At 38.5% G+C, this 50,826-nt stretch overlaps 1 protein-coding gene across 1 annotated transcript; it reads right to left on the reverse strand.

The window, feature by feature from the left end:
• Positions 1-366: 366 nt before the first annotated feature.
• On the reverse strand, positions 367-35,083 carry LOC145770308 (uncharacterized). The gene is made up of 19 exons (XM_082581908.1): positions 35,010-35,083; positions 34,710-34,747; positions 33,464-33,527; positions 33,080-33,163; positions 31,203-31,288; positions 30,935-31,013; positions 30,733-30,828; positions 29,849-29,925; positions 24,106-24,175; positions 23,690-23,788; positions 16,205-16,287; positions 14,054-14,168; positions 13,851-13,940; positions 11,983-12,068; positions 7,182-7,293; positions 5,953-6,045; positions 5,692-5,826; positions 4,864-5,047; positions 367-4,257 (listed from the first exon to the last, which is right to left on the reverse strand). Exons 2-19 carry the CDS (start codon positions 34,739-34,741, stop codon positions 3,623-3,625), a joined length of 2,220 nt encoding a protein of 739 aa, XP_082438034.1. The 5' UTR covers positions 34,742-34,747; positions 35,010-35,083; the 3' UTR covers positions 367-3,622.
• Positions 35,084-50,826: the final 15,743 nt, after the last annotated feature.

Here is a 50,826-nt window from a genome sequence, read left to right on the forward strand (position 1 = left end):
AATGGTCAGTGGTCACAGCGTATTTCTATGTAATTGTTCGGATGTGAGAAAATCAATGCATTGTGACGCAATCGTCTATTATTTTCCCACCTTACCTAAATATTGACTTTTTCAAAGCAACATGCTGGAATGGGTGGGTTGTTTGATGTTCTATTATTTCATATTTTTTCTGTAGCATTGGCTATTCACATAGCTATGACTTCTATTATTGTGTTGCTATTGTCAATAGTTCGTGGCGATTTATATTCGCATTACTTTTATTCAAGTTATGTAGACTACGGATTGTTTTACGTTAATGTAAAATTACGTTAGTTTGCTGGTAGGCTATGCACGCAAATAAAGTACAAAGTTTCAATGTTTGTCAGATTTTTATTTTCAGAATAGGAACTACATGACCAAGCAAAATTGCGGTGACCATTCAAATGGATAATGTACGGTAGGCTTTTTTTGTTTTCTTATTGGATTTGACGAAGCTATGGCCGAATATACATTATACAACCACAAGACTAACATATTTTCTGCAGCAAATCTACACACCATAGCATACAATACGGTACGTACTTCGATAAGAGAGATTAGGCTACTTGGTAGTAGTTTCAGAAAATTATCAGCCGGTAGTCGAACCAGAATCGTACGGAAAGCGAACGTCTTAAAGGTCTCAGCCTTATCCGCTGCACCATCCAACCGCTTTAAAACTTAACTGAATAAATAATGTATAGGCTACACGAAAAATACACTTTATAATATCCAAACCCTCTACAAGTAGGCAATGCAAAACTGCCAGAAGTAACCTCTCAAAAGAAGCAATGCACGTTATCATAACAAGATTTATTAAACTACTGTAGGTTACAATTGTCGTTTTACGATAAACAGAGATTATTTACGAAAAACAGAAACCCTTCTATTGTCAGGCGTAATAAAAGCCTTCGTATCCCTGGTTTCAAGGCCTTTACAAGTTTGCAAAGCTGCCAGAATTAATCTCTCAAAAGAAGCTTTCTCAGTCCGAGAACAAACATTCCCACAATGATCAGTTTACTGTGTAATTGTGACATCGCACCAAATAATTCGTGTGAAATTAAAATGGAATAGATAATATTATTCATTGTGCGCGGTCTACAAGAAACGCACATCAAATACACAATTAGGCATAGCGGCAAAAACAAGAATGTCAAAGACATTTTAACCTACACTGCGACCGAGAGCTGGATAAACAAGGAATTTTGATGCACATAACGCAGAAACCATGACGTCGAACGTCATGTCAAAAGCAGGTGTTTCTTATTGAAAAGCTATGAAAAAAGCGTCATATGCATAAATAAAATTGCTTTACCTATGAAAATACATCTACGAATGAGTTTTTTTTCTTCTCAGCAGTAAGAACTGGACAAAGACACAAAAATCATGACAAAGTGACTTTTGAATAATTTAAAATACAGTAGAACTCGGTTAATCCGGATCTTCGCCTAATGCGGATAAAACTGGAAGTACAAATGATTTGTAATCTTTTTCTCGAGAAACAGCTTCGGATTATCCGGATTATTTAATCCGGATCTTCGCCTATTCCGGACAAAAGTTGCGCTTTCTCCGGATTTGCTCGACAGTTTTGCCATTTTATGCTAAAACGTAACGTGGCTTATTGCGAGAAATTTCTTATCTATTGTTCCGTTAATGTGACGCAATAAATTATTACGGATTTCTTCCTTTCATGAACAGTGATCCCTCCTAACGTAAAATTCGTGCGCAAATGCCCAAACTCGTACTGTAACTTGAAAAGATATCGGTGGAATTTTCGGCGATATGTCGGTGACGTTTTTCCAATAGAAGACTTTGTTTGACCGTGATTTTTTGTAAGTTTTCCATAGAAACTCGTCTTCCGTAACTGTTTTCAAAAGTTTTGAATGACTATAGATTATTCTGAGACGCATGTCTGAAGATATAACTTTTGCCAGTGTGTTCTTGCGTTAGACGCAGAGTCTGCAAATACATTTGTTTTACATGCAGTTTAAAAGAATTCTATCGCTAATGTGGTGATCGCGCGTCTCGGAATTGGCAGATGACCACACTAATGCGTTCAATTTCGGTGATTTTTACCGATACCCTTCTATCTATGTAACGTCAAGCTTGATAGAACCGTCATCGGTTAATCCGGATCTTCGCCTAATCCGGATGGAATCGCCGGTCAAATCGAATCCGGATTAACCGAGTTCTACTGTAACACCTTGACCGAGTCAAGTTTGAAAAAACTATTTAATTAATATTTCAGGCCAAAGATCGGTCTTTGAATGGACGCTTCTAAAACCTAGTTAGCTTCAGCTATACAAGTCGATCGACTGTTCAAGTTATCCTTTCATTTAGTTTTTGTCTTACGTAGATTAATTTCTCCCCAGTAGTGCCCAGGTTATAATTTTGTACCAAGGTCCTGTGTGTGGAAGATGGATCTTGGTCTCTCTGCCTCTAATCAGGAGGTATTGCTTTATACATTTGACAGTTTCATTTTAAATTTTAAGTAATATCGACATTATTCTCCATATTTTCAAAAAACAGTAGAATTTGCTTAATTCGTTACATCAAGGGGATTAAAAAAAGTGACGAATTAGGCGAACTGACAAATTATGCAAACAGGTCAAAACTACTGTACACCAATACAGGACCAACAAAAGTGTGACGAATAAGGCAAACTGACGAGCGATCACGAATTAGACGAGTTCTACTGTAGCCTATCACGCTTCAGCATTGCCATAAGTTACAAGACCTTAATCCTGACAGTTTCGTATACTTGTAATGTAGAGGCTTTGAATCACTGACCAGGCCCGATGATCGAGATTGGCAAAGCGAAGTTTCCGATTGTTGAAGTGTTGTTGTCTGTGTGCTATTCTATCCACCAGGTGCCACTAAATAGAGAGCAGTGCTGAAATGCATTGCTCAAGCTCACACCCCGACAGTCGATCCAGCGATGATTGATCTTGTGGTTTCTTCATGAACCTACAAACCTTCATTGCAAGTGACCACATACATTTTCTTTCATCAGTTTTCATTCAAAAACTGGTAGAAAATGAGATTGGGTAGGGAATAAGGATCTAAGAATGACTGACTTGGTCGCCTTGCTTTAAAACCAAGTAATTTTTTGTTGCAAATTACCAGACAGACCGGCTCACTTTTCACCAGGCGGTCTTGCAAGATAGCTCCGAAACGATACGCAGTGTTTTTATGCTTTTAAGCGAATAAGGTAAAAAAATATTTAAAATAGCATTTTAAAGGTTTTCACTTCACGGATGAATTGAAATGAAGAGTCAGTGATTAACAGTAACCATGTGAAACAGAGTTAGATTAATTACACAATCTTCAGTTTAATTACGTTACATTATGATTACACTATCAAAACCAAAACGTTTCATTACATTACAGTTACTTCCAAATGTAATTAATTACATGCTTCAACTACAAAAATTGAACGTTTCAATATTTATGATTATCGATGCTTTTTTTAAAGTTTGATTTCATCAAAAATAAGCATTTCATTTTAAAAAGATTAGGTTGCAATGTAGAAGGTCCTTTTGAAGGGCCCAATTCCCACAAAGATGTTTTTGAGATAAATGCGCATCAATTATTAGGCTATAGTCTTTCAGTGGGTGGAGTCCATATTAGAACTTGCGCCCATGTTGACTGTCCCGTCAAACGTACAGTTGTTCATATTGTAGTTATAATGTATCCCTCCTATGATTGTAGTATCATTACTGTTTTCTGTGGCAGCGGACCTCGTGCTATTTTGACGTCGCAAGCCGGCATGAAACGACTCCGCCCCGGTACAAAGGTCAACATGTCTTCCAAGGTTTCCCACCACAGCAAAATCTCTTGTTGTCGGATTGACTAACAGCGTCGGGTGTGATTCCACGGGGATGGCACCATCAAAAATGGGTCGATGCTGAAATGTAGTTTGAGATGATTCTGGAAGTGGATTGGATGATTCTGGAAGTGCATTGGATGATTCTAGATGTGGATCGGATGATTCTGGAAGTGGATCGGATGATTCTGGAAGTGGATCAGATGATTCTGGAAGTGGATCGGATGATTCTGAAAGTAGGTCAGAGGATGCAAGAGATACATCAGACGGTTCAGAGGAGATATTGGAAGGTCCGGGATTAACATTAGGGGGTCCATGGCCGACAAACTCAGTTCCTGGTGGAATAACGAAATCTTGGGAACGATTGTTTTCACTTTCATCTTCTGCATGAGCAGAGCCATTGTCTTGGTGAGTTCCTGCATTAGGAAAATAATATACAAACTTTTTTTATTGAAATAAAGGAAAACTATGACTGCCAATATTTACATGCGCCTTTCGATATATTTAAAACGAATGAAAAAAAATCGTAAAAAAAATATAAAAGGCCTTTAATCAACCTTCAGTAGGAAAAGGCAAAACTATGTGATTTACTCTGTTTCAGCATATTACGCCTGTAAGTAAAGTAGACAAAACATGTGATAAGCTGATAACTGTTGCCTGTGCTCCTTTGCTGGTAATTTAATCAACCGAAACTTGGTCACCGAAATGTTATTGTAGATAAATTAGGAATTGCAGACTACGTAACATGCAATTGTTAAAAAAAACATCGTGCAGAAAATCAACTACGTTTTCTTCTGTAGTTTCAATACATGTATTAGTTTTCTTTCAAAGGCTTGATAATGGTTAGATGCATAGCCGAAAACGTTTGCTTTTTTGTTTAAATAACGCTAAATGCTGTGTTGTTGCTGATTTATGCCTGTTTGTTTGTGGTTGAAAAAGGTAACCTCTCCACCAAAATTGTTTCATAAGTTCAGAGCATTGAATTGTGCAAGGCGGCATATAAACCAAATTTTCAGAAATACCTTGAATTCCAGTAAAAAGAAGTTTTGGAAGAGTTTCATCTTCTTTTTCAACGGCATTAACAGCTTCTGTATAGTCTTTTTTATCGGAAAGACCAAAATTACTTGTTCCAGGTTCAAAATTATCATCATCAGGGGAAATCACTCTTGACTGACTTGTGGCCGCAGAAGAAGTCTCTTTAGGAGCCTAAAGCACAAATTTGGAAAGCCAGATCAGTTGAGTTAAAAGATCCAAAACTTATTATCGTTTAAACGTTAAGCATTTTAACAACCTTTGGCAGGATGTAGTTTTAACTTGTCAATATCATGTTGATGTAAAATGAGAAAAAAATGAAGAAAATGGAAACATCTTCAAGTCATTTATTAACAATTTATTGTACGCAAGGTAGCTTTTACTTGATGGTCATCATCGTACCCAGACTTACGTCCGGTCGTTGAAGATTTAGATTAAGTGGACGATAAGGCAAAGAAGCCAATCTACGTGTCCACCTTCAGGCATGCCTTTTAGGTGTCCTGATAAAGACACAGCCACGTGCTCTGGAGCGGTGTAAAACTGGCGCCCTTTTGAGTGTCGTTCCAGGGCTCTCAGCACTCGGCTATGCAGCCGACTGGTGAGAGCCATGATTGATGGGTAGTCTACAGTGACATAATTCCATGTCCAAAAATTTCCTGTCGTTTGTAATGTTTGAAGACGTTAAAGCAATCTAAACAAAACGGAATCTGCAAGCTGGGATAGCACTAAATACCAAACACGCAAATCCGAAACAAAAACAGATAAAGCATGAAAAAAATTTCTCAAATCTGTTCAGCTACAGATGCGTCTCGCCTTACTGCAAATGGAACATCAGCACATGCAACGCCAACAAAACTAGAGGAACAGGAAAACATTTTGCCATTGTCGAATTGCAAAATAGCTCTGTCGTTCTCATCATCGAATGCCATCAGCTTCGCATTGGACGTCATTGCCTGAAAATTATACAATTTTCTGAACAAGAAATCAAGTCCATATGCATTTTATTTAAAAGAAAATGTTAAACATTGACATAAATCCATATATTGAGAATGCGTTACGTTATTCAGATGAAAACTTACATGTTTAATTTCCTCTGTTGTAGCGACAAGATCAAGTTCTTGACGAATAAATTGATTGTATCTTGCTCCGTGCAAAGAAACTACATCGTTAACCTGTTTGGGAAAATGAGACCAACTAGTTGATTGTTAGCCTGTAACTAACTTTTGCTTCGTGAAAATATTTATTCTAGTAGGTGGCCATGGTTTGGAGTACGAAATATTATATGGCGGAATTTGTAAAGAATCTTGATAGAATAAACTCCAACAACCGAAAGCATGGCGAAAGAGCTGCAGCAACTGGCGGACCCCTGCTAGTGGGGGCAAACGCCAAGTCTCATCCACTAAACAAGGAACAAATAGTTGATGCTACAAAAGTTCGAATTAAGTTAGGGAACACTTCAGTGCATTTTGAGGCAGCATGTTTTATTGTTTAAAATCATACTGCACCAGATGTGATGAAGAAACGACGTTGCCTATTGACGCTGGTTCAACTATCGCGGTGTGCGCGCATCTAGTAGATGAAAGAACAAGTGGAAACTTTTACCGTACCGTAAAACAGCACAACTTTGCCCGGGCGGACGACTTTGCCCAAAATTTGTGAGTTAAAGTCTGACCACAATATGGGCTTCATGTTTTATTGGATTTGGTCTAATGGGTAATATTCAACAGTATTATCCACTAGACCAGGGGTCACCAAACTACGGCCCGCGGGCCGGAACCGGCCCGCCACGTGCTGCGGAAGTAACAGCTGCACTACAACTGTTAAGGAAAAAAGTTACCAAACTTTTTGTAAATGACTGACGTTGCTGTTGAGCTACACGGCAGCACCACCAGGCAGCCTACATGTTGGTGTTCTGTTTTTATCATTGGGCCACCACAAATGGGGACAGCCTAGGCCAAATTTGGAAAGATGTAATGTTTTTTCAAGAGCACGATGCCCTGTAGTGTATCACAGCAGGGGATAACTTTTCCAGCAACCTTTCGATTTTCATCACAACTTTGCTATTCCACTGCTGACTTTGTTATTTATTGTGCTCAATTCAAGTCAATGGAGATTCTAAATAGTTGTAGCCTATATCTTTTCGCAATTTGCATCCGGCCCGCAGCTGTTAATCTCGCAGCAATCCGGCCTTCAGAGAAAAAAGTTTGGTGACCCCTGCACTAGACAAACCTACATTAAGATGATAATAAAAGCGATAGGATGAAATAAAAACCCAAGTAGCCTACATGGATATTATAATCTTGCTTACTCTTAGCGATTCGAGCCGTTCAAGCATTTCTTGGTGTGCAGTTTCTTTTGCTTCTGGTGCAGATTTCAGATGACGAATGGGAGTACCTAGTGTAAACCTTTGATGCGAGGCTCTGCGAGAAAAAACTATAACCAGAATTGCCCGACAATCTTTATTGGTCATACCTACTCATTATGCATTAGCCTATGTATATATTAGTTAGTTATTGTTGTGTTAGTCGTCGTCGTATCCAGGCTTACACGTCTTTTCCATCATAGACTGGGCCTCCAAAGCCACATACGACATCACCATCCAAAACCAAATTCAATTTGAAGACAAAACCAATGCTCGGACACGAGCTGGAGCCGACGACGACGACGATTGTTGTGTTAGTCGTCGTCGTATCCAGGCTTACACCAGGTGGTTGAAGATTTAGATTAAGTGGACGGGAAGGCAAGGAAGCCAATCTTCATGTTCACCTTCGTCCTTCAGGCATGCCTTCAAGTGTCCTGCCAAAGACACAGCTGCATGCTCTTGAGCAGTGTCGAACCGGCGCCCTTTCGATTGCCGTTCCAGCGTTCTCACCACTCTGTTGCCGTTCCAGCACTTGTGTTAGTCATTCAACATAACAACATTATCTCAGTGTCAACTGTCTGTCTCGCTAAAAGGAAATCCTTTACCATATACTGCAAACCCAACTTACCTTGGAGTAAAACTTGACCGGCAGTTGACCTACAGACCCCACATCGAGTCACTCCGTGCCAAGGTTACCTCGCGAAATAACCTCTTGAGAAGCCTAGCAGGAACAGGATGGGGAGCCCGATCATCAACCTTGCGTACATGTGCACTAGCCTTGGACTACAGCTCAGCCGAATATGCCTCAACTGTGTGGAACCGCAGCAGACACACAAAAAAGATGGATGTATGCATTAACGACACCTTGCGCATCATCACTGGCTGTCTCTGCCCCACACCTACTGCTTATCTGCAAACTTTGGCTGGCATTACTCCTGCTCATGTCCGTAGGGAAGAAGCCTCTCACAAACTGGCTTTGCATGCGAGACTCGATACTCAACACCTTCTCCACAGTCACTCCCAAAAAAATGGACCAGTCAGACCTCAACGCCTATTATCAAGGCGCCCATTCCATCAATATGCTACACAACTTGTGGATAAGAACTTCAGCTGCATGGAAACATGGACCCAGGAATGGAACGAGCTGCCACATATCCCTCTCCAGTTTTCAGATATACCAACACTCTCCATCCCTCCTGGAGCAGAATCTCAAGAAAGGCAAGGGTCACATTGAACAGGATCAGATGTGACGTTGGCTGCACTGGAGCTAATCTGTTTAGGTGGGGGTTGCATAATTCGCCGATATGTGTCTGCGGAGCGGTAGAACAAACAATGCAACACATACTCCACGAATGTTCCATCTTACGGCCCCCAAGTGGAATCACTGGTATTTGACAACTGGACCCAACTACCGTATCTTGGCTGCACGAGGAGGCATTGCCAATCTAAGCTACTACAAGTCAAACGAGAGAAGAAGAAGAACATACTAACATAAGGTGAAAATATACTATGAATTGGGTACGTTTTCGTGCATACACATGCTAGCCTTATCAAGTAAGGAAATAACTGATCTACACAGACATGACTTGAAAATAGATTGAATTGAAAAAAGAAATGCGCAAGAATGAAACTAACAAGGCAGAGGAGACAAGTCACATCACATGACAATCAATTAAGTAAAGATGTTTAGCAGAGAGAAGGCACCAACGATAAACAAATGCCTGCCTTTAGGTAACTAATCATCATGTGATGTGTTTTTTCTCTTGTAATTAACCGATGTGATGTGCCTTATCTCCTCTGCCATCTGCCTTGCTAGTTTGATTCTTGCGCATTTCTTTTTTTCAATTCAAATGTGTGTGGATCAGCTATGTATTTTCAATTCATGTATATGTAAATTAGTGATTCCGTTATTTGATAAGGGATAGCATGTGTACCCTGACAGCAAATCAGTCTTTTTTTACATTGATTCAAAGTCTGCAGACGTTAAATCAATGTAAAAATGGCGGATTTTGCTGTCTGGGTATAGCCGAAAACGTTTGCAATTTGTAGTTTATTTTTACAGTACTTTATTGTATATGTTAAATACCGTGCAGTTGGTACGTTTTATCTGTTTATGGATTAAGAAAACTACTTCTTTACTAAATTGTAGTCATTAAATTACCTATGTTCATAGCCACGCCTGTTTCACTGCTTCGCCGTTTTTGTATTGACCTTATGTACGTTTTGGGAACTTGTTCAATGTAGGTGGGTAGGCTGCTCAGCTATGTGCTTCACGCTGCTGTCTGTTGTGTGCTTTATTTAACGCCTATGTTTTCGTTAGATGCTCCATTATTAAGTTTGTTAAAGCCTTCGAATTAACTAATACCTGTCTATCAGAAATTGGGTCTATGCCATTCAAAGAGGCCAAATGCACAGCATTGGGGTTTGGAAGAAATCTGTTCAAGTCAGCGCTTATTCGTACATATGATTTATTACTGCAAACAGTGCACACCGTTTCAGCCTTCCGGCCTCCTTAGTGCAGTAGGTACACTGGTATGGCCATCAAGATATATACTTCCATGTGACATTTTCCAATTTGTAGAACCGAAGCTCTAAAAATGGTACTACTGCCAACCTTGCCAAAGTGCTCAAACTGCAAGCAGTGAGCTTTGCAATGCATAGCAAGGTGTCTCCAGTAAAATGCTCAATCGGCGTAAGCCAAGAGCGTCCATAGCTTCAGACAGTGCACACCGTCTCGGCCTTCCGGCCTCCTTAGTGCAGTAGGTACACTGGTATGGCCATGGAGATATATACCTCCATGTGACATTTTGCCACTGTTTCGACCTCAAGGTCTCTTCAGTGCAGTAAATCGTACGCTAGACTTGCACGCCTTATTACTATATAAGTAATTCAGTGTGGTGATTTTCCATTTGTGGTACGCAAGAAACCACATTTGGATACTTTCACCCACCACGAACACATGTAATTTTATAAAAAATAATTTATATAAAAAAGCAAATATAGTTATTACTCATCAAAAAACTTTTAAAGTCTGCTTCACTCTTGGTGGACCCCTCAGAAGGTTTTCATTCGAATAGAATTAGATTCAACAAATAGAGTATATTTGAATAAGAACAATCTGGGAATCTCGTCAAGGGTGAAAGATGCTATAAAGGTTTATAGAAGAGTAGCAACTTCCTTTGCTTTAATGCGCTTTGCTTGACATGGAGAACCCTGTTTGTAGTGTTGAGAATACTTCCTGTATAAGTTAGTTATATTTTATAAAGTATGGTAAATGAAATTATTGGCTTCACATTGTACTTGAATTGGCTCTGCTTAGCATTGAGTACTCTTTTGTGGTATTTAATTAATACTATTTACGTTACGTATGAAACAATATATATAGAATTACATATTATACATAGCAATTAGATCAGCGATCAAGAAAACAATCACGGTAGCGTATTTGTAATCTGTAGGTCGCTGCAGCAGATGCAGTGTTACAAGCAGGTAGGCACTCAAACACAAAAAAGTTTGTAAAACCGATGAAACATGGAACCGATTAGAAGTCACAGAAACAGCGTATCAAACAATCAGGAGTTGAATGGAAAACAGGGAAAAAACGCAAACATTTTTGATATAAAATGAATTAAGTCAACGTTTCGCCGTCCACAGCTTGGGGTACCGGTAGAGGGTTAAGGCAGTGGTAGTAATTTTGATGACGTGTGTTCGATTTTCACCCAAACCATAACTCTTTTTTCTTCTGTGACTACTAAATAAAGTTCAAAGTAGGATCAACTCTCTGGCTGAATGCTAGAAGGGTCACAATTAGACTGTAGTCACTTAAACATGTTCTGATGGGTTGGCGATGTCATTGGGTCTTACAAGGGAATTGTCCTGTTTAAGTGGCTACTTACATACACTTGATATAGTGAGGTTTCTTCTCAAAACATTTCTGATAGAAACTAAATTAAGTGAACGTTTCGCCGTCGGCAGCGTGACCTAACGGTTTGAGCGTTAGGGTTAGGCTTAGGCAAATAGTCGTTTCGATGACGTGGGTTCGATCCCAGTGTTGCCATACCCTTTTTTCTTTTTTAATTACTAAACAAAGCTTAAAGCAAGAATCAGCTCTCTGCTGAGTGCTAGAAGGGTCACAATGCTGCAGTCAGCTGGTTCATATGAAAAATTGTCCTATGTTTAATGTGTCTACAGGTCAAGATACTCTATCTGCTGCAGCAACCGACAGATCAAAAATACGCATTACGGTACATAATAACATAATAATAACAATGCATAATAATAACAATGCAGACATTAGTTTTACTTCAAATTAAGTCACATAAAAACGTAAAAATCAATCGTTTCCTCCACTTAACATGATAATTCTTATCCTTTCTTGACACCACTTGGCGCTTGTACTAAAACCCTACCAGTCTTCGCACTACCTTCCTACAATATTGCTCAACCGCAAGTTCACACTCAACAACACGCAAACTCATAAACATTGACGGAAACATAGTTACTGTCATCCGAAAAAATCTGAACTGTCTGCTTCACCTGTAATATGATCTTTGACTTTAAAAGGTTCTTATTCATACAATATTCTTGTTCTTAAAACAGGTTTTACATTAACAAAATCGAAAAACCACCTTTTAAACTGAGACTCCATCATGAAAACAAAAATGAAAAACCTCATTGCTGCTTGGAAATTGATGACTGAATGCTATATTCAAATCATGTAGGCTACAAGTTACAAGCCAATATTCACCTGAGGTTTACAGCAAGTTGGAATTCAATCTGGGCGCGGCCAGGAGCATCATATCCTAAAAATGTTGCACATTCCTCTCGGACAACCTGATGGAGAAAAGCTTATATCTTACCGATTGAAAAGAAATAAGTGCACGTTACAAAAAACGTTCTCGGGATACGCATATGTTAAAAATATGTGCAAAAACAGAGTGAAACTGTTCACCAGGTATTTGATAATTAAAGTAACTTGCGTTGTTCTGATGACTATAGGCGACTATATGTCACCTCCTGATATTAAGGATGATACCTAGCTTTTATTACCGACGTTTCGTCAGTTAGCACGACTGACTTTATCAAGTGGGCTGAAACAGGTAAACACAACATATTCTGTTCAGCAACAAATGGCACAACACAAAAACACACTGACGAAATGAATAAAGTAGCAAGAATCAGAGTTGAAAAAACGCAACAAGATCACCGCTCAGTTTAATTGATAACGCAGTGATGCCTAAAAACAGTAGGCTACTATCCGGCAGCGTAAATTTTTCTATCTCTGGCCAACGTCAAGAAACGTTGAAATAATATGAGACAAGATAGAAATGAAATTAGCAATTACAACGATTGTGAAAAAGCTCTGAGCAAAGGAAAAGATGAACGCAAAGTCAAAGTAATTTTTTGTACATAGAGGGGAAGCTCTGACCATCATTCTGGTTAAAAACACGTCGTGCCTTTTGGTTTGTGTACCAACTTTCTGCAAACAATTTTTTTGTATAATCCTTTTCAGTTTTAAGAATAGTAGCGGTGGTCCAAATAATTTCATGGTCTGAAGTTATAGAGTGATTGCAAAGAGCGGATTTCTCCGGACGTTGAAATTTAATAGCTCTTTGGTGCTCATTGATTCTTGACTTAAGATCACGTTTAGTCTGTTCAATGTAGATTATATTACAGTCATGGCACGGAACTCGGTAGATCAATCCAGAAACACCTTCTTTCAAGGAGTCTTTAGCAGAGGGAAGGTATTTACCTATTGTCAGATAGGGTTTCATCGCGACCTTTATTCCTATGCCGTTGGGGATACGTTGAATTTTGTCAGATACCCTCCTTACGTAAGGAAAACAAGTAAAAGATTTATAAGGAGGAAGCGAGGGTTTCGGTCGCTATACGGAAGCAAGTTTTCGTGGAAATCCGTAGAGCATTAAAGTGTTGTGAATGTTTTTCTTGTGGTGTGAACATTCGGAATTATCCGTTATGTGAGTGTCCAGTCTGTCGTACAATGTATTGGCCACTGTAAGTTTTTGGTGCTTGGGGTGATGTAAGTTGAAATGAGTTAAACTGACTGGGAAAGAGGCGGTCGAATACCCTTGTGGCAAGAACACGGTGCGATACTGATAAGCCCAGCCTCATGGGTAAAACACGGTGTCCATCGCTGTTAATTCTTGCTACAATCGGTTGCCGAGAAACATATGAACGGTAATCTTGTTGCGTTTTTTCAACTCTGATTCTTACTACTTTATTCATTTCGTCAGTATGTTTTTGTGTTGTGCCATTTGTTGCTGAACAGAATATGTTGTGTTTACCTGCTTCAGCCCTCTTGATAAAGTCAGTCGTGTTGACTGACGAAACGTCGGTAATAAAAGCTAGGTATCATCCTTAAAATCAGGAGGTAACCTAGTAGCCCATAGTCACCAGAACAACGCAAGTTACTTTAATTGAAAATATGTGCATCTCAGTGATCTCTTTCCGTATGGATAGTTTGCAATAAACCTTTCTCTCGTGTTACTTTAGACTGGTAGACTATGTTCGTATGCACAATTGCACATATTGCTTGGACATGTTGTATCGATAACAATACAACAAGTACTTTTTTATGTTACCAAAAAAAGATACCTTTAAGAAACTCCGAGGTATTCCGAGGTCGGTGAGCATACGTTCACAACGTTCGTCGTCACTGGTGATATATTGCACAGCTGCACCAACCTACCAAAATGTCAGACGTCAATAAAATAGAATTATTGTGCATGCTAGTTTGTCAAGAAATGTAAAAAACGCAGGGAACAGTTACTACAAATGAATAAATAAAATCAACTTACAGGATATGGATACTGTTGTGACAACTTATATGGTTCACGTTCTCCTGTGCGTCTTCGTTGTCTGCCAGTGGATGTCCTCCATTCACGACGCAAATAAGCAGTCGTGATTAAAAAACTGTAATCATCATTTTAACAATGTTTACCTTTTCCAAATACGCTAAAAATTGCCAATCAGACATACATTTGATCATGATGTCTGCAATCAAAACATTACAGTTGGTACCTAAATAGAAAAGTCAGAGGGTTGTTGCACAAACTTTTCAAACCCCAGTACAAAGGTTTGCAGTAAAAGTTACCACCAAAGAAAGCTTTGCAGAGAACATTATTTTTAGAATAAGTCAAAAATTTCTGCTGTAAATAGCATGTATACAGGGCTTGCTAACGTTTAAAACTACAACTATGACTGAAAGATGATGTAATTTTGATTTTGAACTCTAAGCTAAATGTACTTGATGTTCGCCCTTCGTTTCCGAAGATGGCCAATGAGACTGAGATCAAGCTTTTTTTAGTGTGGGCTTTGGTCAGTGTACGCTACATGAGTGCGGAGATGGCTGACAGGGCCTCTGAGAGAAATTTTCACTAGGGGTACGAAGAGTCATTCCGGGCCCCCCTTACACTCCGGGCCCCCTTTGTCTAGGGTAAAGCGCGTGATGTTTGCTTAGGCGTATTGCACACCACACAGCACTTTATTGCAGAATTGGACATATTTCTCTTAAATGTAGCTATGTCGTGTCAAAAACGTTGGATTTAGTAGTTTTTTCTTGTTTTTTTTCTGTGTGTTTAATAGAAAATGTTAAATCTGTTAACGTTACTGAGTGTTATATGTATCTGGTACAACAGGTCAAGCTCTGTACCAAGGCTTAAACATAACATCTTGTTAAAACATAATCAAATTAATCATCTGACCAATAACCTTTCTTCATTAACTTTTGCATTCACCACATGCCTAGCAAAAGTGAACGAAGTCACTTGTTTTTACTCAGGATCCACTCCTCCTCCGAAAGTATTGACTCCGGCTCATGCTCCAACTCCGAAATTCATTTTGAAGTGGAATACGCTTGAAACTACCCTTTTCAAGTAGTTTTTAAAAAACAAAAAAGCCTAGAAACACAAGGACTTTTTAAAAAAGCCCGGGTTTTTCTCAACCCTGCTTTTGCTACACTATGCCCCCCCCGGACAGGAGAATAACCAACAGGTATGATTTAATTTAGGGTGTTTTTAACAGAACATTTTTTGTACATAAAGCATTAAATCACCACTTTGGGCCTTTTTGCTAAATTACGGGCCCCCCAAGGACTAACATATAACAATTTTTATGCTTGAATTTAGTTGTTTAGGATGATTTTAACCAAACATTTTTGCGCGTACACTATAAAATCACAATTTCGGGCCCCCCAACAATCACAGGCCTGGGCCCTCAAGGGTACGCCGTACCCTCCGTACCCCCCTTTCATAGGCCTTGATGGCTGATAAGGCCTATCTGTGTGGTGAAGCTGAGTGAAATGTACTTAATATCCCTTTAAAATAATAGTTCTGAGAAACCAAATTCCCAAAGTAGGATCATTACATTTCAAATCACTGCAAACTCTTGGTTTCACTTTTTAAAAAAAGGCAAATCTTTCTCTGATAGCAAATGCTCTTCGAATTTTCAATATTACGCGAAAATCTAGTCCAATTTTTGCATGGTAACGGCAGCCCAAAACCACACAAAGTATACACAAATAGTAAATACTATATTTATGAACTACTTAAAGTATTTTAACTTAAACAAGAGAATTTGATTGCTATAAAGTATAGTGAATCAGCCTACAGTCAAGTTTGAAGCTTGTACGTTGGCAAGGCCTGTTCATGTAATGTAGATCTCTATGATCAGACCGGATATCACACCAACACGGTGAAAATTAAAGAATGTGGTCACAGTAACATAAATTGGAAAAATACGAGTCAACAACAAATCAATGCAAACAGCTTGCCAAAGTATACACTGCATAAGCAGGTTAAGGTTATGTAACTGCGGAGTAGGTACCATTTTCTGAACATGTCACATGTGTTGGAAACTACTGTACTTACGACACCATGTTTACGAACAAAATGGAGTTCCGTAGAAATAACAAATTAAAAACGTTTTAAATTAAAACGAATTCGCTTTACCCTTCTCCTTCGACAGTAATCCCGAGCACATCTACACCATCACGTCGTTCTTGATAACAAATAGTGCCAATTTTGCCCAAAATCTAAAAACAAAGGAGATATTCTCAGCAATCCATATCACTTAAAGTGTTTAAACTTTATCTAAACTCTTCTGCTTGGCCAGCTCAAAAACGATGGGACTGAGCGGACAAAATAGAAAGTGTGAGAGGCAATGTCATAAAATGGAATTGGAAACAACACTTTGTGATTGAAATGGTTCAAGTTAAATCGACACATATAAGTAAAAACGTGCTGCTCATGAGAACATGAGTACTTGATCACCCGCCAATGTTTTACTATGGTATTTGCATTAAAACCCAGCATCCTCTACCCAGTGATCGATTTCGAGTAATGGGTAGTACCAAATTTAAGTCATAAGTAGAGTAGACAACCGGAAACATACATTGCAGTCGGCTACAGCATGGGTCAGGTGTACGTCGGAAGGTGTACACCGATGCATAGCGCTCAAGTCCGCTTTCCCGCAATGCAGGATAAAGATAAAACAAACAAACAAACTTGCATTTTCATTGTCTGTCTTTTTTGTATTTACTACGGGTGGGCATGAGAAAATTTGCGGGACACATTCCGAAAGGATCCACAGGCCAACTGCATCGATTGATCGATGGAGGTACGGTAGAACAAAAACATGTAAAGAAGACGGAAAAGTACTTGCGGAGGTAACGTAAACTGATGGGGTTACTTGTCAAATATTGGAGAAGCAAAAAGAAAAGATCTTTAAAATTCAAAAAAAAAATGAAGGTGTACCAGCATACGTCTATTGCAGTGGTTCTCAACAAGGGTGCCGCGGCACCCTGGGGTGCCAATTGCAATGCTCAAGGGTGCCGCGAGATATTGCAATACTGCGCCCATTCTTTATTTTAACTTTAACCCGTTAAGTGCAGAATTTATTTATTTCTAACCGAGTTTCAGTGCGTATTAAGTTGCGCGTCTCGCAGTTATTTCCAGCTTCTTTCTGGAGGGTCGCTTAGTGAGGAAGTCGCTGGTGGTAAGTAGATAATCCGCGGTAAGCCTTTGTTTTCTCGCCCAGGAAAAACAGCGTGAAAGAGATGTTAACTCGTTGCTGTTCTTTCCATAAAAACGTTTGAAACGCATCATTATTGCCAGGTTTCATGATTTTATTTTGCGAAGAATTCGAGATATCCAGTTTTACTGGACTCTCACATTGTTTTGAATCTTAAAGAAGAATTAATTGACATTCGTAACGATGGAAATTTTAAGCTTATGCACCAGCAGATGCCTCTCCACGACTTCTGGATAAAAATTCAAAATAAATAGGCTATCCTTGCGTTGGAAATAAAACTATTGTGCTTTTGTTAAGGTTTTTTCCACGTCATAGCCTACCTATGTGAGAGTGGATTTTCCGTAACGAACTAAAAAACGAGAACGACTGCATATACAGGGTGTCTCACAAAACTTATAACCCGTATAACCTTGCATAACTTTGTCAATTTTAATGCTTTTTTCATTCTTTTTCAGATTTAACTAAATTAGCCCATAACAAATTTAGATCTGCAAGGATGAAGTACACCAAGGAAGAGAAAATTTTCTGTGTGACTTTGTATTTGGAGTCAAAATCGTACAAAAAAGTGCAGTCAAAATTCAGGCAAAAGTATGACTTCAACAAATTTCCATCAAAACCACTCGTTTTTTATTGGGTCAAAAAGTTTCAAGCTACTGAATCACTTCACAACAACCAGACAATGCCTACAACACCAAAAAAAAGACAGCTAGGACTCCAGAAAACACTGCTGCAGTTAGGGACTCCGTTGGGAGAAGTCCAAAGAAATCGATCCGTAAACGGGCCCAAATGCTTGGTCTAACCCGGTCCTCTGTACAGAGGATTCTGGAGGAAGATTTGAAACTCTATCCATACAGGATCCAGATAAAGCATAAACTTACTGATGCAGACAAGGCTAAGCGAGTTACCATGTGCCAGTGGTTCATGGACATCGTCGAAGAGGACCCTGACTTCCTTGACAACCTTTGGTACTCTGACGAGGCTCATTTCACCCTGTATGGGTATGTCAACAGTAAAAACAATGTGTTCTGGGGCATCTCTTCTCCTGATGAAGTGCTACAGAGGCCCCTGCACTCAGTCAGATGCACTGCCTGGGTTGCAATTTCAAAACATGGCATCATTGGCCCAATCTGGTTCGAAGATGAAAATGAGAACGCAGTCACCGTCAACAAGGAGCGTTACCTTGTGGTCCTCCAGCAGTTCTGGACCGCTCTGGGGCGTAGAAACAGAGCCAGAGGAAGAAGCCCGTTCCTAAGAGCAGAGCAATGGTTCCAGCAAGATGGTGCCCTCTCTACACTGTTAATGTCGGGTCTGCTACTATTCGGCGAGTCCGATTCGGCGAGTCCGATTCGGCGAGTCCGATTCGACTAGTCCGATTCGGCGAGTTCCCTATTCGGCGAGAGCCCTTTTCGGCGAGTGCCCTATTCGGCGAGTTTTTTAAATTTTTGAAAGAAAATTATCGGGTACGTAGCCCAATTATAATTGCCGTTTTTACATCGTTTTAACGTCGCTAAACGTTGAAATCGTGCAGAAAGGAATAAAAAGAAAATGTTTGAACTATTAAATTAAAATTCGTCATGTCAGTTCAGTTGTTTTTATTTCTGACCATCATATGAAAAACAATACACGTCAACATAGCAAAGGTAGAATTGACAAAACGCGAACGTTAAAACGTGCTTGAATTCGTCATGTCAGTTCAGTTGTTTTTCTTTCTGATCATGATATCAAAAACAATACACGTCAACATAGCAAAGGTGTAGAAAAAGGTAGAATTGACAAAACGCGAACGTTAAAACGTGCTTGTGACCGAAGTAAGTTATTCAGTTGAAAGAAATTTGGCATGGTCGCAACACTTTCAGAAAAATTTAAGATATGAAGGAAAAATAAAACAAAGAAAATGTTACAAAAAAAAAATAAAATAGATCATGTTTATGTCTAGTATAAGTTAGTACTTTTGAATAGTTAAAATGATTAGTTTGGACCAACAAATGTGTGGCCTACAGCTTGGATTGAAAGGAAATTATCGGGTACCGTAGCCTAGTTATCCCAACCAGCAAAAAATTGTTTCAAGAACACAGTTCATTTTTACATTGTAGTAACAGAATGAAAAGGCTAAACAAATGTGTGGCCTATCGTGTTAACGTCGCTAAACGTTGAAATCGTGTAGAAAAGGGAGCTTTTGCTGACTAGGATACTTTGAAACTGAGAAACGTTCACAGAAGCCCTACGATTTGTTCCAAGAACCCATTTAGCATAACATTTCATTTGTACATTGATTCAACGTCTGAATACATTATCTTAAAAATGCAACGTATCGTAGGGCTTCTGTGAATGTTTCTCAGTTTGAAAGTATCCTAGTCAGCAAAAGCACCCTTTTCTACACGATTTCAACGTTTAGCGACGTTAAAACGATAGGCCACACATTTGGTTAACCTTTTGATTCTGTTACTACAATGTAAAAGTGAACTGTTAGGCTAACTGGGTTCTTGGAACAAATTTTTGCTGGTCGGGATAACTAGGCTACGGTAGCCTACCCGATAATTTCCTTTCAATCTAAGGTGTAGGAGTGTAGGTCACACATTTGTTGATCCAAACTAATCATTTTAACCATAGGCGCCTAAGCTGTGGGGGCCAGGGCCAGGCCCCCACGCATATTTCCGCGTGGGAGCAACTTTTTATGCTGCATTGATACATAAAACAATAGATGAACTAGCGATCGGCAGCAGGAAAACATTTTTAAATGCAAACCGCAACAGCTTCGCAGTAAATAATCACTAGAACGAGTAGCGATGCTACAATCCCACTCCAGACAAAAAAATCTGTCATTTTTACGTTGATTTAACGTCTGCAGACGTTGAATCAATGTAAAAATGAATAATTTTACTGCCTGTGACATAGCAAAAATCTACCATTTTGCGTCGATTCAATGTCATCAGATGTTGAATGCACCCAAAAACAACATAATTTGCTACGTTGACGCAGCGTGCGTTTAACTTAATGCGCTTGCAAACAGCCTCGCTGTCGCTTTAAAAAGTTGAAACCTCTGCAGAGAATTGTCGCGGCAGTGAATCGGTTGCTGTGAAAATGAACTTGAAGTCTCGGCCCGAGGTTACCACTAACCAACGTAACAAGGGCTGGTACAAACCGCACTGCCCACAGTCGCACAAGCGGCATAATCAACACAACAACGGCCTCGCGCAAACTGCATGGCGCACACACGTCCGTTGCCATAGTAACCCGATCAAAGGCGGGGAATATGCGCATCTTTTGTTTCATCTGCAACACGAAAACGGGCGTATTACAGCGAATTGAAACTTGAAAGCTGGTCAGCCATAAGTTGCGATATTGTAGTGAAAAGGGAGCAATGTCAAGTCGAAAACTTAATCAAACGTCTCTCTGTAACTATTTTTCAAGGGCTGTTTACGGATGTCAGCAACTTTTAAATTTGTTAAAGGTGACGTGCTGTTGAATTGCTGTAAACATGAATGATTTTGCTTTCAACAGGTACATTTTCAAGCATATGATCAAGTTAGTATTTTCATTCCATTTACAGTATACCTTTTAGTAAACCTTTTCGTCTCTTGTTTCATGCTAATAAATCTAGTTCGTTGCTAAACTTTATGTTGCGCTTAGCTTAAAGAGTCGCAGTCCATCAACCGCTAGCCAACGCAGACGCATAGCATGTGTTTTGGTCGAGCTTTGTTTATAATAATTAACGGTAGGTCGAACGTAGCGATAACTCCGAGTGTGGCAATAAAAGCAATCCTAGTGTGGCGACATAATTACGTCATCCATCTGCGTAACATTTCGCTGAATTTACGTTGCTGCTGATGAAACACGCTTTCGCCCCCACGGCCAAAAGAATAGTTAGGCGCCTATGATTGTAACTATTTAAAAGTACTAACTTATAGACATAAACATTATTTTTTTTGTAACATTTTCTTTGTTTTGTTTTTCCTTCATATCTTAAATTTTTCTGAAGGTGATGCAACCTTGCCAAATTTCTTTCAACTCAATAACTTACTTCGGCCACAAGCACGTTTTAACGTTCGCGTTTTGTCAATTCTACCTTTTTCTACACCTTTGCCATGTTGACGTGAATTGTTTTTGATATCATGATCAGAAAGATAAACAACTGAACTGACATGACGAATTCAAGCACGTTTTAACGTTCGCGTTTTGTCAATTCTACCTTTGCTATGTTGACGTGTATTGTTTTTGATATGATGGTCAAAAATAAAAATAACTGAACTGACATGACGAATTCAAGCACGTTTTAACGTTCGCGTTTTGTCGCTTCTACCTTTGCTACGTTGACGTGTATTGTTTTTGATATGATGGTCAAAAATAAAAATAACTGAACTGACATGACGAATTTTAATTTAATAGTTCAAACATTTTATTTTTATTTATTTCTGCACGATTTCAACGTTTAGCGACGTTAAAATGATGTAAAAACGGCAATTGTAATTAGGCTACGTACCCGATAATTTCCTTTTAAAAATTTAAAAAACTCGCCGAATAGGGCACTCGCCGAAAAAGGCTCTCGCCGAATAGGGAACTCGCCGAATCGGACTAGTCGAATCGGACTCGCCGAATCGGACTCGCCGAAACGGGCCATTCCGGCTAATGTCACCCTGGCGTGGTTGGATAAGAAGTTCCCAGACCGCCTAATCAGCCGCCGCAGAGACCCTGAGTGGTCCCCCCATTCCCCAGACCTCAACCCCCCTGACTTCTATCTGTGGGGCTATCTGAAGGACAATGTGTACCAGGATAATCCTCAGACCATCCCTGAACTAAAACAAGCCATCACCCAGAAGATCAGGGCCATCCCAAAAGAAGATTGTGTTCGGGTCATTGACAGCTTCGCTCGCCGTGCTCAAATATGCCTCCAGCGCAACGGTGGCCATCTGGAGCATGTTTTATGAACTGCTGTATTACTACTGTGGATGTAGTATTACATTGTAGGCATGTTGTTTTTCAGAATTGTTAACATCTCAGCTTTCCATTTCAGTTTAGTTTTTGTAACTATGTTGATTGGTTCATGAAATAAAGCTATTTGAATGGATTAAAAGTTTTGTGAGACACCCTGTAGTCGTGGAAAAAATGCGAGTGGCTTTATCGAATGTGCCCCTACATATTAAGGGACTTTGTGCAAGAAGTCAAGCCCAAATTTCACACTGACTTTTGAATAACAACATTTATTTACGCGGGCTATACTGTACTGTACAACTCATTCTGTGTTATTTGAAATACAGAAACCTCATAGAATTGATCCAGTTTTTCCAGGGTGCCGCAAACTATCTATCTCTTTGATTGGGTGCCGCAAGGTCTAAAAGGTTGGAAACCACTGGTCTATAGGATTGGCCTATGATACAAGAGAAGAATCCACAGAGGATACAAACTGATATGCATAAATCAACAAGTGAATAAAAAATATCAGTAACCTCTCAAGTACATGTAGCTCCAATCCACAACAACGAAAAATTACGTGACTTATTGACTCTTTTTTTCTTTTTTAAAAAGATAATGTCTAAAAAGACATTTTTAACTACGGACAGTGGCCAATGTTTCGATCTTAAGGATCTCTTCAGCGTAGTGAAATAAAAGTAGAGAGTTGTCTTGAAGTTTCGGATGAGATGATGGTTTCCAAAAAGCAATGATAAATAAGCCAATGAGATTTGATTTAATTTTTAATTTCGACAAATACGTTTGCTAATGTTCGAACTCATCAACTCTCATCACTCACACTCATCACTCTTAGAAACCATCATCTCATCCGAAAGTTTACGACAATACTTTCATTTTACTACGCTGAAGAGATCCTGAAGATCGAAAAATTGTCCACTGTCCGTAGTTGGAAAGGTCTTTTTAGACATTATCTTTTTTTTTAAATAAAAAAGAGTCGATAAGTCATGTAATTTTCACTTTGTGTGGAGCTACATGTACTTGAGAAGTTACTGATATTTTTTATACAAAAGATATTTGTTTAGATTTGTGTGAAAAGTTGAGAACAGTTTACAAAAAGGCTTTGATTCGAAGATGGAACATCATAACGATGATCATGTGTAGCACTTACATACAGAAGTGATGATACCGGATGTGAACAAAGTAAAGTCAAACATGCATGAGGCACAAACGTAATGAAAATAGGAGGGAAGGACTTCACGAAGATGACTACACTACAACGTAGAGCCTCTACATGTTCCCGACTAATCTAGGGGAATTAGCATTGACTATACAGTACACTGGAGTCACAGACCTACATCATTAAAGAAACGAATTCTGCGTGGCAACAGAATACACAAATGCTCCTTTGGACGAATTTGCTGGACATTTTTTTGTTTGTGTTTGTGTACTCATACTCTACGACCTACGTGGTCAAACAAACGACACGGCATACCCACCTTGCTATGACGATAAGTCCAACAGGGTAACTTTATCAAATCTTCAATCTTGTTTTTCACAAGATATTGCTTTCCAATTGAATAGCATGCAGGAAACAGCTGAACAAAAAACATCTACTCAGTGGGAATTTGCGCTTTCCATGCCGCAAACTTGCAACTTACTTCGACAATCATTATGGTACATTTAACTTTAAACAATATTTAAAAAGTGTCTTTTCTATACATTATTCCTTTAAAATTTTCGAAGTACCAAAAAATGTACAACAGATCTACAAATTAACACAACTTTTTAAAGTACCGTAAAATATAATAATCCGTCGAAAGGTTTCATCCACATTTTAGATTTGACAAAAGTACGGAAAGAAAACTAAATCGAACGCATGACCACTCAGCTGCACAGTTTAAAGTTCGCTTACGTTAGACGACATTGTAGGAGTTTCGCGTGTTGCAGGATTTCTTGAAAGTAACCCCACATGAAGCCTTATACTGAAATACAAAAATCTTTACTTTTGTGTGCTGAAAAAAACATTTAATAAACAGTGTTATGAAGAGTTCTAGAAGACGGTGAAAGAGCATTTAAATCGATATTATGTCACATTTAACGCAAATCGCTAGCGTTCAGCCGGGTTTCATTTGCTAAAGATTAAAAACAAAAACAGTTACACTGGTACGGTAAGTAATTTGAACGAAAGAAGGTTAAAAAAACAAATAAACAGCTTATAGGGTGGTCCTTATTTTTTGACTTTTGAAACTTTTAAGTCTCACATCGTATCATTGAGATTGCTGGAGCTGCCTTTAAAAAGGCAATGCCAACAACCTTTGCACCAGATGTTCTCCTGTTTAAACGGTTCAAGGAGCAGTGGGAGTACATAGCTCAAGAGAATTATGAAGATTCTTCCACTGATGAAGAAGCTGCAGCTGGTGTTAAAGATATCAAGGATGACCTTATTCAGTTAATTCATACAGTAGGCACAGTTGTTCAAAGAAAGAGCCGCTTGCGGATAAACCATAAACACCAGCGAGCCGCAAAATCATTGGATACAAAATAACATATCAGCAATAAAAACACAAGGATTGCTCATCCATATCAATTTTGTACTTGACTCACTAATCTCTGAAAATTTGGACGATAAGTTGTTAATGCTGTGCGAATTAATTCTTCCAAGTGTTCATTTGTCAAGGTGGCACGATGTTTTGATTTTACAAAGTTCAGTGCAGAGAATAAAGATTCACAACAATAAGTCGCAGATAAAACAGAAATGAGTCGTACACTGGTCTTTTTGAGTTCTGGATATTTATTCTCTGGAACCTGTGGTTCAATGATAGAGTGGCACTGACTGAATTTTTTTAGAACCACATCTTCTGGCATGCCAGTCAGTTCCATTTCTACAGCGGACATGTTAATGGCGAAAGGTTGGCGAATTGGACAGCCATCCCTGACTACATTAACGTTGAATGAATTGTTAAGAAGCGATCTTCCTGGCGTCAGCACTACCTGGCTATACTCACTATACAACAGCGAGCGTTGTGTTTCGCTAACCATACCGGTGTAGCCTCCACACTAGCCGTCAAAACTTTTCCCCAAAACATGTACCGGTAGATGAGCCCAGCCTCATGGGCGAAACACGTGTCTATCGCTGAGTTCTTGCTACACTCGACTGCTGAGAAGCACATGCTTTTGGGAAAAGTGTTGAATTTTTTTGCTATTTGTTTTTTGGGTTTTGTGGTCGTGCTAACTAGTACTACTGGTATACAGGGTCATCAATATTTAGCGTTACAATCTATTTCATCCATCGAGGTTCTGGCTAAAGAGTCGAGAGTGTCGTATGGGACCATGTCAACTTTACTCCGAAAGGACCTGAAGATGTCTCCATTCAAGCATGTCAAGAAACAACAACTTTCTGCTCAAGTTGTTGATAAACAACTCCAAAGATCTCAGATTCGTCTTTCCTGCATTCAGGATGGCATGCTACCAAATCTCGTTTTCAGTGATGAGAAGAAATTTGATGTTGAACATCACTTTAACACCCAAAACGATCGGGTTTGGTCGAGGGATGGGATGAAGCATCTTGAGTGGTAACAAGGAAACAATGTGCCACCTCAGTGATGGTCTGGGCAGCCGTGACAGAGTCCGGTAAAATACCCCTATTTTTCGTTGACCAGGGGGTGAAATTGAACCATCAAAACTATCGAGATGACATCCTCGTTAGCGCATTGTTGCCCTGGGCCCACAAGCACTTCAAAAAACGTCCCTGGTCTTTTCAGCAGGACTCTACACCATCACATGGGGCTAAAAAGACTCAGGAGTGGCTTTCTGAGAATGTCCCGCACTTCATTCTCAAAGAGGAATGGCCCCCATCTTCTCCCGATCTGAATCCCCTTGATTTTGGGATCTGGTCATACCTTGAGAGCAAGGTCTCGGCCACTCACCATCAAAGTTTGGAAGCTCTGAAGGTGAAACTGCAGAAGGAGTGGGCCAAAGTCCCTTAGAAAGTAATTCGTGACACATGCAAGGCTTTTCCTAAACGTCTTCAACTAGTTATTGACGCAGATGGAGGACATATTGAACAATATTTTGTGTATTAATTCTCTATTGCTTTTTCCACAATAATACATTTGCCAAAATTCTAAATTTTCTTTCATTTCATAAATATAACCAATTTAAGTTGTAACGATAAATACTGATGACCCTGTATACTATAGCCTACTACATGATTTTCCATTCAGGCACGTTTTAAACCTTTCAAGGTTTTGCCACCTTTTCCCATTCATTAACGTGCTGGTAGGTCTATATCGATTTTTGTAGTTAGTATATTTTTCGTCCCGGACGCGTTAATGACGAAAAATAAAACAATGATGATGAATGGATTTACAAGGAATGCAATACATGGCTTTAACTCATGTAAATTTGCAACGTCAGAATTCTATTGTTTAACAATGGCTACAGTAAAAGAGAGACTCCTATTTGATCTTTGTATTGTATTGGGTTCAAATTAGATTTTGAATAAAGTGTCACAAATTTTAGTTTTTACCGACCGATTTTTGCGCCCCTATCAATGTGGCGCCTATGGCTCGAGCATACGCGCCGACTTCCGGGGGGGCCGGGGGGCGGCGCCCCCCATAAATTTATTGTTGAGGGGCAACAAAAATGACTGATTACAAGTGGTGTTTTAAAGATAAAATATTTCGTGAAATAGATTTAGATCATTTAAACAAACTTTAAGAATTCCGAAAGCGAAAAACAGCCTACCTTGTTCTGGCCCGCAAAACAGCTGATCGCACGGCACGCACACTGCTTTTCTTCCGCGCGTGTGGAGCAACTTCAAAGTCAAATCGCGCGGTAGCAAAAAACCGAATGCGAGGTTGAATGTTTATTCTCATTTCACGAGTTATTTTTTCTGTAACTTCAAACATGAAATCGATTTCAGAAAACTTTGTACGACACAACGAACAATTACGTGAATACTGACTACTGCACAGCTTTAAAAAAATGCATTTCTCAAAACTGTCATCCGTGTTTTTCTTCAATAAGCACTGTATTGATGTATATATTTTCACAATATATACATCAACAATTATGAGAAAACTGCACTATACAAAAAAAGACTAGCCACTCCCACTAACAGAAGAGTAAACACTTTGTCGTTATTAACACTTTGAAAGTAACTACTGTAATTAGCAAAAGGAGCGAAACGAGGTAATAAAACTGAGACCGGGTTTCCACTCTGCTTGAAATCATGATTTTTTGCGTATTATTTCGATAACTTCACTGTCTTGATCGTTGTTATTCACTCGCCCGAAAAGGAAATGAATCGGTTTGTTTTCCAACTCTTCCAATTATGAGCTAACACTATCAAAAATTTTACGACTAGGCGTACTGCATGCTTAAAACTAATTAATCGTTTCAGGCAGCGGTTCTAATAAATTCGGTTTGCGACCTAGGTGTCAATATAAACTAAGCTATTTTACTATTTTAATTGAATAATATTTAATAGCGTTATGGTTATGACGTCATCACCTTTCTCGCCCTCCAAGGTTTTTTGAAAAGTCGGCGCCTATGGGCTCGAGCCATGCCTGCCATACCCTAGATATGCCACTGCTTGGCTGACAGCGCGAGATAACATTTATAAAGTATAATCTTAATTTTTTTGTAATATTACGATTCAATACAAGAGCCACAAAATTTATGTTGTCGAGCCGCATGCGGCTCGCGAGCCGCAGTTTGCCCACCGTTGCAGTAGGCTATTGGCCAAGGAAAAGTAACCTCGTGATGATTATCGTGAACTAGTGGAAAATATATTGCTTTTTCTTGGAGATACTCACGGTGGGTGGGTGATGGATGAAACGGTGATGGATACACGGTGAGTGATGAAAGTGATATACACCTTAAGGTGTGGTAATTTCAAAGTCAGTTTCACCTGACGTCTCCACTCTCCATGACCTATGTGTGTTTTTTTACACGTATCTATGTGGATAACAGCTTCTTTGGCTATAAAAGCTCCCAACAGTGATTTGACCTTGTATAAAGAATTGGAAGCTTGTAATTTAACTGTTAAAACAAAGGTATCTCAGAGTCAGAAGCAACAACTGAGAAGATGGCTCGTCATCTGTGGTATCTTTTGAAAGAGCTTGTTGCCCTTTCTCTTTTTAATGATGATGCTGCAGCAAACATCAAAGAAAAAATAGTGGAAATGATGAGAATTGGAGAAGAAGATTTAGAAGCACACAATGAAAGAGTCACGATGACACTTAACAGCTTAAAAACTAAGACACTATCTTCATTTGCCAGTGCAAACACAAAGTTGTTGTTCAAAAAATTAAGCCTTCCAGATTCTTTTCTCCATCTTCCTGTGTCAGAGTGAGAAAAAAAATGTTTATCAGACTGCTCGAGAACTATATAAATCTCTAGCTGTGACCAGTGATCATGCAAAATGAGCTACCGGTATAGCACTTATCCAAAACTTTTCTGCGCAACTCACTAAGGATAAGGAACAGTCGCAGTACCTTCTTCAAGTCGTTTCACAACATCAAAAATGCATTTGATGTGACAATTTACCATTTTTGTGGCGTTGACCATGATGACCAATGACTATTTGCATTTTGAAAGTTTGTTTTAACATGATTGCAATTCCGTATTTTTGTCTTAGGTACCGTATACCAAACTAGGTTATTACTTATGCCATGCTGATGAAAACAAGCCCTAACACTTGTGCATTTCAAATCAGCTTGCAAAACTAAGCTTACAGAGTATGACATAAATGCATAAAAACGTGAAATTTTCAGAGGCCACAGGGAACCTCTAAATGATAATATATTCACACCGGGTATTTTTGTGGTAAATGGGACCTTTTTGGGGGGTGAGACCTGAAAAACTATAATAAAAAAAGTTTTAACCCCAAATAAGGACCACCCCATTATATATCTGTCTTTCCATCGATCACAGGTTGAAATTACTGCATCGACAAACCCCTTATGCATCAACTCTGTCATGACTCATGATTGATGACATCACATACATGACTCATGATTGATGTTACAAAAGAAGAAAACAAATTAAACACAAAAACAACGCGTTATTATTGAACTGTATTTACCAATCAAAATTGCACAAATTATCACTTCAAAATCCTGTAATTGTTTGCATTTTATATTCAAACAAACGGATCTAACACATGCGTAAAGGTACTTTCCAATAAACCCACAAATGACCTTTGAATGAATACACAGTGTGTTGTAATGTAAACGATGTTAATGAAATCAAATAACACACGACCAAATAATGCGTTTACCATCATATTGGTCTGACGCCACATTTAACTGGTAATTGCTTTTTAAATATATTCATTTGAGTTATTATCATTCAAAACACAGCAGAATTATCCAAATGCTAATCTCGTTCTATCATACTATGTGAATGAACGATCATTAAGAAAGCAACACTTGTGTGTCGACACCTCTAAAAAGTGCTATATTAAATTCATTATCATTTCATTTTCTTTAAAAAAAAAAAGAATGCAAACTGACGAGAGGTTTATTTGTGTGGTTGACAAATGATTGGATTCTGGCATCATGCATGTGATCAAACAATTTTTTTTCCAATTAATAACATCACCAACACAAAAAGCAAACAAGTTCTTTAGATCCTTGTCTATGCCCTACCTTTTGTATTGGTCAATAGACACAATGGCAATATCGCGACCAGTAAATGAAAGTAACTTCAATAGGGAATCTCTGTTCTGGGACGTTGTAACATAAAAAATATAAAAGAAATGCGAACTCCTTAAAATACCATTTTATACTGAGAGAAGATTACTTTTAAAACACTTATAAAATTAAAACGTATCCTGCTGTCAGGTGGGATCAATAACCGCATACAGTATAATTACAAAAGTAAATTAGTCTCTGACCTACACTAAATGCAAAAAGCTTGAGGTGTACACTGTACAGGTACTTTTATTATAAAAAATTGATACAGACAACAACTTAATCCATTGAATAACATTGTTCTAAAAAACAACACGATAAATTAACAAGAGAACATGGCGTTCGAGTTCAATATGTTCTGTTACGTTGTTAATTCATCGTGTTGTTTTGTGTTTGCTAATGTTTTTCAATCCAATTAAGTTGTTGTCTATCATTTGTAGATGGTATGCTAAAATTACTTTTCTCTCAAAACTATACATTTTATAAACCCTTGTATTGTTAATTTTTTCTATTACTGAATTATTTTATTTGCATCAGATCAAGGTCTATATTTACAATTATACAACAAGCAAAACAAAAACAATACATTCAAAAAATATAAAATAATCACAATAAAATAAAATACATATTGTATACACTGATGAGGCTGTAGGGCCGAAACGGTGTGCCACTGTCTGCAGATATTCTCCTTCATGTACATTCTAATACATTCATGTTTGCGTCATGTATGTTTGCAAATGTGTGCGTCATGTGTGTTTGCGTCATGTATGTTTGCGAATGTGTGCGTCATGTTAGGACATACAAAAACAAAAAATTATCTGTCTCCTATTGTCACTTACCTTAATCGCGTCTTGAGGAGAAAGTGACACAAGGCTTTGCATAATGGTTATGACATATTCCTGTACATTTGCATGTATCATGACACTGTCACCAATCTAAAATGCAAAACTTACATGAAGTTTGCTGTTAGGCCGAAGCAAATAATGAAAAATCGTATACGTCCAACGTTTGTGACGAGACTAATTTTCTCATCAAACTTACTTTCAAGTCGGTAAAACAGTTCAACGCCATTTGCTGCTTCTCATGGATCACCTCTACGGCGTGTACATTAATGATCCACCTGAAAACATAAGAACTTACAAAATCGGCTACCAAGCATACTTTTCACGGGGCTAACAAACTACCGGCCGTTAACCTGGATTCGGTTTGCTTAAGTTAGCATTTGAGTTCGTGGTGCTAACTGTTACCTTATTATCACATACTGATTAATTAATTTGCAATTATAAACATGTATCTAACCATCAAATACCTTAAGCCGCTCTTTGGATAAGAAATGATTGCCTCAGCACAGCTGGGGACAAGTATTCCAATCACAGTTGCTATTTCACCGATATCCTGAAACGTACCGTATAGCCTTAAAAAGTAACATTGTGAAAGTAAACTATAGTCCAAGGTCACCCGCTTCCAAACAATGCACATCTATGGTCACACTGCTGCAGCCGTTGTAATAAGTTGTTCACACCCTAAAATTCCATCTGCTTGATTTAACAATTATTTCTGTTATTGATGGGTAGCATGTGTGTATCTTAAATTGATAAAGCTTTGGCTGCTAAGCCAGATATGTTCTTGAGCAACAGCCATGTTTACTCTGATAGAAACACAATGTGGTTTTGAAAATTATTTATCTTTTCATTTTTGCTTCAGTTCTTTGCAGTAGCATTGATGGTGTTTGCCGCCAGTGCAGTTGCTACGATGCAAGAACAAAACGCAACATCTAGTATCGTAAATCTTACTTGTTGCACCTTCGTTGCAGTTAAATAGTTGTTTACGAAAAATTATCGTATTCCTCGTCTATGACGTAATAATATATTCTTATCGCCATTAGGGATTTGCGTGGACTGATTTGTGCGATTTGTATTCGGACTTTCCGTGGAATCTGACTTACGAGTTTGTCTTTCACAAATAACTCGGAGAATTGATGACTTATGCAATCCCATCCGTCCCATTGATGTTGTTAGTTTTTTAAATAAACAAAATTCGGTTTTATTCATTTTTACCTTTGTATTGAGGGTCCGCGAATAAACAGATTGACAAATAGTGGTCCGTGGGCCAAAAAAGTTTTGGAAACCCTGCTCTAAGGAAGCAATTTCCTGGGAGCAAGAGCGAGTAGAAGTTCAAGAAAATATTCATAATGATGTTGCGGTAAATTCTCGTTGCCTTTTTGTGTGAAACTTTGTTTGTGTGAAACTTTGTGTGAAACTTTGTGTGAAACTTTGTGTGAAACTTTGTTTCAAACGAATTTAATTTGTCCCTCCTAGGAGAAAACATCAATATTTTGCATTGAAATCTAAAATTGATGCATTCATCAAAAACTTGAACATCTGGAAACCAAAATTTCAAAATGGTTTATCTGAAATATTCTCACTTCGCCTACCGTTCCAACCTCAGCAACAATGAAACCGTCTTGAGACCTGCATTAAGAAACACTGAGTCACCGCTGGACTTGCTTTGTGGCAGAAAGCAGTCACACCTATCACACTGAGTAAACGTGTTTGCGTTTTAGTTTTGTTTCCAGTAGGCTACCCACAGGCTTCGTTGTGATGGTCAGAAAAAAATAAAAAAATAAAAACAAACTGAACTGAGTGCCGGTAAATTGTTTTTGGCTTTCGTTTGATCTAAGCTTTTCAATAAATATCACAAATGTATATTTTACACTGTTTATCATTTCAATCGTAAGGGGTCGCCAAAATTTTTAGGAGATTAAAAGGGGACGCGAGCAAAAAAGTTTGGGAAGCCCTGATCTATGCTGTGAGTAATTTGCAATCATTGCAGCAGGACTTGGTAACCACACAGTGATTTGTCACTTGTACACATAGTTCTACTCGCAAGACCCCTCTTTTCAATTCCTTTGCGTTTGTGGGTTTCTGTAGCTATTCTGCAGTCAGTACCTGCAAACGTAACAGACACAATGCGCCATTGTCACGATCATGAGTTATTCTTACAGCTCTTTCATCATTTCATTTTGTCCATTTGTGGTGATGCTTGATGTAGAAATCAATTCTTGATCTGCCGTTGCTTCTTTTTAATTTATTTCACCTTCTAGATGAAGGTAGTAATAAAAAAAATAATAATAAGCAGAAGTAGCATAATAGTAGCAGGAGTATCTTAGCTGTATCATGTACTAACCATTTCCATGAGGTCATTCCATCCAGCATTGTTGATTTGTTTAATCTGCCGCTGCTTCATTTTAATCTTCACATGATCACCAAGCTAAACAATTCAAGATTTTGTTATACACGAAAAAAATCATGACAATGCATTGTATATTAAAACTGCGATTTTAATTTTTATGTTTCTAGAAAAATCCCAATTGTTTTCGAAAAACATGTCTTAACTCTATTTTTGAATTCGGATCATATTGTCATTCAATATTATCTTAGCCAAACTGGACCACAGAACATAATACGGTACTCTCCCTAAATAAAATTGCAATATATGTAGCCAACTACTTATAGGTGGCAAAAACTACTTCAAAGAAAGATGGCACAAATAGGCCAGTCGAAGGCTCACCTGTAGTTTTGGCAACTCTTGACGAAACTTTACACGTAAGCATTTCTTATTTGCTTGAAATGAACTGAAAAAGTAACCTAACCGAGTTAAGAACAAAATACAGTAACATCAATCCGCCAAGAATTTAAAGTATTCTAACTTCTTAAAAAACCTGAAAATGTAGTCTTTATATTGTCTTTGAAACACTTAAGGGTTGGTTTGTAGATGCTCAGCTTTAATAAGTAGTTGTCAACCATCTATCTAAGACTCAATTATTATTTTTTTACATATTAACTTGTATGCTTTTTAGCTTGTTTCTATTGCTAGGAAATTGCTCCATCCCACATAAATGAAACAATATAATGTATCTCTTTATATTTCGTCTACTTTTGGAAGTATACTTTTATATAAGGTAGTTTATTAGATGCTTTGTTTCAGTGAATCATCGTCGTGTGAGCACCTAGGCCACAATCTAACCAAAATTCAATCATCATCATCATATTGCAAGTGCAACGTTGTCAAATTGTTACCCAGTTTGTTCAACTTAATTTTATCGCTGGTGAATTTCTATATCGAACATAATTGAAAAAATATAAAGTATATTATTGAAAATTAATCATCAGAAAATTAAAATCAGAAGGTTCTCATTTAAATAGAAAAATCTACTTCAAACAGGACCTGGTTATCAAACTAAGGGTGAAACAGCCTGTTGAGGTTTTTAAGTGAATAGCCTAGCAACTATATTTGACATAATTCGCTCTGCTTGCTATTTTACTTGGCATTGAGCACTTTTTGTAATGTTAATAATATCTATTATTTGCGTATAATATATAGAAAATATAATATGATACAGTACAACCGCAAACAGTGGTACACCTTTTCGGCCTTACAGCCTCATCAGTGCAGTAGGTAAATTGGGTATGACCACAGATCTATAAACCTCGCGTGGCGATTTTCCAATTTGTGGTCATTAAATAAATATGTTAGGTATTGCCGCTGAGAGCAAGAAAAAAATCTACAACTTTTAGTTATTAAAAAGAGCAACTTTGAACAAAAAATACAATAGCATCCATGTCTGTTGAAAGTGTCATTCAACTGACAATTAACTTAAATCGGGTTCAATTTGAAAAAGACAGATGAAAAGTACTTCATTTGATTGTTTTGCATGATGTTACATGCATTCTGCAACTTACTTGCAACAAATTAAAAAAGTTATATATATATAATATTGATTAATGTATAGAAAACACACCAGGCAAAGTCATACCTTAAATCATCATTAAATTCTTGGAGATCCATTTTGGCCTAGAAAAGCAATTTAGTTAATCTTTATTGTTTGTGTCGTTACTTGGGTGGCAAAATGTGTTGCTACAGGCGGCATGCAGACAATCATCTTTGACAAGAGCTGCTTTCATCATGATTCAAACAATAGAACAATTCAACAAAATATATTTCAAACTTTTCTGTTAAACACATACACCATAAACGTAGAAAAAAACATTATTCAGCCTAATTTTAAACAAAAAATGGAATAAAAATAATGCAAAAAGCAAGTGGATTTACTTACAGCTATTGTCCATGCTTTCCACTGACTGTACAATATACTAAGTATTTGCTTTTCAGCACTTTCTTTTACTGCAAATCTCTACAAAAATAAACACAGCATTTAATAAACCACTTATAGAGCACATGAGTGGATTATGATGGGTGTCACATAGTAAGACAAAAAACTGCTGAATGGAATCAAACAAAATTACAGGATATTGTATTAACTATTAAAAAACTAAAACGGTCTTCTTCTTCATGAGAACCTTCTTCGCCACTCCAGGGGTTGAGGGGCTCTGCCTTTTACTACCCTTGGTGCGACTCGGTCTTGATGTTTGGGCAGGTGTCGAGCAGCTACTGAATAAATTCGTCATCCAGTTCATGCACACCATTTGATACATAATAAATGGCGCAATTGCAGATGGTGTGGTCTGCGGTTTGTTCCTCCTTGCCACACTCACAGATAGCGAATGAAGCCATGTTCCCCATTTGTGCACGTTGGAGCGGAATAGTCTGACGCCAGTGAGCAGACAGTTGAGACGCAATGAAACTTTGGAGTCTTGAGGAGTTTTTCTTTCACTCCTAGCTCCATTGGTGGTCAAACCAAGTAGCCGCACTGATGGATTGATCTTCAGCAGTTTTCATTAAGAGTTGTGCGGCGTGTACAAATGGGTGTCTCAATTTCAGTCGCCTGGGTTGCTCACATACAAACTCGTAGAGACTTGAGTGGAACAAGTGATTGTGGTTCATATTGCGGTAAGAAAAGGACAAAATGATTTCTTAGCGACGAAGTTCAGCTGGTTGGATGCCTGCAAGGACAGGAAAATTGTTTGATAGTGCCCGGTCGCAGGCATCCAGTCACGATACAAAAAGCGTCATTTATGGCAGTGTCAATTTGATGGCACTGGATACTGCGATTCCAGACAGATGCACAGTATTCTACTAGAGCAGTGGTTCCCAAACTGTGGTACGCGTACCACTAGTGGTACGCGAAGGTCTTTCAAATGGTACGCGAGAAACTCACTGAAGTTGACACGTGGACGTCCGCGGTTGACAGCAGTTAAACTAAAATAACAGAATACAATTTGCTCAAACTTTCAAATTACTCAATGTGCATTATTGTGTCATAATCAAAGCTATTCGTAGGAGATTCAAGCGTTTATGAAGCAACATTTAGGTCAGTAGTTTTTAAACTTTTTTCGTTGCGACGTTTTCGAAAATCTTTATTGGACTTGCGACTCACTCAGCGATAGGAATTTCAGTAATTTTTATTTATTTGTGTCTCTCTAGCCTTTATTTGTCACGCGACGAAATGAATTTAGAATTGCGCTATGTGATTGTTAAACCAGAAGCATTTGCTACAGTTTCGCAATGATGAGTTCTCATGCACATGTCAGGGGATAACAATATCTGTGAGTGCTTTATTGTGCAATTGAGTTTAGATACGAAGCGGAATCATTGTGTGACGCCCTTGAAAAATTAAAACTACGCACCAAGAGCGTGGCGACGCACACTTTGAGAACCTCTGACCTAGGTCGTTTAACAGAAAAGCCAAAACTTTTCACTTTTCAATGTTGCTACTGATAGTAGCACTAGTAGTGCACCCTATTTATTGGTATTCTACTATAATCTGACAGCTCAATAGCTTACTGTAATTATATTTAGTCTAATATTAAAATTTTTAGTCTTGAAGCGCTGTGCTAAAATTTGTTAAACTTTCTTGCCTTTTATTGTACATTTTTGAGATTTTCTGGTTGTAGCGTCTTGTTTTCTTGGTGGTACGCGTGCACTGTATGAAACTGCTAAATGGTACATGAATAGAAAAAGTTTGGAAACCACTGTACTAGAGGATGAACTAGTTTGCAGGTGAGGCCTTGGTGCCGGGTCTGCTACTATTCGGCGAGTTTTTCAAAGTTTTGAAAGGAAATTATCGGGTACCGTAGCCTAATTACAATTGCCGTTTTTACATCGTTTTAATGTCGCTAAACGTTGAAATTGTGCAGAAAAAATAAAAATAAAATGTTTGAACCATTAAATTAAAATTCGTCATGTCAGTTCAGTTGTTTTTATTTCTGACCATCATATCAAAAACAATACACGTCAACATAGCAAAGGTAGAAGCGACAAAACGCGAACGTTAAAACGTGCTTGAATTCGTCATGTCAGTTCAGTTGTTTTTATTTCTGATCATGATATCAAAAACAATACAATTAACACAGGAAAGGTGTAGAAAAAGGTAGAAGCGACAAAACGCGAACGTTAAAACGTGCTTGTGACTGAAGTAAGTTATTGAGTTGAAAGAAATATGGCACGGTCGCAACACCTTCAGAAAAATTTAAGATATGAATGAAAATAAAATTTAAAGAAAATGTTACAAACAAATTCTTGTGCCCATTAGCCAAAACAAAAGATCAGTTAAAAAATCATGTTTTTTAAAATCTATTATTTGATGTTGTGTTTTTGCGTTTACTCAGGTAAGAACAACGCAAACAAGGCCTTGAAACAATTGAAACATATCTGCAGTTATATTTACATGCATTGCTTCTCAAATAGGTGTTACAGCTAGTTTTTGAGTTTTATAGGTCGACAGCGATACTCATGCTCTGCCTTGTTTGTGAAAAAAGATTGTGAATGCGAGTGAAGAGAAAGACGTTTCCAATACCAACAAATAGAGAAATGTTGGCTTGTGGAAACCAGCGACCAAACATGGCCTATCGCTACCGGCCCGGTAGTTTCGGAAGCCATTTATCAACTTCTCAGCAGCCATGATTGTGATCGCCTCCGAGAGCTTAACTGCTTGGGTTAATGAAAATGTTGTCGTTGTTTTGTATGATGCTATACGTCCAAGCAATTTTCATTCAGCCAATCCATGAGGACGTTGTTTTAACGATAATAAATCAATAGTCTACTAAATATTACAGTACATATGCAACATTAATTTTAGTCACACTCACGATACATAACTCTCCATTTTCATTAATGACTTTTATCTATAATCAAGAACAGATAAGTGTCATCTGACAAACTTGTGTCTTACCTAAAACAATCTTTGATATATAGGAATCAGTTACATAAGTGCAAATATATGTAAATGCATAGTGCTTGGTCATGCAAACAAATTTAGTTTCACAGCTAAATATAAAAACTAAAAGTATTAATTATGGCAGCTAAAACAAGACAGAGATCTACTGTAAACAAAGCTTATATCAGTCAATCCGTTAATGCAGCATTAAAGTTACATTTTAACTCACACCTGTCTTAACTCTTTCGTGCCCAGCATCATTTTAAAATGATTTGAGGTTTAATGCGAAAAGCCCAGCATCATTTTAAAATGATGCTGTTTAATGCGCGATTTAAAACTTTGTGTTTGTAGCAGAATATCTATAAATTTACTGGTCCCTTGCAAAATGCTTATTTCATTGATATTCTCGCATTTTAAAAAAAAAAAAAAAATTGCTCAAATTTGACAAAGTGTGGTTACTTTAGCCAACAGTTAAAAGAAAAGTATGTGCCAAAGGAACAAGGTATGTTTGATTTTTCCTTGACACTTCATATCATTAGGAAGTCCACTGAAGAAAAAAAATCTTTTTTGGTTCTACAGAAAAGGTGGGAGTATTTTTTTTGTAAAATGCTGCATTTTCACAAAATTTTTAACAAAAAAAAAAAGTTAAAAAAGTACACATTTTGAAAATACTGCATCTTCAAATATGTTGCATTAGGAAAGTAGGTTCTAAATCTAACATTTATAGTCAGAACTTGAAATTATCTTTCCAATGAAATATTCCATGGCAAAATACACAATCGGTGTCACGCGTGTCAACTCGTTAAAGTTAGAGAAAAAATAGCAAAAATGCCTGGGTTTTGCGGTCAAACCGTGCGAAATCCCTCAGCGCGAAAGAGTTAATGATCATTAATAGCCTCATATTTGTGTTGTTAAGCAAATCGTTGATATTTTCTTATTTCAAATTATCTGCTCTCTCTCTCCCATGTTATCTCTTTCTTTTGGAAAATATTGTAAGCTGTAACATTTGTCACAAATTGAATTGAAATTGCTATAAATTTATGGAGCTGAGAAAACCTAGTAACACTTGATATAACATACCGAACTGGAATTTCATTAAGTAAAACAATTGTTTACAAATGAATATTCTACAAAGTGTAAAACCTATTTTTGTTTCAATACAATTAGCAGCATTCTAAAGTAATCTTCCAGAACTATGAAAAACTAGTGATAATTTAAGCATTGAAGCATTATCAGTTAAAAAGTCATATTTCTTTAACCAATCAAGTTACCTGAGTTTGTTGAAGAGAAAAAAGTTGAGCAAGAGGCAGACCAAACTGAATATCTGTAAAATAACAGTGTTATTGCATGGCAAAGATCTAATCTTTGCACAGCAGGACTTTATTAAGACAAAACTCGTAATGACGTAAATTGTTGTGACAAAACAGAGATTATTAGACACAAAAATAACTCCAATTGCTGCAGTTTGTGATAAAAATCCTTTAGTTGTACCTAGGGGTGTTCAATTTCGATTTTCGATTTCGATTAAGGTGATATTCGAAATTCGTTTTTCGTATCGGACATATTTGAAATTATAGCCGCCCTTTCGGCTGAACGCGGTTGAAAGTAACGCGAGTGGGGCGAAATCTGTCTTGTCACATTTTGCAAGCGAAAAAAGACTTCGACGCATGCGCATCGTCGATCACGTGACTATCACACGCTCTCGCGGGTCCAATGGCCAGTCCTGCACCAGGGATGCCAGGTTGGCATTTTTAATGCAGCCGGCGGCCATCGCAGCCATGGCCGCTAAGTAGTGTTTGAATGACCGCTGGTGCTACCTCCTCCGTCGGCCAAGTTTGGCCGCCGGTTTCTTCTAGCCAATTATTTAATTTCGCAATAGAGTGATCGAGGATTAAATGTCGAAACTATGTAGCATCAAAGAGTGACGCAGAATTAGGTCAGCGCATCATAGTCACTACTGTTGTATTGAATACATCCAGCTGCGATCACCAGCGCTGTAAGTCTTGTTTGCAATTCCCGATGTTTATTTTAACGAAGTGTTAATCCGAAGTGCTAATTTACATCGGCTGGCAATATTGTCGTTTTTATATCGATTCAATGTTGTCGGACATTGAATCATTGTTAAAAAGGAGAACTAGGTTAGTTGACATCCCTGGGTAAAACACGCGTCTTAATAGTTGAGAACGCTGTGGGTTAGTGACTTCAGTTTCACACCCTCAAAGGTGACATCATAACGGAATAAATGGTCGGTTTTATGAAAGGCGGTATGCAGTTGAAACAATTTACTGAGCTGCGAGCAGTTAAAACAATTTAGGGTCGTTAGATGGTCCCGCAATACCGGATTACAATCCCGATAAAGCATTTAATGCGTGGTACAACGATTCTGTTGCAGGACGTCGCCCAGACTTCAACAACGCTAAGTGATCATTTTAACATTGTTGCAAGTTTAATGCTATTTACTTGTGCTATCGTTATTGTATTTTGGCCTCCAAGCACGCAGATTTGGCCGCCGAAAAGGAGCTCTCGGTAGGCCACGATGGCTGCCGAAAAAAAACACGAGTTTTAAGGCCTGCATGATGATGAGTTCTGCCATGGCATCGAAACAGTGACAGACTTCTGTTATCTGGGTGATCGGATAAATGGAAGTGGTGGATGTGAAGCAGCGGTGACAACAAGGGCAAGATTGGGCTGGGCAAAGTTCAGGGAATGTGGGGAAATGTTGCATGGCAGAAAATTTTCACTAAGGATGAAAGGAAAAGTATATCGGAGCTGTGTGCGGCCTGCAATGCTATATGGTAGCGAGACATGGGTATTGAGAGAGAGTGAACTGGCAATCCTGAGAAGAACGGAAAGGTCAATGGTGAGAGCAATGTGTGGGGTGAAAACGAGAAGGGAAAATAGGACTGAAGAATTGTTGGATATGCTAGAGATGAGAAAGACCATAGACCAACTGGCAAGGGCAAATGGAGTAAGATGGTATGGACATGTGATAAGGAGGGAAAAAGGAAGTTTTCTTAGAAAGGCACTAGATCTAAAGGTGGATGGGAAGAGGAAACGCGATCGTCCAAGAAGAACGTGGAAACAACAAGTGAAGGATGAATTTAAAAAAGTCGGACTGAAGGAGGAAGATGCAAGGGACAGGGTGAAATGGAGAAAAGGGATTAAAACAATTGCTGCGCGTAAACAATCGGCCACCCCCACTAGTGGGGAACAAACCGACGATGGATTATGATGATGATGACTTGCGGTTGGTCACTAGGTCAGCCAGTGAAGCCTTTCAGCCAGTCAAGCCTTTCAGAGTGACTTTGCTGAAATTTTTAAAAGCCTTCAAAACCGTAGCTATAGTTCTCAAGTGGCAAAGAATTATCAAGATAAAGTGATTAAGCATGACGATTGATGCTAAAACTGGTGTGTTCGCCGTGAGACTTAATTTGTCCGCCGAGATAGCTGCTCAAACCGGACACGTTTGTCCGCCGTCAACAAAAACGAACTTCGTGGCCTGTGACCTCGTAGCAACGTCGTTGTTTCCCTGTTATCGGTTTGACAACTTTCTGCACCACCTAAAAAAATATGACTTCAAAGACTTTTACTTACATCATCAGCATCGGTATTGCGACTGACAAGTTTCGATTACCGTTAGGGAGTATTTTGAACAATAACACACTCGAACAACTAACAACAAACTTCTGTTTCGCTTGAAAATCACTACAAAAATTCAAATGTTTAATGCATATAATTATGTACCTACCAAACCAGCTACTTAGTAGTTAAGATCTCAGCACTGGCTGACCTAGTGACCTACCGCAAGTGTTTATAATATTCAGAGACTGGGTTGTGTTTAATTAAAGTTCGAAATTAAAAATTAAATCCATTGTCATTGTATTACAATAATTACTCTTAAATGCATCATCTCAACACTTCAAGACAACTTTCCACTTTTACTTTACTACGCTGAAGAGATCGGAAGATCGAAACACTGGCCACTGTCTGTAGTTACTTTTAATAATGTCTTTTTAGACATTTTTTTTGGACAGTGATGTCTTTTTAGACATTACTTTTAAAGAAATAATAAAAAAGAGTCAAAAGGCATGTTAATTTCACTTTGTGTGGAGCCACATGTACTTGACAGGTTAACTGTTATTTTTTTATTCACTTGTTGATTCATTCATATCAGTTTGTATTAGAGCTCGACCGATATCACTTTTTCAGGCCGATACCAATATTTATGAAATTTTTAGGCCGATACCGATATATATCAGCTACGAAAATTTGTTACCAACAAAGTTATTAAACAACAAACCAGTCCAAGAAAGTTTATGCATTAGTTGCTGTAATGGAAAAATCATTCTTAACACTAATCACAAAAAAACATGAGAACAAAAAACAAAAAAGAAACAACCCAGGGCCCAGGCCTCGAAATTCGTTTTTGCTGACGGCGGACAAACGTGTCCTGTTTGAATTCTTCGCCATTTAAGAGCTATGGCTACGGTTTGGAAGGCTTTTTAAAATTTCAGCGAAGGCTTTCATCAGACCAACGAGGTGCGCTTGGAGAGTCAAAGCGTCGTGTAGCTGCAATACGCCGCATAACTGATTAACTTCCACCGAACGAGGTCGTGTGGATTTTTGCATCACAATGCTCTGGACACGAGTCGGAAAACTTCTGTGACACTACCGCTACTATTTTCTGCTGTGCAAAGTTTCACTTGGTATTTTTCTTTAGGTATATTTTTGCGTGTTATGTGAGTGAAAGTAAATTTTCCATGGGCCTTTTCTTTCTTACTGTAATACCAAAACTTAAGAAATTTTGCTTCATCTTGCTGTAATAGCCTACTCGTATAATCTAATTTTGTAATCAACCTTGCCTTATCAATATTACTCGGAGATCAAAGCCAGACATTGTGACGTAAGACTTGAACTAAGTTGCGTGTGCTCCCATCGATTCTTACCAAAAAATTCACCTTTGTTGCGTTGATTCAATGTCATCAATCGTTAAAGCAATGTAAAAATCGAACGTTTTTCTGCTTGAAATTGAATGGAATGTAAGGGATACAGTATTAACATTTTCTAGATGCGCGCACTAGAATGGGCGGGAAATTATATTCTCACAACAATTGTTCGTGCTATGCAAGCACGTTTGAGCAACTTGTATTTCTTCTTCTAAAGGCATGTATGGCTGGTTTTGAGTGTGCTTTTGCTGGCTGATGTTTATCGGCGAAAAATAGCTGATACAATATATCGGCTACACCTGATATCGACCGATATATATCGGCTGACCGATATATCGGTCGAGCTCTAGTTTGTATCCTCTGTGGATGCTTCTCTAGTATCATGGGCCAATCCTACAGATGTTTACTGTTTACTGATAGACCCCTTCATTTTCTTTGAACTGGATTGTGTGTTGCAAAATAATGTGTCAAAATGATGTCACAATGCAAATTAACATCAAACAGCAAGCGCTATTACTAGACCACGGCACAAAAAATAATGAAAATGTTGCTTCTTCCAATGCTTCGTGAAACTCAGCGTGAGAACTCTCATTGCCTCCCTTCCACAAATCAGTCATTGTATTTTAAAGTAAAAATGAAAAAACATACTTTATGATCTTAAAAAGAAAACATGACTTTATAACGAATGACAAGCTTCGATAACGGTTAGGGAGCGTTCATAACTGGCTTCAACCACTCTTTGACCATTCGTTTGTCTCTTTTCTGAGGGGTTTCTCTTAAGCTTCACGATAAACCGTGACGCTGCAAATTGCAAAATAATGTGTCAATATGATGTCACAATGCAAATTAACATTAAACAGCAAGCGCTATTATTAGACTACAAAACATAATGAAAAAGTTGCTTCCAATGCTTCATGAAACTCAGCGTGAGAACTCTCATTGCCTCCCTTTCACAAATCAATCATTGTATTTTAAAGTAAAAATGAAAAGTCATATTTTATGATCTAAAACAGAAAATATGACTTTATAACGACCAGGGTTGAGAAAAACCCGGGTTTTTTTAAAAAAGCCCAACCCGCCCGGGTTTTTTTAAAAAAACCCGGGTTTTTTTGGGTTTTATTGGGTTTTTTAAAAAAGATGCAAAAAAAAGGTAGATTCATGCTTATTTCACCTCAAAACTACTTTTTACGAATGAAGTGCCTTTCACTCACAGTACATGCTTGCATAACTCAATAAAATAATGCACTAGGGCCTGTAGTTGCTTGAATGTTGCATCATCTATTAATTTCAAGATCAAGTTGGATGTTGCATCATCCACTGATTTCTATACCAAGTTGATGCTACCGTGGTAGAAATCACATTATTGCATCATTTGCTTTAGATTTGAAGGCAAGGAGCGTTTATGCCATCATATTTAAAATTTATTTTTATTTATTATTATTTTTATCATATTTATTTTTTATCATTTATATATATATTATATATAGTGATGGATGAGCAATTGAGCGATTACGTGGCCTACATATGGCCATTTAGGCAAATGCTCTGAAACAGCCATGCGTTAGAATCCAGAACTGTAATTGGTAAATAGCCTCCTAAATTGCATTTCACATCATATACAGACTACAGTAGAGTAGTACTTTCACCAGTTTAACTATAAGACCTTTTTGCATTTAAATGAGTTTTAGTGTAGTGTACACAAAGTGACATTACTTGATTTTTGTGTACTGTGTGTACAGTGTACAATATCCACTGCGTTTTCAGTTTATTCTTGGAAATTTACTTCACAATCACATCTAGGGGTGTTCAATTTCGATTTGATTTCGATTAAGGTGATATTCGAAATTCGTTTTCGTATCAGGCATATTCGAAATTATAGCTGTCCTTTCGGCTGAACGCGGTTGAAAGTAACGCGAGTGGCGCGAAATCTGTCTTGTCGCATTTTGCAAGCGAAAAAAGACTTGTGACTATCACTGTGACTATCACGTGACTATCACACGCTCTCGCGGGTCCAACGGCCAGTCCTGCACATGTGCATTGAGAAAAGTTGTGCGCAACGTCGTTGTCTTCCACGCGCGTGCAGCCAACGGGAGGTGTCAGTTCTTCCGATTCCGATAGCCCCGACGTTGAGCCAACACAGGCGATGAGCGAAGACGCCAGACCACTCTGACGGAACTCTTCTCCATGGGCAGGGTCCAGATGGAAGACTCCAACAACAGTGATGATGATGAAATCAGCTCAATCTCAAACGAGATTTTCTATTTTATGAAGCAGAAGCTTGCTTTTAGGCAAGCTGATCCGCTTTCCTGGTGGAAAGCAAACGAAGGCGAGCTACCGCTGCTGAAAAAGCTAGCCGAGAGGGTGTTTGTGACCCCAGCGACCTCGGCTCCAGCGGAGCGACGTTTTCAAAAGCTGGCCTGACCGTCACGAAGCTGAGATCCCGACTGACGGGTGACCATGTTGATCAGCTTGTGTTCTTAAACACCAACATGGGCCTGGAGCTGTAGACGTTATTTTGTGTTCTTTTTTCGCAAATTTTCATGGCGTTTTTTCGTGTTTTCTAGCGAATTTTCATAGCGTTTCTTTTAATAAAATCACATTTTGCAGTGTGGTGAATAGTTGTGATATTCGAAATCGAAATTCGGAAATCGAAAATAAATTGAATTTCGAATTCCGAATATTCAAATAATCGAAATTGAACACCCCTAAATTCACATCCTTAAGTCCTATTGTAAAGTTTGTTTTAAGTGCCTTGTAGTGTTTTTGTTCATTTTTTTAATTTTCTAATAAAAACTGGACAAATATGATGCTCTGGGTTTTTTTATGGGTTTTTTTAAGTGGGTTTTATCAAAAAAACCCACCCGGGTTTTTTTGGGTCGGTTAAAATACCAACAACCCTGATAACGACTGACAAGCTTCGATAACTTCAACCACTCTTCATGATAAACCGTGACGCCGCAAAGCAACTAGATAAACTATATATGTCACCACCGTTCCGAATGGCTAAACTGTCGCTACCGTCGCCCACTTTGGTCGTCGTCTACTTGGCTCGTCGTCTACTTGGCTCGTCACTCACTTGGTTGGTCGCCCACTTGGTCCGTGGCCCACTTGGCTCATTGCTCACTTGGTCTCGCCCAAGTGGGTATCGCCCAGTTTGTCTCGCCCAGTTGTCGTGTACCGACTTAGTTTTTCTTAAGCAAACTGCAGCAACAATACTTTACGATACATTTGAAGACATGGCTATAAATTCATGAAATAAATGGTTACCGCATGCTTTAAGTAATTCTTATTAATTTGATGCATAGGTTCCTTCCTTAGAACACATTGGCAAATATTATTATAAAAACGTAACACTTCTGATTATAAAAACATTATAATATATTCTGAAGCGGATAGAAATTGCAAAAACTACATTTGAGAGGATCAAAAATGTGTCAATAAATCAGTTTTTAAATTTAGCAAAATGTCAAAGGATATTAAAATGCTATATCTGGACAACTCTCTTCATACAATTTTAAAACTTGGGCAGTATTGCAAAAATGACTTTGATCTTTAAACATGCAGGCAAATGTTAAAAATTTTATGGAAACAAAAATCACTAGCTATGAAATATTAATCAAATTCATTACAGACAATTTTTTTCACAAATAAAGTATACACATAGTTCAATGAAGAAAATTAAAATATTTCAACCACAGCACAGCAAACTTCACTACGGTACAAAGATCATTAACAGAAGGGAAAATATAGGGAGCAAGTCTTTTAGGCGCAGACAGTTAGGCGTGGGTCAAATAGGCGCGCACACTGTGGCGTCAGGATATTTAGGTGCGAAGCACTGTGGCGCCCGTTCATTTAGGTGCTATTCCTAGTAAAGTCTGCAGATTGTATCAGCTTGGCAGGTAGGGCAATGCTTTTCACACAAAATGTTATATTGAACAAAAAATATGTTGTTTTGTTAATGCGCGACTGCGCGTGCATTTACTTGTTGTTAGTGTTGGCTTCAATGAGTGAAGCTGCTTTGTCCGGCAATGCTTTTCACACAAAATGTTGTATATTGAACAGAAAAATATACATATTGTTTTTTTAATGGGCGTGTTCGGCATTTACTTGTTGTTAGTCCAGGTTTGCGTCGGCGACAGCTTTATCAATAAATTATTCAAGTTTCCGAACATGACTGAGTTCACTTTCAGTTAAGTCAAATAATAATTACACTAAACAGTAAACATCAGTAAAAAATATGCCGTAGCCTATATTCAAGCGGGTGGTAGGCTTGAGTGAAGACTGAAGAGTAACTTAGTTTTCCGTCAAAACCCCAACTAGGTTTTGCCAAAGCTGAGTTGATACTATCTGCAGACTTTACTAGGAATAGCACCTAAATGAACGGGCGCCACAGTGCTCCGCACCTAAATATCCTGACGCCACAGTGTGCGCGCCTATTTGACCGGCGCCTAACTGTCTGCGCCTAAAAGACGTGGACCCAAAATATAGTAACAAGACAGACTAAGAATAATTTTAGCATCACAAAATGCACAAAAATAAAATATAAAAGTGCTGTAGCCTACTAAGAGCTCATGATCATACAACAATGATCCATTGCTTCGGGTCCACATCTTTTAAGCGCAGACAGTTAGGCGCCTGTTAAATAGGCGCGCACACTGTGGCGTCTGGATATTTAGGTGCGGAGCACTGTGGCGCCCGTTCATTTAGGTGCTATTCCTAGTAAAGTTTGCAGATTGTATCAGCTTGACAGGTAGGGCAATGCTTTTACATAAAATGTTACATTGGTCAGAAACATATGTTGTTTTGTTAATGCGCGTGTGGAGATGAGGTGCGAGACAATGCTCTACTACTCTTGGTATTAGCACATCTCCACAGGACATTTGCAATGCATCCTGAACACAGGTTGCAGCCAGATGGTGAGGTCGGCTGCGTAGTCGAGTGGTGAGAACGTCTGCGCGACATTCGAAAGGACGTGGGTTCGACACCGCTCAAGAGCACGCGGCTGTGTCTCGGCAAAGACACTTAATGGCAGCCAAAATAAGAGAAGCAGCTGATTCGAAGACTATATGTCACTTCGCTGCTTCCTGTAGTCTGTTGTATCTCATCTGTGATCGCAGTGTATACTGTATGTAATTTCAATGGGCGCAAATAAAAACACAATTATTATCAGATGGAACTTTACTTAATCTGTTATCTTTCGCAATTACTTCTACTCGGGATGGAGTGGTCGTGTTGCGAGTAGGCTACATTATGAGACAACGCTTTACAACATGAATAGTAATACATTTCTATAGAGCATATGAACCCTGCCTACAAGTTGCAAGCATAATCGTGCGACTTTGCTCGTTATTAAACCTAGTCGGGGTACTCTTCACTCAAGCCTACCACCCGCTTGAATATAGACTACGGTATATTTTTTACTGATGTTTAGTGTACCGGTAGTTATTATTTGACTCACTAAAAGTGAACTCAGTTATGTTCAGAAACTTGAATAATTTATTGATAAAGCTTTCGCCAACGCAAACATGGACTAACAACAAATAAATGCCGAACACGTGCATTAAAAAAACATTATGTTTTTCTGTTCAATACAACATTTTATGTGAAAAGCATTGCCCTACATGCCAAGCTGATACAATCGGCAGACTTTACTAGGAATAGCATCTAAATGAACAGGCGCCACAGTGCTCCGCACCTAAATATCCAGATGCCACAGTGTGCGTGCCTATTTGACCGGCGCCTAACTGTCTGCGCCTAAAAGACTTGCTCCCATTGCTTCCAACTCCAAAACATGAATGCTCACTGCTCAGTGACGATAGCTCAGTTGGTTATCACATGACTTTGTGAATGAAGATTGAAGAAGATTCAAGATCAAATGGCACTGGGTTTGACTCTCGGGGTGTGCACTTGAGCAACGCATTCTAAGGACTGCTCTCTATTCAACGGCACCTAATGAATGGAATAATTCCTTGGACCGGTAACAACACTTCAACAATCGAAAACTTCACTCTGCCAATCTCGGTAACTGACCCTGCATCAAAAGCCTCCACAGTTTACAAGTATGCGAAACCACCAGGAATCCCTTATCAAGACTTCATCAGTCCAATGGTAAAGACTTAACACCAAACCAACCAATGATATGAAGATATGCACAAATTTGTCATACTTACTCAAGGTCGGGTCCACTGGTAACTGCCCAGTCATGTTGCTTCAAATATTGCCACACTTTAAATACACTATGACAATCACTACTTTTGAGTACTAAGAAACAACCTGAAAAATATTGAAAATTTTAACATCAATTTTTAAAATTTTGATGACTTTTATAAAATATGTATATATACAGGAGCGCAACTAGGGGGGCTGTCTAGTCGGCATGACAGCCCCCTTTAAGATTTGCAACTTCAAGAAGAGGGACGACTAACTAGACTGAGACTTACGTACTACTTAACGTGTGTCCGTTCAAGCTACGTCCTATGCATACCAAACTTGTTTCACGCTCAAGTCGCATAAACCGCAATACAAAATATTAAGAGACCGTCATTTATTCACGCAATATGATGTCATAAAAACAAACTGGCTTGGGAAACCGGCTCAGCTTTAAGCTTACAACGGTATGAAAAAGAAGCTTTGCAAAGCCATCATTTTAACAAGTTCTCATTCTCAGGTTCAATCGTTTTCTTCTTGCCTTTGTTCTCTCAAAACAACACACACGTGTAATAAGGGACCTCTGTTAATCACATGCAGAAACGGATTGGCATGCACGACGCACGTGACTTGCAGGCGTTTTGCGGACGGCGGAGCATTTTTTCAATTTTTTTTCTTTCTCCGTATTATTTCCGAATCCAATTACCCGATAAAAAGCGGTTTTTAGATTCAATTCTGGATGGATTCGAATCTTAAGGATTTGAAATTCTACTTTGGAAATCACTACTTACGGTGCAACCTTATTAACCTACAAAACGAAACTGCAGCTGGCTTTAGGCTAGTCTGATTTGTAATCTTCGTATGGTCGCAACTTCACACATTCTTAAACCAATTTTATAATTTTGGTATCAAAAAGACGGCAATTAAATTTTCTTCACAATCTTGACGTGTATCCAGGCTCTAAGCTTGCGTGGACTACTTTATGTGGGCTTGGAGAGCAAACAATTTTCTGCCTACTTTCGAAAGCGCGGGAAACTTTTTGAGAGAGTAGCAAGCGCGGACAGAGCAAAAACGGTCGCTTCGCACGTCACAGAATTGGATCATTGCGCTGTCAAATTACACTAGGCTAATATTCTAACAATCTAACTGTGATATATCCACCGATAGCTCAATTGGTTAGCGCGTCACTTCTGGAACGAAGAAGCTTCAAGATCAAACAGCGCTGGTTCGACTCTCGGGGTGTGCGCTTGAGCAACGCACGTTAAGGACTGCTCTCCATTCAGCGGCATCTAATGGATGGAATAGTTCCCCGGCAACAAGACTTCAACAATCGGAAACTTCACTCTGTCAATCTCAGTGACCGGGCCTGCGTCAGTGATTCAAAGCCTCTACAAGTATGCGAAACTGCCAGGATTAAGCTCTGCAAGAAGCTTTCCCAGTCCGAGGATAAACATTCAATCAATCAATTGTTAGTTTTCTCTCTCGTTGCCGACCCCCATTGATTTTTTCTAGTTGCGCCGCTATATATATAATAATAATATCAGTAAAAGTCCTTAAAAAAGTAGTATGAAGCTGCACAAGTGCACACTCATGCACAGCCACCTAACCTATAAGGTGTCATCAATCAATCTCCAACTAACACCATAAGAAAAAACGTGTTAAATTGTTGAAAAAATGCTAAAGTAAGAAAACATGATATAGTGTAGGCATATTTGTAATTTCGT

This window comes from Aplidium turbinatum, chromosome 5 (assembly GCF_918807975.1).
Source record: "Aplidium turbinatum chromosome 5, kaAplTurb1.1, whole genome shotgun sequence".
Lineage (NCBI taxonomy): Eukaryota > Metazoa > Chordata > Ascidiacea > Aplousobranchia > Polyclinidae > Aplidium > Aplidium turbinatum.

Bases quoted from the DNA above. Each gene is read 5' to 3' on its own strand.
- LOC145770308 (XM_082581908.1), bottom strand. From the start codon at position 34,741: ATGGATCTCCAAGAATTTAATGATGATTTAAG. The intron at 33,164-33,463 runs GTGAGCCTTCGA...TGAATTGTTTAG, and splicing joins AAGAGTTGCCAAAACTACAG to CTTGGTGATCATGTGAAGAT. The intron at 31,289-33,079 runs GTTAGTACATGA...GGTACGTTTCAG, and splicing joins GGAATGACCTCATGGAAATG to GATATCGGTGAAATAGCAAC.